The sequence below is a fragment of the Martes martes genome (genome assembly GCF_963455335.1).
Source record: "Martes martes genome assembly, chromosome: 5".
NCBI classification, from domain to species: Eukaryota; Metazoa; Chordata; class Mammalia; order Carnivora; family Mustelidae; genus Martes; species Martes martes.
The window spans coordinates 9,761,467-9,833,555 of record NC_137892.1 but is presented as its reverse complement, the minus strand read 5'-3'; the positions used below and the strand labels follow the sequence as shown (position 1 = coordinate 9,833,555).

Genomic DNA, 72,089 nt, shown 5'->3' with positions numbered 1-72,089 from the left:
CTGATACTGGCTGTGTTACTTTCCCAGCAGTAGTGGACTCTTACCCTTATTTCCACTCCACCTGAGAGCTGTCCTACTTAGCTGGAAGAGGAAGGACTCACTCATTCAGCTCAGTGAATATTACAGAGTCTCTGTTCTACACCCACTACTGACATTGGAGATGTGAAGAACAGAAGACATGGTTCCTTCACTCACAAAACAGATAGTCAAGCTGATAAAACAAGACCTAAACATGGAACACTAAGAAAATTATACCTCATGTGACAAGGCTGCGCAAGGCTTTATGTATTTTCAACAGTTTTATTTGGTAAAAATCATACATAATACTTACAGTGTTCCAGATACATTATAGTACCAACTCTCTGAAGACCCTATGAGCTTATACTCATTTTATAGATGAGGAAAGCGAGCCCTTCAGAGGCTAAAGAACTTGTCAAAGTTCTCTGTCTTGGTAAGAAGCAGGGCCAGATTCTACCCTGGTAGGATGGCTGCAGGGTTTATACTTTCTTTTTTTTTTTTCTTTTTTTTTTTTTTTTCTTTTTTTTTAAAGATTTTTATTTATTTATTTATTTGACAGAGAGATCACAAGTAGACAGAGAGGCAGACAGAGAGAGAGAGGGAAGCAGGCTCCCTGCTGAGCAGAGAGCCCGATGCGGGACTCGATCCCAGGACCCTGAGATCATGACCTGAGCCGAAGGCAGCGGCTTAACCCACTGAGCCACCCAGGCGCCCCGGGTTTATACTTTCTTAACCACCATTCTATGAAGCTTCTTGATCATAGTGACAATTATTCTCCCACCTACCTCCTAAGTCCTTTTTCAGGGTTCTGAAGGAAGGTCAGTAATGGAACTTTAAAGCTCCTCTGAGGAATCCTAGCTTTCAAGCCGCACAGGGGAAGGGAGGACTTAGTCCAGTAGAGTAAGGATGTTTGAGGACAGTAGCCAGCCCTGTGGAGAGGGGTGTGGAAGGGGAAGTAAATATCACTAAGGAGGCAGTCAGTGCTTTCCTGGTGCCAATATGAAAGATGAAATTGAATCATAACTGTAGTTAGCAAATTAAGCTATAGTTGGGAAGAAGAAATTAAATGGATACATTGTTCTGCAAGTGCAAAAATAAATTAATTTGACTGTCAATGTCCACTAGAAAGTGCAGATTCTTAACATGATCTTCTAATGATGCCTTCCCAGCATCATGACATAGGAAAACAGCACAACCTACCAGGAACAGATGTATCAGATTATTTTTAAAGAAGATGAAAAGTAGTTTGAATAGAATAAGGTGACCTGTGGGTCTGAAAGCCTTTTTCCTTAAAAAAAGCAATGACTCCCATTTTGGTAAAAATTTGTCAACTTTGCCATGTTATAAAGCAATAGGTATCTCTTTCCATTACAATCAAATTTTACACCTTTGGAAAATGTTCCTCACAAGGAAAGAGGGATCTTGCAGGCCACTGGCAATCTTCATGTATCTATTCCTACATTGTGTTCTTCTGATCACACACCCTGAATTATCTATGCGTCTCTCCATGAAAACCAATGGATGCATGGTCCCTAACTGTAGGAAGAGGCCTCCTGCAGAGCCGGCTGGCATAGAGTACAAGGCAGCACAGATGATGAGTATCCGCACAGGTTTTCTTCTAAGACAATGTGTCTATGCAGTTTATTTGTGACTTTGAAAAGCTATTAAGGATTTTAATATAATTCCTCTAAAGTTGAAAATTTTATTTCAAAATCTTATACAAAGAAATGTATCATGATACGGAAGGTATACAAAAGGAAGTCTAGTAACTGACCTTTACTGTAAATTATATCTAACTGTTACCATAACTGTCTTAGGGTCCTTAGTATGAGAATGGCCTTTATGAGGTCATTCAATTCATTCCAGTTATCATGTCTGGGAATTTCACACTGAATAATCACAAGTGGAGGTGGTTTTTCATTCTGTTATGAAAGTAGACTTGGCCACTCTTCTTAGTAAAACACTCCAGAGGACAAATGCACTCTACTCCTTGCATATGGAAGGATGATGTGTTATCAGCTACATTAGATGATTATTAAAGTTATAATGCTAACATAACATAGAAGAAAAGGAAATGGGGTAATGAGAAATGTGTAGAACACAACGGGGGATAGTCTAGGTAAGGTAATGTTACTGTGTGTGCTTTTGTGTGTGTGTGTGTGTGTGTGTGTGTGTGTGTAGTCATGCACAACAGGAGTGATCTGACCAACAGGAAGCAGAAGCCAGCCAGCAAACAGCTGCTTGTCCTAGATATGCAACACCTTCTGTTGTGGCTCACTCATCTTAGCATCCTTATCCCAAAGTGGCCAATTCTATATGTGTCTCATCTTGATTCATAGCTTCGGCACATATGGCTCTCCTAGAGACCCTTCTTCTGGAAGGGCCAAGCAAACCACGTCAATCCCCCTTGTCTTAGCACCTTGCTTCCCAGAATCATTCCACACATACTTTGAACTTCTGCTTAGGGAGAACTCAGGAGTTGACAGGGTCTACCAAGAATAAATACCAGATGTCCTGAGTCAATATTGCATCAGGCCAGACCCAGAAATATAATTATCTTATAAAATAAATTTAATATTAGAGTTCAGTTTAGCATCTAGAGTGCATCTTTCATCCTTTTCATTTCTAATCTGCTCAGGGGCTCAGACAGTTTTCCTATGAGTGTTCTGTTGACTTCTCCTTCTGTTGTTACTACTGCTACTACTAGCACTACTAATAGAACTACTACTACTAACAATAACCTTCATACACAGAGCACTGATTACATGCTGGTGATTCCATTAAGGAATTTTCATATGGAAGACCCATTGAGTCTTCCTTACAAACTTAAGAGATAGGTTAGTATTCCTGGTTTAGAAATTTAAAACATCACAAAGCTAGTAAGGACCAGTATCAGGAGTCACACCTGGCAGTCTGGCTCAAGAATCCATGCTCTTAGACTCTAGATCATAGTCCTTCTGTTTGAACGATTCAAAGAATACACCATCAAAACCAGAGGACTGTCATTTCCAATCCCATCTCTAAGTCTATTAATCAACTGTGTGACCTAGCGCCAATCTTTGACTCAATGTCCACCACATAAGGAGCCAGGCTCAATGATTTGCTTCTGCTTATACAATGCTCTAATGATGAAGTAGGAACTCCTCACTAACAAATTTGACTTTGCTGGATGAGTCAGGGGGCTTAAGACCTGAAAATAAAATGTATCTCAGGGAAGGAAAGAGGCAACGAGTAATAACAAAGTCAATCTTCTAAGAATTTTCCCACTTTGTATTTTGTGATGCAAGCATTAGATTTAAACTTTACAGAGGAAACCACTGAGACTCAGAGATTAGGTGATTTTTCCAAGGTCACACAGAAAGTCAGGATGGACAGCTGGCATAGGAATGCAGCTAAAGCCCCAGCCCTTCCTGTGGCAACACAATGCTTCCCTGCCTGTCCTCTCAGCAGCAGGGAACAGAAATCAAAAGGGGAACCTATGTAAGTCCCTAGCACGAAGTCCTGCAAAGAGCACATACACAGTCAATTAATTTGGATGTGGGGATGGAAATAGGTGAATATCAACTGAAAATTGCTAACAGATGGTAACTTCAAACAAAAGTAGAGGCATTTCTGCGTAACTTCTACAGGGTGCTACCTATCAAAACAAAACAAGCGAATTTCTGGAGGGAAACTTTATATGACTTGAATCTGTATGACTTGAATCTCTCCCTGAGTAAACAGTGAAGAAATACGATGAGAATGCCAATAAATGTGGAATTTCTAGATCAGATACATGAGTTTGTGGGGTATTTTGCTGCATGAAAAAAAAAAAAAAAAAAAAAAAAAACTTCCTAACAATAACTCAGAGTCACTTTGTCAAAAGGACTCTGCCTTTCTCCCTAGCCAGAATTTCACCAATAATACTGATGAACAAGGAAAGCCTCGCATGTGTTGACTGCCTACAGGAGGGCAGGAAAGGCAGAAACATAAGAAACTACTAATCTGTGCAAGCTTACTAAGATCGGTTCTGGTCTGGAAATGGACTCACTTATTCAGTCACCAATTCAGCCAACAAATCATAATTGAACACAAGTTATGTACAAAATGTCATTTTAAGTGGCAGGGACCCACAAGTGAGCATGGCATAGATGGTGATGTCAAATCAGGGGCAGGCGTGCTTGCAATGAAATGCTCTAGAAGCCTGGATGTTATCTCTAATGGGTTAGAGGCACACCTGAAGGAAGTGACAGCTGAGCCAACATGAGAGTACAGTATGTCCAGGACACTGCAAGTAGTTAAGAATGACTAGGATTCAGAGTATGTGTAAGGAAGTCTATGGACTGAATTTCACAAATCTTAATTATGTAGCCAGAGAACTGGAGGTAGAAGGGTTTTTTGAGATGATAAGTTCTACACACTCTCATTTTATGTTTAAGGAAACTATGTCCTCTCATTAGGTGCCCAGTATGTTACCATGAGGACACTAGCACATGAGGTGAGGCTGTTCTCAAAGACAGAACTGAAGCTGCTACGTTTGAGAGTAAAAAGAGCTGAATGCAGCCACGTTGGAGAACCATGATGACACTTAACTAACATAATTACTTACAGAAATCACCTCTAGCTGATCTGAAAGGTATCCACATACAAAAAAGAAAAGTTAAAGATCTATAAATGACCCCCCCTTCTGTACTGTAAGGGCTAATTCAAGAACACTGGAGATAACACTTCAACACGGTTAACTCACCAATTAACCTAAGTCTTCCTGTCTTTTAAAACTAGCTGGTGGTGGGTATTAAGGAGGACAGGTGTTGCATGGAGCACGGGGTGTGATGCATAAACAACGAATCTTAGAACAGTGGAAAAATAAAGTTTAAAAAATTAAATACAAAATATAAACAAACATACTGTCTTATTAAAAACATAAATAAAATGAGATCTCGTTCATTACATTCAATAAAAATTGAGGTGCAACAGCTATTAAATGAAGCGATTCTTATAAATCCCATGTGGGTGTTTGCTAAACCTTGGACAAACATTTTACCATCATTAATTACTAAGCAACACATTACTGGGAAACCACATTGGAAACAGTAATACCCTGTCACAAAGCCAAAATTAAGTAAGGCACAGTACAAGAAATATGCAATGTTATGTTGACTGTGTACTTAATTTGAGAAATATGAAGTGCAATTGCAGGGTCATAGGGAAGTTCTACTTTTAATTTCTTCAGGAATCTCCACACTATTCTCCAAAGTGGCTGCACCAGTTTGCATTCCCACCAACAGTGTAAGAGGGTTCCCCTTTCTTCACATCCTCTCCAACACATGTTGTTTCCTGTCTTGCTAATTTTGGCCATTCTAACTGGTGTAAGGTGGTATCTCAATGTGGTTTTGATTTGAATCTCCCTGATGGCTAGTGATGATGAACATTTTTTCATGTGTCTGGTAGCCATTTGTATGTCTTCATTGGAGAAGTGTCTGTTCATATCTTCTGCCCATTTTTTGTTATGATTGTCTGTTTTGTGTGTGTTGAATTTGAGAAGTTCTTTATAGATCCTGGATATCAACCTTTTGTCTGTACTGTCATTTGCAAATATCTTCTCCCCTTCCGTGGGTTGCCTCTTTGTTTTGTTGACTGTTTTCTTTGCTGTGCAGAAGCTTTTGATCTTGAGGAAGTCCCAAAAGTTCATTTTCGCTTTTGTTTCTTTTGCCTTTGGAGACACATCTTTTTTTTTTTAAATGATTTTATTTATTTCTTTGATAGAGATCACAAGTAGGCAGAGAGGCAGGCAGAGAGAGAGAGAGAGAGAGAGAGGAGGAAGCAGGCTCCCTGCTAAGCAGAGAGCCTGGTGTGGGGCTCGATCCCAGGACTCTGGGATCATGACCTGAGCTGAAGGCAGAGGCTTTAACCCACTGAGCCACCCAGGTGCCCTGACTTTGGAGACATATCTTGAAAGATGTTGCTGTGGCTGACATCCAAGAGGTTATTGCCTATGTTCTCCTTTAGGATTCTGATGGATTCCTGTCTCATGTTGAGGTCTTTTATCCATTTCGAGTTTATCTTTGTGTACGGTGTAAGCGAATCGTCAAGTTTCCTTCTTCTACATATAGCTGTCCAATTTTCCCAGCACCATTTATAGAAGAGACTGTCTTTTTTCCACTGGATATTTTTTCCTGTTTTGTCAAAGATGATTTGACCATAGAGTTGAGGGTCCGTATCTGGGCTCTCTACTCTGTTCCACTGGTCTGTGTGTCTGTTTTTATGCCAGTACCATGCTGTCTTGGTGATCACAGCTTTGTAGTATAGCTTGAAATCAGGTAGCGTGATGCCACCAGATTTATTTTTATTTTTCAATATTTCCTTAGCGATTAGGGGTCTCTTCTGATTCCATAGAATTTTAGGATTAATTGCTCCAACTCTTTGAAAAATACCGGTGGAATTTTGATCGGAATGGCATTAGAAGCATAGATTGCTCTAGGCAGTATAGACATTTTAACGATGTTTATTCTTCCGATCCAAGAGCATGGAATGGTCTTCCAGTTTTTTGTGTCTTCTTCGATTTCTTTCATGAGTGTTCTATAGTTCCTCGAGTACAGATCCTTTACCTCTTTGGTTAGGTTTATTCCCAGGTATCTTATGGTTCTTGGTGCTATAGTAAATGGAATCGATTCTCTAATTTCCCTTTCTATATTTTCATTCTTAGTGTATAAGAAACCCACTGATTTCTGTACATTGACTTTGTATCTTGCCATGTTACTGAATTGCTGATTGAGATCTAGTTGCTTGGGGGTGGAGTCTTCTGAGTTTTCCATATAAAGTATCATGTCATCTGTGAAGAGAGAGAGTTTGACTTCTTCATTGCCAATTTGGATACCTTTTATTTCTCTTTGTTGTCTGACTGCTGTTGCTAGGACTTCTAATACTACATTGAACAAGAGTGGTGAGAGTGGGCATCCTTGTCGTGTTCCTGATCTCAACAGGAAGGCTGTGAGCTTTTTCCCATTGAGGATGATATTTGCCGTGGGTCTTTCATAGGTAGATTTGATGAAGTTCAGGAATGTTTCCTCTATCCATATACTTTGAAGCGTTTTAATCAGGAACGGATGCTGGATTTTGTCAAATGTTCTTTCTGCATCAATTGAGAGGACCATGTGGTTCCCTATGACCCTGCAATGGTACTACTGGGTATTTACCCCAAAGATATAGATGTAGTGAAAAGAAGGGCCACCTGTACCCCAATGTTTATAGCAGCAATGGCCACCATCACCAAACTGTGGAAAGAACCAAGATGCCCTTCAATGGACGAATGGATAAGGAAGATGTGGTCCATATACACTATGGAGTATTATGCCTCCATCAGAAAGGACGAATACCCAACTTTTGTGTCAACATGGACAGGACTGGAAGAGAGTTTGCTGAGTGAAATAAGTCAAGCAGAAAGAGTCAATTATCATATGGTTTCACTTATTTGTGGAGCATAACAAATAACACGGAGGACATGGGGAGATGGAGAGGAGAAGGGAGTTGAGGGAAATTGGAGGGGGACATGAACCATGAGAGACTATGGACTCTGGAAAACAACCTGAGGGTTTTGAAGGGGCGAGGGGGTGGGAGGTTGGGGGAGCCAGGTGGTGGGTATTATGGAGTGTACGCATTGCATGGAGCTCTGGGTGTTGTGCAAAAACAATGAATTCTGTTATGCTGAAAAGAAATTAAAAAAAAAAAAGAAACATGAAGTCCTAGAGTACTCTATTTCTTTTACAGGTTCATCCCCATGATATTACTTATAAAGAAATATTAGATTTTTTTTTCTTTCTAGGTTCTAGATTTTATTCTACATAGTTCTACTTAAAACAAGTGTGCTATCGGCTTAGCATTTGTAAGGTTCTCGTGTTTCCTGAGCGCAACTGACAGTAAAGCAAAATTCTTTTTTTAAAATTATTTATTCACTTATTTATTTAAGAGAGAGAGAGAGCAAGCACATGTTTGTGGGGGCAGGGAGGTGCAGAGGAAGAGACAGGATCTCATGCAGACTCAGTACTGAGCGTGGAGCAAAACACAGGGCTTGATCTCACAACCCTTAGACCATGGACCTAAATGGAAATCAAGAGTCAGACACTTAAATGACCAATCCACCATGAGATGTACAGCAAACCAAGTTGGAGGAGTTTTAACACCAGCTTGTTCTGACCCATTTGTGCCAGGATAAGATCACTGGCTTCCAGCATTTCATCGGATTACCAACTCTGACCTATTCCCCCTCACTACCTTCTGTCCCAAACCACCATGATGGCCATTAACTACCTGACTCTCTGTTTGAAAAACACTGGTGAGACTCCATCAAGGTGGTGCCTTCCCTTGCTCAGCAAGTTTAATAAACCCAGTCTTGTGTGAAAAAAAAAAAAAATAAATGACCAATCCACCCAGGCTTCCCTAAAACTACTCTTTGAAAAAAGGGATTCTTTTGTAGCTTGCCACAGTGGTTCTCAACCAAGGGTCTATTGAAATTAACCATGAGGAGTCTCTGACAATTGTGCAGTTTTCTGGATCCCACTGCAGAACACTAACTAGAAAGCTCTGGAAACCACCAGACTAGAAGATGTTTATGGTTCTTTCTGATGCAGAGACTATATTATGTACAAAAACCTTGTACACATTCAACACCCAACAGCTTTCTTTTTGTACACATTGACTGCCCAGCACTGCACAGAGTCAAAGCACTGTTTCTGTACGATAGATGAAGACCCTATGCCCCTGTGCTAGACACTCACTTTCCTGACCTGGAGAAACTCATAAGAAATAAATTGAAGATTAAAACATATACAACTTCAACTTAAATATACTTTTATTTCCAGTGGTTATCTTGACACAAGTTCACCATATTTCATTATTCCTGAGGCAGAAATTTAGGAACTGGGTCTAATGTAAGCCCTAATTATTGCAGAGGTAATGGGAAGGCAGGATTGGGAAGGACACGGCTGTGTTTTAGTGCATTGGTTCTCTAACTCACCACAATTTCACTAAGGTGGGTAGGTGTTGTCAGCATTACTGACCCAGTACTTCATCTGCCTCTTCCTTCTCAACCCTATGAGACCCAATTCCCTAATGGGATACGGACGTCCACATGAGTTTATTCATTTCCGTTCCTCCTTTTCTACCATGAAATGAAACTCAGACATACTTAAAAGAATTTCAAAAATATCAATATAATTCCCTAATAGCAATACAAAGAAAATAAAGTAAACGTAATCACTAGTAAATTATACATTTCAATAGGTATATGCTCTTGCAGGACTATACTAAAAGACAATGACGGACTCATATGGTTGTAGTACTTACAAATCATATATTTAAGTTTAAGGAAAGACAGAGGGTAAGAAGCCATACCACACAAGTACAGAAAAATGAAGTCAAATGATTTTCTGAAATCGTCCCAAACAATATAAGGTACAATTAACTTTTGATAGGCGAGGTAGTGGCACTTGTGGAAAATTTAGTGTTTATTAAAACAAAAGCATATAAAAGTACTTTGTCTTTATACATAAAACAATGTGAAGTTATAGGCAGAAACAATCATATAAAGTTTTTCAGCTCGCTATACAAACATGCCATGCATGGGACCCTCAAAGTCACGGAAGTCCCCACAAATCTTTGATGTGCAGGATACCCTGTACATTACATGATGCCTACCATCTCTGGCCATTGCCCACTAAATCACTGAGATCAATGCAAATGCTCCACAATATCCCAAACTTCCAAACACAAACTTCCAAAAACAAAACAAAACAAAAGAAAAGAAAACAAAACAAAACGTAAAAACAAAGTATCTACATGACTGTGATTACAGATTCTCACAAGCATGGGAGTAAGTAGGCCACTAATGACCCCTGATCTTGGGCTAAAAATTCACTGATATAAGGACTCCTTATCATTGAAAAGCCTGAAACATATCTATCCTAGAAGCTTCCAATAAGAAATTATACCTAACACTGGTTTTCAAAAGTAGATAATAAAGCTATTTTTGTATTTACAATATATCCATATATACAGTTGTACTACTAATTATGCCTCTTCTGTCTGCCTCCATCGAGAAATACTTACTCTTGAGTTTTCTAGATAATCACGGTCAAACTGTGAAAATATTACCTTTATCTTTTTTTTCCACAGAAAGGCAAAGATAAATTAATGCCAATAATCCAGAAGTCATTCCTATACACACTGAAAAATATTATTTATTTGGAAGAAGAGTATCTTTCTAATTACATTTTGATTAGGCTTCTATTAAAAGTAATTTATATTTTCTGATCAACCCAATGCCTAATGTGTCTTCTAGGGACACGTGTGGGAACTGCCAGAGTCTGAGAACATGCTGAGTACTTAGAGAGTGACCACAGTACTCCAGAAGTTTCACTAATTGGCATTTGGTTCTATAATTTATTTTTGGCACTGAAAAAAAAATCAAAACACCACGACTTCATACAGATTTTATGTTCAATTAGCACATCATTCATAGAAATATCAGTTATACTCTCATTTTAAGAAAAGGTGATAAGGATTTCACTTTACATAAAATGATTCACAGATTAGAGAAAAATCACCCACAGGATTCCTTTGAACATAAAAACTCCTCCTGCTTAAAACGCCATTGAGAAATTAATGAATAAGTGAATGACTGAATATTCATTCAATTTTGACATATTATGAAAGACTTGCTGAAAATGTCTATTGAAAGTGTATTTAGTCTTCATAGGTAAAATGGTCATTTCCATAGAAAGCCTGTTTCCCACTTCAAATTTACTGATAAATTCATTAATTAATTCAATAATGCATATAAGAAATCAGCATCCCATTTTTTATAATCTCATTTTGGTTATCTTTTTTCATATTTAAAACTGGAAAAATTTGCCTCATGCTCAGGCACAAGTATCACCTTATGATAAAAAATAAGCTAAAGTCTGTGCAAAACCAAGATAGGTGGTGGTTAAAATAACTCCTCTTTTAGTATTCTGATGGCTACCTGTTTCTATCATTAAACTTCAACAATATGCAGAGCCTGCACATTTGTGTAACAGGTCATAGGAGATTTTTAAAGTTTTAAAGCAACTGATCATACACACCAGCTCTAAAAGTCTTTATGAGTCGCATAAAATACAGACCTTATTAAATAACATCAGCACAGAAGTCATACTTTCTATTACTAAACAGAGAGTTTTGCTGTTGATAAAAAACAAATAAACAAAAAAAGCTCACACATTAAAAAAAATCTAAACTAAAACAAACAAACAACAACAACAAAAAAAACACACCAAATGTGTAAAACAAGGCTATTCAATTACTTGGTACTTGGCCTTTTTTGTAGGGTTTTATCCAGGATAAGAGATGGGGCACTCCTCCTCCTTTCTGCAAGTGTTTTCATTTTCTGTTGAGAAAAATTAAATAAATAAAATGAAGACCATGTGACTTGTAAAGTGAGTAAGTGTCAATTTTGAAACCAATTCAGCAAATTTTGTATTGCCTGGCCTTACCTCTCAAAGAGACCCCAATCTCACTGTAGAGATAACATAACATTTTAACTAGGATAGTAAGTGTCCAAAAGTGGTAGAGGCTTTAAATATTTTTATGGACAGAAAATAAGGAGGTTAAATGTTGATCAGAGTATTTGGAAAAAGTAGTATCATACCCATTAGCATCAACTGTAGCTTATACATATATTGTTTTCTATGTTCCAGCCCCTCTGCTAAAGGCAGAAGTGGAGTATCTTATTTATATTCCAAAATGCCATCCAGTAGCTCTATTATCTCTCTTTCATAGGCAGGACAGACCCTAAACTGGGCCTCAAAGAAAGTCAGAATTTGAAGAGATTAAGTAAACGGAGACAAAAGAAATCCTCTACAGCAAAAGAGACTAGATTCTTACATATTTAATAGAATTAAATACTTACATATTTAGGATCCCATCTTCCAAACAGATTTTATTTTCTTGCTGTAACTTTAAAGAAAAAAAAAGGCTTTTTTTTTTTTCTTTTTCTTAGTGGTATATAAACATAGGATTAACTATAATTCAAGTACTTTGTTTCAGAGGACCTATCATTTTTGGTAAGTGGAGATTTATTCAACTTGTATATTCCAGATAGTCACTCTCTAAATTACACCTGATAGATTTACCATTCTAGATAGAGTCAGTGGGCCTGCTGCTGGAGACAAATAGGTAAAATCACCAATAAGCTCCTCAATGGCCAGGGCTGAAGTTCAGGCTTTGGCCATTTTTCCTGCTCTACTCTCCCAGATTATACTGGCCAGAGGTCTCCCCTACCACCAGAGGGCCTAGGTCAGCAATCCTGGGAACTGAGCGCTGCTTTAGGAGGAACTATAGAAAACTAACTGGCTCAGGATCAGTAAACATCATTACATTATTCATAAAGGAACTGCTTCTAGTAAAATCAAACCTAGATCCTAGGACGGAACAGGGGAATAATCATTCCACTGGAAAGGGATACTGGACTTCTTTGGCACAATTCCTATCCCCTAAATTCACCGTGTCCTCAGGATCTCTCCACAGTTACTGTCACTAACATCCTGCCTCAGTGTTGCTGTCCCCACCTTAATCTATTGGCTCACATGTGGAAACTCTATGCCCCAACCTCCTTAGTACAGCTCAGAGGGCAACTGACACAATTACATAAACCATGAGCAAAAGACAGGAAGCAAATGGGTGAGAAACAGACAATACCATACGTCTCAATCAGGAATTATTAACCAGGAATGAGTTTCAGGGATGGTTCAAATGTGTATTTCTCTTGTTTAGATGGTATGTACTTATGCCTTCTTTCTGGAGAGAGAACCCATAGTTGTCATCAGATTCCCAGAAAAGTCTGTGGTTTTGATGACCTACGTTCTATCTACAGATGGTCAGCTCCATCCCACTGTTGCCATTACTCACATCTCTTGGGAACATAACTCTCCTCAATCCACCATTCTAGGCTAGTGTGACTGCAGAGGGGGCAGGGAGAAGGAAAATCTGGGAGACAAGTATTTGCACTGGGAGGTCCAGTGGCTTGTCCCCACATGAAGAATGTCAACCGTAAAAGACAGGCTGATGTTCCTAAGAAGGATAGTGGTTTGTTCACAGGCATGTATTCTGAGAATTCCGTTTCATATTTGGGCCTGTGCTAGATTCCTCCCACCAATCCTCCAAACTCCCTTTATTCAGCATCTATTTACCATGCCTTGAACTTTGAAATGTGCGAATCCTTTAAGTCTTCCCTGGGTTCCTTACTCCGTGTTGAGCTAGATTAGGATATGCCTAGTCGATCTTAGTAGAACCACATTCCTGGATCTATCTCAGCAGCCTTGCTTACGAGGCCCCTAAACCTCTGACATCATATGTGGCAGATCTGTGCTCCTCACTGAAGCTTCATCCATAGAGGATTTCTAATTCTGCCCTCCTCACCTTTCAGGTTTGCAAAGAATTTAGAAATGTTCAAAAGACAACCATAGATAGGATTGAAAGTGTTTGGGGGAAGAAGAGTCTGTGAGAAACGCTAATATGATCTGAAGTTCTTCATTCGGAAGGAGAAATAATTTTCACTTTAATGCCAGGTCATAATATGGAAGATAGAAAGTGTCTTCCAAGGAAGGCAACACAAGAAGAATCATTGCTAATCTGTAGACTGAGAAACCACATTGATCTTGGGGAGAGGTTCTCTGAAAAATTTTAAAAAGCTATGAGTTACATTGTGCACATAACTCCAAGGGATTCAGAGACCTGCATAACATGGATTCCTTAGGGATTCATGGACCCCAAATTTGAAACCTTTTGACACAGAAATCTTCCTCAGAGCAATGGCTGTTAAACATGAGAATGAATACTCAAATAAGGGTCACCAATCTTCTTCTGTAAAAGTGTCTCTAAAATAGGAGTTTCTCATGGAGAATCTCATGGACTTTCTCACGGAGACCTAACACAGAGGTCCATATCCAGGCTAAGTACGCCATGTTTCCTTAGTTACAAAATTATCAGATGAACAAGGAGTGAAATGAAGAGTGTACCTACCTCATCTATTGGAGTCGCATGCAACAGAATGTAATCAAACTACGGGAAGAATATTATTTTTATTTGAGATCCTACTGTTTGTAGTAAGTCTCACCACTATTGAGATATGCAACCCAAGGCAGTTCAGTCACTTCTCTGGGCTTTCATCTCCTAATCTAGGAAATGAGAAAATTTGGACTGCACAGTCTTAGAGCCCTTCTATTTCTGATATTCTCATGTTGAATGTCCACCAAAGATATACCCTGGATATTCAAGAAAATAAATAAACATTATATGAGCCAATTTAAGATTCATGGGATTCATTCTTCTTGGAAGTAATTAGAAATCATAGCTGCACCGGCGTGGTTTAGTGTTTAACCTTCGGACTCTTGATTTCAGCTCAGGTCATGATGTCAGGGTCTTGAGATGTAGCCCTATGTTGGGCTCTGTGCTGGGCACGGAGCCTGCTTAAGATTCTCTCTCTGCCTCTCCCCCTGTTTCCACTCCTCCATGGCCAAATGGGCAATATAGTAGGAGGTTAAGAAAAGATTTACGTGTAGATTCATTAAAATTACACACAACTATTTCTTTTGTTCAAAGGCATAGTAAAACAGAAGGACAATCCTCACTTCAAAACAAATTCACATATCTATCAGAGTCTGTTCTCTCGCAACAAAGACTGGGATTTTACTTTTTGTTTATGACAACTCTGTGAAATACAACACATGGAAATAGAAAGAGACTATTGATGCCTCTACAAATAGATTACCCTGTATGCCTGTCAGGGCAGGTTGAGGCTATGCCTATACTAGCAACAATGCATTTCAGTTGTTCAATGACAGTAAAAACTATGATTCTTTGCCTCACAGAGAACAGAGGCTAGGTTTAAAACAGTGCTTCCTATTGTTGATGTTAGCTTAAAAATCACAATGTATAGTAAGATTTCTCAGAACGCCCAGAAGCTTGGTGTTCACAGCCAGATGACCTCCCAAATACTAGATCCCACTCTGAAAATGAATATTTTTAAAGTGGCGCTCTGTTTTTTTTTTGTTTGTTTGTTTTTTCTTTATTGTTTTTAAGAGAGGGAGGGAAGAGGGAGAAAATTGAGAGGGCCAAAGGGAAAGGAAGAGAGAAAACCTGAAGCAGGCTCCATACTCACAGCAGGGCTCAATCTCACGACCCTGAGACCCACGCCTGAGTCAGAATCAAGAGTGCGCTACTTATCTGACTCATCCACCTGGGTGCCCTAGTACTATTTTTTTCCTAAACTGAGAAACTCCATATTAGTCAAAAGAACTAACTGCATTGACCTTTTGGTAATGATTCTCCTGATATTGCATCACTTATCTAGTCTTCAAGGGCCCAAAAAACGAAACAAGAATTTTATATGAGCTCAAAAACAAGCACGAAGTAGCATTTATTGATACCCCCCTTCCAATTGGGAAAGATAAAGAGGACCTTGGAAGAAGTTGTAAAAGGGAATAAATGTGATTCCACTTTTAAAATCGCTGTGTTTTACTAGCAGCAATTTATTAATGAAATGTAAGATAAACAGAAGAAAGTCATTTGGATCTTTGATTTTCTAAGCTGTCTCTTCTGCAGTTACACTCAGTCATAAGGGCAAAGTCTTATTCTGCCAAAAAGTAAAAGAGAGGTCATAATTGAACATGAGAACCAAATGCCTGGAATTATTTTTTAAATACTTCAATAATGACAAAATTGATGGAGTATTACCAGCTAATCTGTAAGTTGCTATCCACTTTGATTTTTTTAATCAGTTATATTCATTATATATTCAGTCCCCATGTTCCTCTCCTGCTTCCCATACTATGGCTCAGTTAGAGCGTTTCATATTAGATTATTTATCTTTCTTCCCATTACTAGAGAGCTGGGACTATAACATCTTTCCAACTTTCTCCAGTCCTTTAAGGATTATTTACTGGAATTCTGCTCTATAGTGGGGCTCTCTTTGCATTCCCAATGGCTAGTATGATGCCTGGTACAAACTATATACTCAAGAAGTGAAGGGTTATGTGATTTTTAAAATCCACGATCCTCCATATCTATATCACTATCCACATACCAACCTTTCAGGGACTCTGTGGAATGCTGTTATTAAGGATATGTAAGCATTGCTATGGAACTGGGTGGGGAAGCGTCATCCTTGTATACTGCAGACTACATCTTCTAACATAATGCTCATTTACCACTTTGAACTACAGGGTAAACATCTGATGATTAAAGTTAATTACCTGCCAACAAATGGTGCAGGGACACCTGGATATCCACATGCAAAAGAATTCATGGACTCCTATCTCATACCATATATAAAAATTAACTCAATATGAATCAAAGGTATACAATTAAGATCTAGAATTTTTTAAAAAAATAGAAAAATACACAGGCTATTTGTTAATTGGGATTAGGCAATGGTTTCTTAGTTATGACACTAACAGCACAAGCAACCTAAGGAAAAGACTAGATAAATTGGACTCTGTGAAGATTAAAATCTTATACACTTAGAGGGGTACTATTAAAGTAAAATGAAAACCCATAGAATAGAAGAAAACTTCTGTAAATTATATATTTGACAAAGGATTTGTATATGAAGAATTGTTTTTGAATTGTCACAATGAAAGATAAATAAGCCAGTTTTTAAGTGGCCAAAGGATATGAATGGACAGTTCTCTAAAGAAGGTATACAAGTGGCCAATAAGCACAAGAGAAGATACTCAACATCATTAGCCATCAGGGAAAGGCAAATCAAAACCATGCAATGTGACTTTATACTCACCAGGATGGCTATAGCAAAAAAGACATAGAAAGTGCCAGCAAAGACACGGATAGACTCAACTCTCATAAACTGCTAGTGGGAATGTCAAATGGTGCTGTCACTTTGGGACCTAGTTCAGACGTTCTGCAGATGGCTAAGCACAGAGTTACCTAGGACCCTACATTCACTCCCAGGTACATAAACAAGAAATACGAACACATATCCAGAGAAAAACATGCACGTGAAGGTTCACAGCAGCATTATTTAGAAGAGTTAAAAAGTGGAAAACAAGCTCAATGCCCATCACCTGGTGAATGAATGAACACATCGTGGTATATCCACACAATGGAGAATTACCTGTAACAACACCCATGAATCTTGAAAACATCGTGGTAATTAAACGACGTCACTCCCAAAGGACCGCATGCTATTATGGTCCCATTTATATGTAACGTCTAGAGTGAACAAGTCTACAGAAACTGAAAGAAGATTAGTGTTTGCCCAGACTTTGAGGTGATAAGGTGACTGGGACATGATGATGAAGGGGTGTGGTGTTTCTTTTTGGGGAATGAAAATATTCTGAAATTGACTGCAACAACAGAGGCACCATTCTCTGAATATACTATGCCATGTGAATTATTTCTCAGTAAAGCTGTGAAAAGGAAAAATAAAGAGCTAAATACCAAACTACTAAGCCACTGGGTTCCATCCCAGCAAACTGGCTCAGAATCAAGAGTCATCATTTTCTTTACGTGTATAATAATCACCTGTAGTACAATACAAGTAAATGAAAATTATTTGCTTTTGTCCATATGTTTTTGTATGAAATGTGTGTTTGGGTCTCCATTTGAATTCCTCAGAGGTCTGAGGAATAGGCCCATCAGTCCTTGCCTGGGGCTTAGCCTGTTTCCACACAGTAAATTTTCAGTAGCAGTGTATCAAGTCAGTGAATTAACAGTGCTCATATCGGAGAGTTTAAGGTGGTAATACAAGTGTGCTGATGTAGGAAAATGAAACCGTAGACAGGTAACTGAAGAAAAATATTTTTGATCTTTTGTTTTCAACAACTCAGAAAACACTGTGTACATAAAAACCTGTAGGTAGTCTCTCTTTAGAAGTTAACTTCATATTAACCAAGAGATACAGTACTAATTTTGGAACCTCTAAATCATTCTGAATCTGGTCATTCCTAATTTTCACAGAGATCATAGGAAGAGAATGCCTGTCAAGTGAAAGGAAAAGGATAAAAGATTTAAGCCTGGTGAACTGCAATTTTTCATCCTTTTTTCTGTTACAGTCACTTCATGAAGAAAAACATCGAAGCACTTCAGTTGAATTGAAGCCCACTGTGCCAAAGTCACTTCCAAACATTTAAAATTAGCAAAGCATTAAAATGCGGGCTTTCAGGCCTTGCTTCAGAGAGCAGGGCAGCCAGATACTCAATGAGGGCTTGGAGGAAAGCTTTTATAGAATTCAAATTTCAAGGCTATAAAAAAAAAATATCAAATTTACAAGTTAGCTTATTCAAATGTAACCATTAATCCTTTTGTGGCTAGTCTATACAATTTTGTAATCAATAAGCTGTTTCTTTCTTGTCTTCCCAAAACACCTGCAGTATTTAATTTGTGAAGACATACCTCGGGGACAGGGGCTCTGCAAAGAAACAAGAAAATTAGTTTTAAGCTTGCACCTTGCTTCTACGTCCTATTGTCACAACCAGGTTTTGACCACTGGGTGAGCTGAAGCTTCTCACTACTGTCCCTTTGGTCTGGGATGAGTGTGATCCTCTATTTACTCAAAACCATCACAGCCAGAATCAATGCGAGCATTTCATTAACACAAATGTCATCACACCAGACCGTTGTAAAAGGGTATACATTCTTTTCTGAGATTAAGGGAGAAATACTTTTACTTTTGCCTGTCTTTCCTCTTTCTGTGAGGCAATCATTTTGAAATAAAACAATAAACATGAGAATCTATGTAACATAGGAGAATGGGAACTGTGCTGGGGACCCTGGAATTAAATTCTGCACCCTGGTCCTAGCACTTAACTTCTGAGCCCTCTCTGTGAAATGATAGAACCATCTGACCTAGCACAAAGAACAGAGTAAGATTATGTGGAAAACAACATGGTAGTGTGACATGCCCAGTGAGGCTCTGGAGCACATAAGTAGGGTACATACATAAATATGAGAGCAGACCTCTCCTTACATGTTATGCTTTGTTCCTCTGCTCCACTTGACCCATGCAGGCTTCTGGAATATCACTGTGGGCCTTGAGGTTGGCCGGACTTTCTTCTTTGTCAAAACCACCAGTTGCAACCTCAGATCATGATTCCTTTTCAGCAGCACTGTGGAGTAGACAAGGTCAATCACCAGTGCCCTGTCCCTAATATTCCCTTACAAGGCGGGGTTTCATTACAGTTCTCCCATCATGGCCCAGACAAGGGGATAGGATTTACACATCCATGGCACACCCTGCTAAACAGAGGCTCTCTGGCTGCCCTGGTAGCCACCTACCTGCTTAGCAGCCGAAAGGGTGACTGTAGCAGAGACATCTCTAATGGCTGAGAAGCTCTGTCTTGCAGCACCCTCTCACCTTCCTCATGCAGAGGGGAAGGGTGTGGTCATCAAACTCAGGAGCCATCATGGTAAGAAACAGAATGTGTAAAATGAGAATGGAAAGCAGGCCCACGTCTATCCAGATTCAGATGTATTCTAACCTAGCAAAGACTACTGCCAAAGCTGAGGTTCCAGAGGGTCAATGCAGGGGTAGGAGAGGAAATACATAACCTCTCCTAGGTGTAAAATAGGATCCAGGCAAACAAGGAAAGCAAAAGGCCACAGGGAAGCTGGGTTTTCCACATCTTTGAAATGGGAGCTGATGTGGGCACACATACATTCCATTTTCAGAGTCCGCACACAAGTGAACAAACATCCAGAAATAGGTTTTACCTTTCCGTTGTGCCATGGGACAGCTCTCTGTCAAAACGTGGGCAAGACTGCTCAGCACAGCACCCACACACAGTGCTGATAGGACTGTTTCTACTGTTGGTCGGATGTTCCTAATCCAAACTTGTCCTAGGTAAAGAAATTCAGACAGAAAAAAATTATGAAATAAACTGGGCTGTGTTGACTGAAAGCCCCTTTCCTGGTGGCTGACAGAAAGGAGTTTCCTCTGCTCCCTTTCCAGCCGCCCACACTGTAGCTAAGTCCTCCATTAAGTAAGCAAAGGCCAACCCTCACCCCCATCCAAAGCTGCTTCAGAAAACCGCTGCAGTTGCTAATACCAAACTGAGCATCCAGCTTGTGGGCTCTGTGCGCACACCAGGAACGCCACAGTCCCTGAGATCTCCAACACTTAGGATACCAAGTGGGAGAGCAAGCTTTACCCTTGTTGAAACTGTCTTTCAAAGGTAGCTACAGCTACCGTAACAAATAACAGATTGGACAGAGTGAACCACAGACATCTAGACACCTAGTATGCATAGTTTTGGAGGCTGGCAAGTCCAAAGTTAAGGTGCCAGCAGATTCCGTTCTTGCTGAGACCTTCTTTCACATCTATAGCCGGCTGTCTGCCAGCTGTACTCTCTTCACATGGGGGACAGAGACAGACAGAGCGAGTAATCTCTCTGGTCTCTTTTAAGGGCACTAATCCTATTACGGTGATTCTGCTCTCCTGACCTCATCTAACCCAGGGGATCAGGACTTCAACATGAGTTTCCTGAGAAGGCACATTCAGTCCGTAATAGAGTTTTTTGCCAAATGCTCTGGGGATGAGAGAGGTATGAGTCATGGAACTACAGTGAATCAGAGTAACAAAATATGCATACATTTCTTCAAGCACTGTGTACACAAGTGTATGTACATGTAAGTGCATGTACATAGACATATATAAACTTGGTGTTAGTCATATATCCAGTTATTTCTGTGATATTTTATAGTTTAAAAACCTGTATTAGTGGCAATTTAAACTGAAATCTAGTATAGTTTCAGCTACTAGTAATTTCTAGGAAGGCAAGCTTTATAATCACATATTTCTGTTATGTTGCTATGTGGTTCTAAAGACGTCTTTACTTTGAAAAGAACAGCCACCAAGTCCTGGTTGGCATGATAAGAACTTTGAAAGGACTCAGACATCTCAGTTACTGAGGTCTCCTTTATTGTAGATGCCATCAAGCTGTGTCACCTCTCCCAGTCTATGGAACACTATGGAGGATTGGGTGGGATGCTTTGTGGAAATGGTTCACGGTTTGTCCTGCAGACCCTTCCTGGAGTCAAATCCTGGAACGATGGTGAAATCACAGAGAGTGACAGATTGTTTCATAGCCATCTTCCCCTGGAACGGAAGCAACAACTGCACTATTTAGTACCTGTGACTTGTGAATTTTCAGTCTCTAAGTTGCAATTCTCTATTTTAACTATTTTACTTTAAACTGATCATTAACTTTTATCCAAATGTGTAAACATATGATTGTCCTTACGTTTTGTTTTATAAAAAATACAATTTAGGGGTGCCTGCTTGGCTCAGTCATTAAACATCTGCCTTCAGCTCTGGTCATGATTTCAGGGTCCTGAGATGGAGCCCCGCTTGGGGCTCCCAAATCTACGTGTAGCCTGCTTCTCATTCTCCAAATCCCCCTGCTTGTGTTCCCTCTCTCGCTGTGTCTCTCTCTGTCAAATAAATAACATCTTTAAAAATAAATAAATAAACAATTCATTCTGTTCTAACACATGAGTGTTCGAGTCATAATTTTTCTTTTGCCCCATTAAAACACACCGTTGTGTTCACATTGTAAGGAAATATAACTATGGAAGCAAAACTTTTCCCACACACTCAAGTTTCATGGCATAAAACTTTTTCTGAATTCAGAGAGTTTCACCTAGCTGTGCCAATAATGGGACTGTCCAGAGAGGCACAGAATTCAATGCACAAACATGTAACTCTGAGATATAATTCTCTAAGTTTGTGGAAGATGCCAAGCTTTCTGACAGTAAGTAAGACTAAGATACCAGCCTGGAAAGCAGATGTGGCTAAGGAACACCAGAAGGATGATGAGTTCCTTGTATAATACTTCTGAAAATGACAGATACGAAGGCGTTAAAATCGACCATTTCCAAGGTAATCAGCCTAGCAACTGCATCATTTATTGTCACTATTCGTTAATACTTACTGTGATTAATTTTATTGGCCAAGTTGACTGCCCACAAGGTGCCCAGATGAAACATTTCTAGGTGTGTCTGTGAGGTATTTCTGGATGAGACTGCATTTATATCACTGGATTGAATAGGACAGATGGTCCTCCCCATAGTGGGTAGGCACTAGTCCATCTCTTGAGGGCCTTCACAGAGCAGGGTGGGGGAAGGAGAAGTTTGCCCCTTTTTTTCCTGCCTCACTGTTGAGCTGGAATATCTCATCTCATCTTGCTTCAGGAAAAGATGGAGGTGAACTGAACTACCAGCTTTCCTCAGTCTTCAACTTACACATGGCAGATCACAGGACTGCCATTGGTCTCTCTCTCTGGAGAACCCTCACTAAAGCAGTTACCTAAAATTTACCTAATGAATGGCAGCAGTGAACATAACATTCAATGGTAGAAGGAGAAAGTAGAGATTCCGCTCCCCAAAGAAGAAAATTACCTCTCAGGAGGAAAACCTCATATGTGCTTTTCTCAGTTGGTCATATGGAATTCTAACCTACTCTCTCCTATGCCTGATGTTAGAAATAGTAACAAAAGCATCTATAATCTAGTTAGAAAAAGAAACACAGTTGGGAGATCTGGCCCAAATTCGAGCTTTACTGCTTACTGCATGTGGCCTTGGCAGGGCTCAGTCCCTTCTTTAAAATAAGTTAATAATACTTACCTCATCTAATTGATGTGTATTATATGTAGTTAGGTATTCACTTAAAGAAGTTTTAAAATTTCTTATTATCCCATAAATTATAAACAATTATTGTTATCATTCTGTTCAAGTTTCTAAGTTATTTGATATTTCTTTCCTTCAAAGTTGGCTACTTGGAAGCATAGTGCTATGGACTGATACCTATGTCCCACCTAAATTTATATGCTGAAGGTTTAATTTCCAATGCATGGTATTAGGAGGCAGGGGTCTTTGGGAGTTGATTTAGGTTTGGATGAGGTCATGAAACTGAGGCCCCCCTAGGATGAGATTAGTGCCCTTTTAAGAAGAGAACAGAGATATCGAGTTCCATCTCCACGTCTCTCCCTCTCTTCTCCATTCCCTGGTCTCCTCGCACTCCCATGGACACACAGAAGAAGATGGCCACCACAAGCCAAGGGAACCCTCAACCAGGAACTGAAATGGCTTCCACCCAGATCATAGGCATCCACAGTCTCCAGAACTGTCAGAAATCAAAGTCTGATGTTTAAACCACACAATTTAGGGTATTTTGATATGGCAGCCAGAGCGGAATGAGACAGATAGCATCCATTCTTTTGCATGCAAATGTATCCTTATCAAATTCAAAGAAATAAAATTCCATTTATTGCTTTACACCTCCTTTCACCTGGGAAAACATAACTATTTGGCTTTTGTACCTAAAAGTACCAAAAAATACTTTCTTCTTCTGAACCATAAGAAACTACTTGGGAACTCTACAAGGTATGGATTCTGACCACCATTTTACAGACAAAGAAACAAAGTACACTCACAAGTGTGGAGATAACACCAGAGAGAACAGAGGCTATTTCTCGCTAATCTGATTCAGATTTTGATCATTTCAGACTCCTCTAAGACAAAACAAAACAAAAAAAAAAAATGGGCCTGATTTTATCAAGTCACTTTGTGAATAACACATGAAAAGAATTCAGGAAAATATCGGTTTATCCACAGGCATGATATTTTCTTAGTATTATAGAGTAGAACTAAAGCTTCCTCACCAAGAAGTTTCCTTCAAACCCCAACATAAGTCACACACGTGGAACAAGTTGGCTCTTGGGGGTGTTGTACCACGAGCTGCTATAAACAGATTTGGACCCAGAGAATGCAGAAAGACAAGACACAATGAAGTGGTCAACGACAACTGCTACATTTTAATATGTTGAAGCCATTTTAAAATCCCATTGCTCCAACTGACTTTCTGTGCCTTTAAGTTTTTTTTTTTTTTTCCCCTATCCCAACAACCAAATTACTCAATGAGTTTTCAATTAGTATGGGAAACCAAAGGGTCAGAGTGCCTGAGTATGACACAAATGATCCCTAACCGAAATTACTCTAATACATGCTTCCATTTCATTCTATAAAAACTGTTCTATCCAAATGTGGATGTCCTCAAAGATGCCTTATCCAGGGGGATCAATCCAGGATTCTATCCAGAATGCATTATCCAGAAGCACTATCTCTATGCTCCTATTATCCTTTAGAGCCACATTTTTAGAAATTACAAGGCAAATCTATTGTGCATTATTCTGAAGAGTATAAATGATAGAAAATCCTTGATTTCTAGAAATAACCAAAACGTCTGCCTAAAAAATAAAAAAAAAAAAAAAGTATGCCTAGTGAATAAATGTGGATGAACCAGTCAAGTGATTCTGCTTCAGGTGAAAATAATAAATGTGGCTATAAAATAAAGAGAATAGCTTCTTATGCAGCCTCCACACACTTACTCCTCAAACACATCGTGTCCTTTCCTACCACCGGATCTTTGAATAATTGCTGCTACTTCTTGAAATCTTTTTACAGCATCTTGTTGTCACCCGTGAAAGAGTAAGGCCTCACTTAAAGGAGGCCTTCCTGGAAACATTAATGCCAGAGGGGCCTCGCTCCATATCATATTTGCTCTTTTAATAATAGTCATCACCATTTATTAACCCTTGATAATACTACATTTGAGTCTCTCTCTCAACCGCTGCTGTCCAGTCTAGTATCCAATAAGACACCTGTGGCAAATCCATTTAAATTAAAATAAATTATAATTAAGTAGAATTACAGAAAAAAAATGAAAGATTAGATTTCATCAAAACTGAGAACTCCGTTCCTTCAAAAACATTGTTGAAAGAATAAAATGCCCAGCCACATAATGGGAGAAAATATTTGTAGATCACATATATGATAAGGAACTTGAATCAGAATATATAAATAACACTCAAAATTCAATAATATAAAAACTAAAAATCCAACTAATTTTGGGCAAAATCTTTGAATACAAACTTCCTCTACATAACACTTGGATGATAAGCACATAAAAAGATGTTCACCATCACTAGTTGTTAGGAAAATGCAAATCAAAGCCACAGTAAACTGCCATATTATTCCAAGACAGCTATAATCAAAAAGATAGTAAGTGTGGGTGAAGATGTGGAGAAATTGGACTCTTATACTACTCTTGGTAAGAATGTAAACCCACTTTGGAAAATAACTGGATAGTTTATTCAAAAGTTAAATCTACAGCTAAAATATGACCCAGCCATTCAACCCCTACATGTATAGCCCAAAGAAATGAAAGTGTAGGTCCATACAAAGACTTATACATAGGGGCGCCTGGGTGGCTCAGTGGGTTAAAGCCTCTGCCTTTGGTTCCGGTCATGATCCCAAGGTCCTGGGATCCAGCCCCACATTGGGCTCTCTGCTCAGCGGGGAGCCTGCTTCTTCCTCTCTCTGCCTGCCTCTCTGCCTACTTGTCATCTCTGCCTGTCAAATAAATATACAAAATCTTCACCAAAAAAAAAAAAAAAAAAGACTTATGCATGAATGTTCACAGCAACTTTATCTGTAGTAGCCAAAACCTGGAAACAACCCAAATATCCACTAATAGGTGAATGGATAAACAAACTGTGGCTTCTCTGCATAATGGAATACTACTCAGCATTGAAAGGAACCACTGATAGATGCAAAACATGGATGAATCCTAAACTAATTATATTGATTTAAAGATGTTAGAAAAAGTACATAATATGATTCTATTTATATATAATTGTTGGAAATGCAAAATAATCTACAGTGACAGAAAACAGACCAGTGTTTGCCTAGGAATGGGGAGCAAACAAAGCAATTCACAAGGGACATAAACATTGGGAGATTATAAATATGATCGTTCTTTTGACCGTGATGGTTTCATCAGTATATACATGTGCCAAAGCTTACGGATTTATAGACCTCAAATAGGTACAGTTTCCTGTATGTCAATTATGCCTCAGTGAAGCTGTTCCAAATGTTTTTGTTCCTCAGTTGTACCAGCCACATGTCAAGTGCTCAATAGCCACATATAGCTAGTGGCTATCAAACTGGACATTGTAAAGAGCAGAACCATCAGCACAGAAAGTTCTAGTCGACAGCAATGCTCTAAAGCAGGGGGTGAGCAAACTACACACCAGGGACATGCTGCCTGTTCTTCTAAACCCAGTTTTATTGGAACACACTTATGCCCAGTCATTTACATACTGTCAGTGGCTGCTATAGCGCTACCAGGGCAAAGTGGGTAGTTGCAATAGAGACCTTATGGTCTACAAACCTAGATTATTTACTATCTGGCCCTTCAAGAAAAGATTTGCTGATTCTGGTCTAAATCAAACACTCTGAACATGGGCTACACCTGTCCTGTTCACTGCTATATAACCCAAGCAGTGTTTATGGAGTACCTCATGTGTGCACTGTCCTAAGCACCAGAGAGGCAGCCTTCAACAATACAGGAAATAAGATCCCAATTCTCATGGTTTCCACAATCTGGCCAAGTGTTCAGTTCACATGAGAAGTAAATTAAAAAAAAGAGGTAAGGATGAATGCTAAGATGAAAATCCAACAGATGTATGGAGCATGAGTGAGGGCAGCAACTTCCACTTAGGTAGTCAGGACAGGCCTCTGAGAGGACCAGACATCTGAACATGAGAAGAGCCTACACTGAAATGACCTGTGGCAGAAGCCGAGCAAAGAGCAACACCCAACGCCTCAAACTAGGAATGAGCCAGAAGACTTGATGCGTGCAAAAGGAGGCCCACGTGGCTGGAGAACACAAGGTGGAACATGTAGGTAAGAAGGGAGAAATAGAGAAGGCTAAGAAAAGGTGTCTGATTTTTATCTAAGTATGATGGAAAGCCACTATAGGACTTTAACGAAGGGAGCAGTATGATCAGTGCACATTTTTACAGATCACTCTGGTGCTGTGAAGTGGAAACCGGGCCAGGCAAGAGCAAGAAAGGTGTTAGACAAGTTAGGGAGTTTCTGGAAAGATACAAGTGAGAGATGGTGGTGGTCTGGATTGGGCCACAGTGGCAGCAGTACAGAGGAAGTGGAGAAATTAAAGTTATGTTGTGAAGTAATAGTTGACTGGCCTTTCTGGTGGTTGTGGTAGAGTAAGGAAATGAAGGAGTTAAAAATGAACCCCAGATTTTAGCTTGAACAAGTGGGACAACAGTGTTAACCGCAAATAAGGGAGAAACTACAAACAGTAAGACCTAATACTTACTGAGTGCTTATTCTATGACAGTATTCACTCCATTTCACAGTTAATACTCCCAACCATCTTGACTAGATAGGTACTACTGTTATGTTCATTTTAGAAATAGGAAATTGAAGGTAAAGGTGAAGGCCAGAAAAATAGGGCCAACAGAGTGAAGACGTGAACCTGGGTCACCACACTCCAAATTTCTCCACGTTGTATGCGACTGCCTCCTTAACAGTAACTTTAGGGAATATGAACTACATTAGAGGCAATGGCGGTACCCCTGGATTAACAGTCTCTCAGGACGACTAGCTTGAAAGATGCTACTGTTTTGCTTTTTCTATTACACATCACCTTGTTTTCTTAGCATGAAAAAAGTAATTGTCTTCTATGCACTTTTCAAAGCACTTTGTGTAGCATTATCCCTTTGATTCCCATTTTACAAAGGAGGAAACTGAAACAAGTGATTTCCTCAAGTTCATCAAGATAGTAACAGAACTACAACTAAAAGCGATGAACTGACTCCATGTAGTGATCTGGCCGATAAACTTCTCTTTAAAAATTCAGACCGTTCAGGAAAAAAAAAACACGTTTTACATTACTACCAAAATACAGATACATATTGAAATGTAGAAAAAGAAGTAATACAAAACTGTTCTCACCATTACTAATTTGCTAGGATTTCTTTTTCTATTAAACGTTTTATAATTTTGATAGTAACTGTCAATTTAAACATCATTGATCTACACCTTGGTAATGAACACTACAACACATAGTACAATCACATAGTAGGCTTTTAAAGAAATAAGTCACATGACTCACGAAAATTACCAAACACCAAAAGGGCAAGACTGAACATAAAGATGGGTCTGTTGAGTAATTGGGTCACCTGAAGACGAGTGTCCATAAGAGTATAAATGGCAATGATGGATGAACTAGAGTTTGGAAGAATTCTTTATTATGATTACTTTCTATTCCTAATATGGAGGTCTGGAACTAAGGCATGGCTGCTAATATTTAAAATGAGCAAGGTGCACTTTTACGGGAAAAAATATATTAGAAGCAAAAGAATAAAGTTCTTCAATCTCGTATTTGCCCCAAAGGTAGTAAAAAGCTACAGAATGCCCAGATTAGCAAAATCTATTCTCTTATAAAAGAAAGAAAGAAATAGAAATAGAAATAGAAGCAAAAATAGAAAGAAAGAGAGGCAGACTGGTGATAATGCGGCAGCCCATTAGGTTGTATAATGAAAGAGAGCATCTGAAGGACAATGGCTTAAGATGTGAGGCAATGTTTCATTTATTGGATAAGTACTACTTGATAAATAATCAACCTACTCAAATGTCCTTTGACAGTATGCTTAATTTCCCTTAGTAAAGGAAGAAAACTGCCCAGGAATATCAATCTTTCATTTTTCCCAATTCCTTAAGTTTACAAGAATAAAAAAAAAAAATATGCTTTAAAGTCCATGTCAATTACTCCGAACATTCATTTACCTTCCTGAATGTGGCCCTAGCTTGGTGATTTCTCTCTCTCTCTCTCACACACACACACACACACAGACACACACCTATCCCTGCACCTCATCTCAGAAGGGGAAAAGCCACAAGGACACACCACAGTCTCAATACATCAGAGCCTGGCCAGCACTTAGGCCCATACATCACCAAGTGCACAGACACACCTAGGTGCCCCCAGGACATGGTCAAGATCCTGGGGAACACCCTTTCCTTTCCATATTCAGAACAGCATCTCACCTCTCCTCAAACGTCCTCTTGCCCACCCAGGATCCTGGTGCACAGACTCAGGAAACGCTGTGAGGTCTGGACCATCAGGAGGCCTATGCAGCCCCTCCAGGTTCTCATGATAGAAACACAGTGCCTCCAGACACTTTTTTAGGCAAGAGTTCAGTGATCGCTCTAATCGCAGTTTGCTTCCAGAGAAACTGGAGGGGCACCACCAGGACACAGGGAAAAAAAATAATAAAGGGGGGGCAAATAGCATAAGGGCTTGGGGAAAGGGGTGGAGGAGGACTGGACAGGGCCAGAAAGCCCCAATTGCTGCCCACACACAGCGCAGCTGCAGAGGCACTGGCTCTAGGCCACGTGCACTTGCTCTAGACACCCCTTCCCAGATGCCAGGCCAAGTGTGTACCAGCTAGCCACAGGGCCGCCCTGTGCATCTGGACAGAACACTGCAAGCTCTCCCGTGTCCCCACTGCGGACTCTGATAGGGCACATGCGCACCCCCCACGACCCGACCCTGCCCCCTCTGACCATGCCGCTGCCGCCACCAGGGGTCCAGGAGACCCCACAAGGCAAAGCCCCCTGTGCGTAGCCCCCACAAGCGTCTGCCGCAGTCCACGCCCGCACAGCCCAGTTCCAGCCGAACCAAACCTCCATGCCACTGTGGGATGGGCCGTGAGCCTCTAAGCACGCCTGCAAGTCTGACCACCACCCAGGAGCCCCCAGAGGGTGGAAGCGCAGGGCCGGTGCACGAACGTCGCCCCCTCCCCTCCGCCCCACGCCATCCACCAGGACAAAAACGCCCAGTGCCCGCAACTCGGCGTCAGGTGGGAGGCCCGTCACCATGGCCCCCCTACCGCCCACCTTCCTAAGCGCGGGCTGCAGCTCCCCGGCGGACGCCACCAGCCCTGATGACGTGGAGGGGACCCTGTACCCAGATGGTGAGCGCCCTTGGAACTCGGAGGCACCCAAGGAGCCAAGACCTCGGGGAGGGGTGGTGTGCGAGGAAGGCGAGGCCCAAATGCCCGCCCAGAGCCCAGACCGGAGGAGGATCCCGGCCACCAGAGCGGCCCCAATGGAGACGGGAAGGAGCCTGCGGGCTGCTCAGAGAGCCTCTGAGTCTCTAGATGGGAAACCCGGGGATCCCGCGGCGACTCCGGGCCTCGGTGCGTGAGGGCGGGGACGGCGCGACGGTCCGAGAACTCACAGCCGGCGGCCTCGAGCCTGGACCGTGAAATCCCGGACGCAGCCGCGTCGGGCGCGCGGTGATGACGCAGACGGCGCGTGAGTGTGGGCGGGGCTTGCGGGGCGGGCGATGGGGGCGGGGGCGGGGGCGGGCGATGGAGGCGGGCGCGGGGGCGGGGGCGGGGGCGGAGGCGGGGGCGGAGGCGGGGGTAGGGCGCCGCTCGACGTCCTCAAGTCCTCACGTTCCGGGGGCCTGGGCCTCCTGCTGTGAGACAAGCCTGTCAGAGAAGGGGAGCTGCCCCCACGGCCCCTGGAGTCTTCTTCTGGGGGGACATTGCTTCCGTGAAGGAGACTTTCCCCCAAGTCCCGGCCCGGGAGAAGGCTGCAGAGTCGTGTCCTGGGGGAGCCGGTGGGTCAGGCGAGGACCCGGGCCCTCGGCTGCTGTCCCGCTCAGGCGGGGGGGGCTCCTGGTGTCGCTGCTACGCCTGCCGTTGCCGACAGGCGCGGCCCCGGTGCTGGGCCCCATGGGCTGCGAGCGACTGCGGGCCGGACCGCCAGGGGGCTCTGGGGCCCGCCCCGCCTCAGACCGGCCCCCTCCGCGCAGGGCGCTCCGTTCATCGACCTGTGCCCCCGCAGCCCTCCTGGGGCCGCGGTGCTCAGAGGGGCTTCCTAGGACTGCGGTGCTCCTGGGCCTGGCTTCTTTCTCTGCTTGCAAAGACCTGCTAGGGGACGGGCGACCCGCCGACCTTGCCTGCCTGGGACTCTGAGCGGATAGGCCCAGCCCGCAGGAGCCCAGCTCGGGGGGAGAAAAGAGTCCCCGTGAAACGCTTGGGACGTTCGCAGTCCAGGAGCACAGGCGCGATGAGACGCAGACCCCGTAGGAGCGCGACAGGACGGTCTCCCTGTCCAGCACCTCGCCGGCGCGTTGGTAAAGGCCTGTTTACTGCAGTTCCTTTGACCCAGTACAGCATGGCCAGCGATCAGGATGGAGGCGTAAGGCGTGACAAGAAGGAAACAAAGCACCCCCCTGCACACACACACACACGCACACACACACGCACACAATTTAAACAGACAGAGCATATATCACATCCAGACATGGCAGGGAATTTAAAACAGCGATGACTTATATAGGAAGGTCTCTACTGGATAAAGTAGACAATGCATGGATAGATGGACAAGGTAAGCGGAAAGATAGAAATCCTAAGAAAGAACCAAAAGAAATGCTAGAGGTAAAAAACAAATAAATAAAATAAATTAAAATGTCTTTGATGGGCTCATTAGTAGATTAGACATGGCTGAAGAAAAACTCTCTGAGCTAGAGGATGTATGAACAGAATACCTGAAAACCAAAAAGGAAAGAGAACAGTGACTGAAGCAGAATGTAGTTTCTAAGGACGATGGGACAACTGTAAAAGTGTAACATACACAAAATGCGGATGCCCACTGCAAAACCCAGTGTGAAGGAGAACAAAAAGAGAAAGGAGCAGAAGAAATGTTTGAAACAATCATGACTGAGAATCGCCCCCAAATAATGTCAGACATGAAACCACAGATCCAGGAAACTATAACAACACTAAGGAAGATAAATACCAACAGACTACACCTAAGTACATCCTCCTCAAATTACAGAAAATAAAAGTTGGAGAAAAAAATAAAAAACGAAGCCCGAGGAAAAAGAGAAGCCAAGATAATTATATGTGATTTCTCAGAAACCATGCTACCATGAAGACAGTGGAGTGGAATATTTAATTTACTGAGAGAAAAAAATGCCAACATAGAATTCTGCACCCCATAAATATTTTATTAAAAAGTGAAGGAGAAATAAAAACTTAGACAAATAAAAAATAGGGAATTTCTTGAGAAAAGAGCTGCCTTACAAGAAATGTTAAAAGAAATTCAACTTTTCATAGTCTTAATTCTTTCAATCCATGAACATGATGTATCTTTACCTTTATTTAGTTTATTTAGTTTTTATTCCATTTTTCCTAGAACACCTAGTTGTTTTTTGTTTTTTTTTCAATTTCAGTATAGCTAACATATAGTATTTTAGTACTTTCAGGTGTACAATATAGTGAATTATCATTTTTAAAGATTTATTTATTTATTTGAGAGAAACAGAGTCAAAGAGAGAGCTGGGGGGGGGGAATCTGAAGCCGACTCCACACTGCTCTTTTATTCTTGTTGCCTTTTTTGTGCAAAAGATTTTCATTTTATTGTAATCCCCATAGTTTATTTTTGCTTTTGTTTCCCTTGCCTCAAGAGACATATCTAGAAAATTATTGCTATAGCTGATGTCAGGGAAATATTACCTGTACTCTCTTCTAGTATTTTTATGGTTTCATTTATCACATTTGGGTCCTGAATCCATTTTGAATTTATTTTTGTGTCTGGTACAAGAAAGTGGTCCAGTTTCATTCGTCTGCGTGTTCCTGTCCAATTTTATCAACACCGTTTGTTGAAGAGACTATGTTTTTCCCCTTACATATTCTTCTCTCCCATGTTGAAGATTAATTGACTGTTTAATTGTGGTTGTATGTCTTGGCTTTCTAATCTGTTCCAAAGATCGATGTGTCCATTTCAGTGCAAGTACCATACTATTTTTGATTACTACAGCTTTGTCATATAACTGGAAACCTGAGATTGTGATACATGCAGAATTGTTCTTCTTTTTTAAGATTGCTTTGGTTACTTGGGATCTTTCTGGTCCCATACAAATTTTAATATTGTATGTTCTAGTTCGTTGAAAAATGTTGGTGGCATTTTAATAGGGATTGCATTAAATATGTAGATTGCTTTGGATAGTATAGATATCTTAACAATATTTCTTCTTGCAATCCATGAGCATGGGATATTTTTACATTTCTTTTTTTATTTTTTATTTTAATCTTTTTTTCATTAATTTTTTATTTATTTTCAGTGTAACAGTATTCATTGTTTTTCAACACACCCAGTGCTCCATGCAATCTGTGCCCTCCCCAATACCCACCACCTGGTTCCCCCACCCTCACACCCCCCGCCCCTTCAAAACCATCAGGTTGTTTTTCAGAGTCCATAGTCTCTCATGATTCACCTCCCCTTCCAATTTCCCTCAATTCCCTTCTCCTCTCAATCTACCCTAGTCCTCTATATTATTTGTTATCCTCCACAAATAAGTGAAACCATATGATACTTGACTTTCTCTGTTTGACTTAATTGACTCAGCATAATCTCTTCCAGTCCTGTCCATGTTGCTACAAAAGTTGGGTATTCGTCCTTTCTGATGGAGGCATAGTACTCCATAGTGTCTATGGACCACATCTTCCTTATCCATTCATCCGTTGAAGGGCATCTTGGTTCTTTCCACAGTTTGGCGACCGTGGCCATTGCTGCTATAAACATTGGGGAACAGATGGCCCTTCTTTTCACTACATCTGTATCTTTGAGGTAAATACCCAGCAGTGCAATTTCAGGGTCATTGGGAAGCTCTATTTTTAATTTCCTGAGGAATCTCCACACTGTTCTCCAAAGTGGCTGCACCAGTTTGCATTCCCACCAACAGTGGAAGAGGGTTCCCCTTTCACCACATCCTCTCCAACACACGTTGTTTCCTGTCTTGCTAATTTTGGCCACTCTAACTAGTGTAAGGTGGTATCTCAATGTGGTTTTGATTTGAATCTCCCTGATGGCTAGTGATGATGAACATTTTTTCATGTGTCTGGTAGCCATTTGTATGTCTTCATTGGAGAAATGTCTGTTCATAACTTCTGCCGATTTTTTAATATGATTGTCTGTTTTGTGTGTGTTGAGTTTAAGGAGTTCTTTATATATCCTGGATATCAACCTTTTGTCTGTACTGTCATTGGCAAATATCTTCTCCCATTCCGTGGGTTGCCTCTTTGTTTTGTTGACTGTTTCTTTTGCTGTGCAGAAGCTTTTGATCTTGAGGAAGTCCCAATAGTTCATTTTCGCTTTTGTTTCCTTCACCTTTGGAGACATATCTTGAAAGAAGTTGCTGTGGCTGATATCGAAGAGGTTACTGCCTATGTTCTCCTCGAGGATTCTGATGGATTCCTGTCTCAAGTTGAGGTCTTTTATCCATTTCGAGTTTATCTTTGTGTACGGTGTAAGAGAATGGTGAAGTTTCATTCTTCTACATATAGCTGTCCAGTTTTCCCAGCACCATTTATTGAAGAGACTGTCTTTTTTCCACTGGATATTTTTTCCTGTTTTGTCGAAGATGATTTGAACATAGAGTTGAGGGTCCATATCTGGGCTCTCTACTCTGTTCCACTGGTCCATGTGTCTGTTTTTATGCCAGTACCATGCTGTCTTGGTGATCACAGCTTTGGAGTAAATCTTGAAATCAGGTAACGTGATGCCACCAGTTTTATTTGTTTTTCAACATTTCCTTAGCAATTCCGGGTCTCTTCTGATTCCATACTAATTTTAGGATTATTGGTTCCAGCTCTTTAAAAAATACTGGTGGAATTTTGATCAGAATGGCATTAAAAGTATAGATTGCTCTGGGCAGTATAGACATTTTAACGATCTTTATTCTTCCGATCCAAGAGCATGGAATGGTCTTCCATCTTTTTGTGTCTTCTTCAATTTCTTTTAGGAATGTTCTGTAGTTCCTCGAGTACAGATCTTTAACCTCTTTGGTTAGGTTTATTCCGAGGTATCTTATGGTTCTTGGTGCTATAGTAAATGGAATCGATTCTCTAATTTGCCTTTCTGTATTTTCATTGTTAGTGTATAAGAAAGCCACTGATTTCTGCACATTGACTTTGTATCCTGCTACATTACTCAATTGCTGTCTGAGTTCTAGTAGTTTGGGGGTGGAGTCTTTCGGGTTTTCCATATAAAGAATCATGTCATCTGCGAAGAGAGAGAGTTTGACTTCTTCCTTGCCAATTTGGATACCTTTTATTTCTCCTTGTTGTCTGATTGCTGTTGCTAGGACTTCTAATACAATGTTGAACAAGAGTGGTGAGAGTGGGCATCCTTGTCATGTTCCTGATCTCAACGGGAAGGCTGCAAGCTTTTTCCCATTGAGGATGATATTTGCTGTGGGTCTTTCACAGATAGATTTGATCAAGTTCAGGAATGTTCCCTCTATCCCTATACTTTGAAGTGTTTTAATCAGGAACGGATGCTGGATTTTGTCAAAAGCTTTTTCTGCATCAATGGAGAGGATCATGTGGTTCTTCTCTCTTCTCTTATTGATTTGTTCTATCACATTGATTGATTTGCGAATGTTGAACCATCCTTGTAACCCAGGGATGAATCCCACCTGGTCATGGTGGATAATCTTTTTAATGTGCTGTTGGATCCTGTTTGCTAAGATCTTGTTGAGAACCTTAGCATCCATATTCATCAGTGATATCGGTCTGAAATTCTCCTTTTTGGTAGGGTCTTTGCCTGGTTTGGGGATCAGGGTAATGCTGGCTTCATAAAAAGAGTCTGGAAGTTTTCCTTCTGCTTCAATTTTTTAAAACAGCTTCAGGAGAATAGGTATTATTTCTTCTTTGAAAGTTTGATAGAATTCCCCAGGGAATCTGTCAGGTCCTGGGCTCTTGTTTTTTTGGGAGGTTTTTGATCACTGCTTCAATCTCGTTACTAGATATCGGTCTGTTCAGGTTGTCAATTTCTTCCTGGTTCAAATTTGGGAGATTATAGTTTTCCAGGAATGCATCCATTTCATCTAGGTTGCTTAGCTTATTGGCATATAACTGTTGATAATAACTTCTGATGATAGTTTCTACTTCCTTGGTGTTAGTTGTGATCTCTCCCTTTTCATTCATAATTTTATTAATTTGGGCTTTCTCTCTTTTCTTTTGGATTAGTGTGGACAATGGTTTATCGATCTTATTGATTCTTTCAAAAAACCAGTTTCTAGTTTCATTGATACTTTCTACTGTATCTCTGTTTTCTACCTCAGTGATCTCTGCTCTAATCTTGATTATTTCCCTTCTTACGTGTGGAGTTGGTTTGATTTGTTGTTGATTCTCTAGTTCTTTAAGGTGTAGAGACAACTGGTGTATTCTGGATTTTTCAATTTTTTTGAGGGAGGCTTCGATGGCTATGAATTTCCCCCTTAGGACCGCCTTTGCTGTATCCCATAGGTTTTGGAGTGAAGTGTCTTCATTCTCATTGGTTTCCATAAATTGTTTGAGTTCTTCTTTGATCTCCTGATTGTTCCAAGCATTCTTAAGCAAGGTGGTCTTTAGCTTCCAGGTGTTTGAGTTCCTTCTGAACTTTTCCTTGTGATTGAGCTCCAGTTTCAAAGCATTGTGATCTGAGAATATGCAGGGAATCATCTCAGTCTTTTGGTATCGGTTGAGCCCTGATTGGTGACCCAGTATGTGGTCTATTCTGGAGAAGGTTCCATGTACACTTGAGAAGAATGAGTATTCTGTTGTTTTAGGGTGGAACGTTCTGTATATATCTATGAGGTCCATCTGGTCCAATGTGTCATTCAATGCTCTTATTTCTTTATTGATTTTCTGCTTCGATGATCTATTTCTGAGAGAGGCGTGTTAAGATCTCCTACTATTAATGTATTCATATCAATATGACTATCTTGATTAATAGTTTTCTTATGTAATTGGCTGCTCCCATATTGGGGGCATAGATATTTACAATTGTTAGATCATCTTGGTGGAGAGTCCCTTTAAGAATTATGTAGTGTCCTTCTGTATCTCTGACTACCGTCTTTAGTTTAAAATCTAATTTATCTGATATGAGAATCGCTACCCCGGCCTTCTTTTGAGGCCCATTGGCAAGAAAGATGCTTCTCCATCCCTTCACTTTCAGTCTGGGTTACCTTTAGGTTCAAAATGGGTGTCTTGTAGACAACATATGGATGGGTCCTGTCGTTTTATCCAATCTGCAACCCTGTGTCGTTTTATGGGCGCATTTAGGCCATTCGCATTGAGAGTGATTATTGAGAGATACATTTTTATTGACATTGTGTTATCTTTGAAGTATTTCCTTCTGTCGATTGTCTCTATATTTCTGTTCAATGCTAATCTTAGGATTTTTCCTCTTTTATAGAACCCCACTTAATATTTCCTGCAGTGTCTGCTTGGTGGTTGCATAGTCTTTCAAGCCTTGCCGGTCTTGGAAACTCTTTATCTCTCCATCCATTTTGAATGTCAGTCTTGCTGGATAAAGTATTCTTGGCTGCATGTTCTTCTCATTTAGTGCCCTGAATATATCTTGCCAGCCCTTTCTGGCTTGCCAGGTCTCTGTGGGCAGGTCTGACGTTATTCTGATGGGCTTTCCTCTGTATGTAAGGAGCTTCTTTGTCCTAGCGGCTTTCAAGAGATTATATCTACAGTTATGATTCCTCAAATTTACTATGAGGTGCCTGGATGTTTTTTTTTTTTTTGAATTTATAATCTTGGGGGGAGACCTTTCTACTTCTAGTACATGAACACTTGCTCCATTCGCAAGATTGGGAAAATTTTCATGAAGAACTTGTTCCACTCTATCTTCTAGACTTCTTTCTTTCTCCTCCCCTTCAGGGATTCCAATAATTCTGACGTTGGAACGTTTCATGGCATCATTTATTTCCCTGATTCTGTTTTCGTGGCTTCTAAGCTGTTTGTTCCAGGCTTCCTCCTGATCCTTTCTCTCTATTTGTTTGTCCTCCAGATCACTAATTCTATCTTCTGTCTCAGGTATCCTAGCTTTTAGAGAATTTAGATTAGATTGGAACTCATTGAGAGCGTTGTGAACCTCATCCCTGGTGGCCTTCAGCTCTGCCCTAACATTATGAACATAATCCCTGGTGGCTTTTAATTCTGCCTTAATCAGTTCCGTTTGGTCAACCATGGCTTTCTCCAGCCTAGCTATTGCCTGGATAATTGTTAGCCTGAATTCTCTTTCCAACATATTGTCTATGTCGATAGCTGTTAGCTCTGTTGCGGAAGGCCCATCCTCTGTATTTTTCTTCTGTTGGGGATTCCTCCTCCTAGTCATTTTGGTGAGAGATGACTGGACAGATGTAGCTGGATGTATCGACTGTGGTGCCATCAAGGTGCACCCTGGAACGCTTCTGAGCACTCAGGATTCCCCACCCAAACGAGAGAAAAAAGAAAAGAAAAAGAAAAAAGAGAGAGAGAGAGAGAGAGGAAAAAAAGGGAAGATAGAAGAGAAGGTTCAGCCCAAATGGGCCCCAGGGTAAGATTTATGACGTATACAAACAAAAACAGACAAACAAAAAGACTGAGGTCTCTTTGTATATGACGAGAGAAAAAAAAAAATATATATATATAAGCAAAAAAAGGGAGGAGCCTCGTCAAGAAGAACCCCAAGTATAAGATTTATATACTATCAGGACAAACATAAACAGAGACACTGGCAGAAGAAAATGATGGGAGCATGGTTAGAGATTCTCAGTGTGGGCGAGGAAGGTTATTTTGATTCTTCCTGGATGTATCTTGATATCTTTGTTAAAGGACTCAACTTTCCTAAGAAAAAGGGGGATTAAAAATTGGTTTACCTATAGGGGTAGCATTGATTGGAGAAAGGGGGTTACTTTGAAGTTTAACTCTATATGAATGTTAGAAAATAAAAATAAAAAAGGAATAAACTGGACTAAACTAAACTAATTTTTTTTTAAATTAAAAAAATAGAAAAGCAAAAGAAAAACACATGTGTATGTATCAAAAAATTCAGGTTAGAAGTTTATTATGGAATTTGATGTACTGGACATCTCACTGTGATGGTAAATAGGTTAAAAAATTATCTATATAAAAACAGAAAAAAAAGTGAACCAGAATAGTGGGAATGAATTAAAAATAAAAGTTGTATCTATGAAGTAGTGGTGGTTGTTCTCTTGTAGTCTTTTTTTTTTTTCTTTCCTGATTTGTTTTCTGGGGGAGGGGGCTGCCACGTGGGTTTTCAGTCAGTGATGTTCCCTGAGTTAAGTCCTCCTGACCCCCTCAAGGGGGTGGGCTCTGAGAAAAACAGTTTTTTCAGGCTTTTGTTTTCTGGAGGTTTTTATATTTGTTCACTTCTTTTCTCTCGCCTTGACAGCTTTTGATGGTTTTTGGAGGTTTAGAGGAAAGAAAACTGCACCTCGACCTCCCTCTCAGAGAGAAGCTTCAGTCTGCTCCCCTGCAGGTGCTGCAGCCGCTGGGCCGCTGGCAGAGCAGGTTCTGAGTCGCGGTCCCTGGAGACGCAGGATCTCCTGCTTGTTCACAAAATCAAGGCAGCGGTGGCTGTCTGGGCAGCTCCAGACCACCAGAGAGGTTCCAAGCAGCGATTGCACACTGAGATTTTCCCGCTGGCCGGGGCTAAGAGCGCCAGGCTTGGGGGCTCCTCTCCCAGGGGAGGGCTTGGAGCGTGGCGTCTCCGGCTCTATCGGCTCTATCGGGTCTATCGCGGCGTGGGTCCCGGAAAACCAGACTGGGTGTTGGTGCACCTCTCTCAGGGGAGGGTGAGGCATGCACGCATCTCCAGCAAGGTGCGCGTTCTGCCATCTGGTGTGGCTCCCAGCCCCTCACGGGAGCCGGACTCCACTCGTTCTCGGGCGCACTGGCGCCTGAGGGACAAAGACCAGGTTTCTCTGCCACACTCTCTCTGGCTCAGCGCCAGGGGAGGCGGTCCTGGGTCTGGGGACTTAAGCCCCTGTCCCTAGTTGCCCCGATTCCCACAATTTCCCCCCACAATCCTTTGCTCTTTTGAGTGCTTTCAACCAGACTCCAAGTTAATGCTGGTCCCCAGATGCAGGGCACTCTCGTATTGGGGTATTATTCTCCAATCGGTCGCCTCTGGTGGCTCCCTCCCCCTTTTGTTTATCTTCCGATATCAGTCCGATGTCCCCACTCCACTTTACCTGCCCACTGGCGTCTTCTGCCCCCCGTAGAGATCCAGACGTGTATAATTCTGATCTCAGGCTGATTTCATGGGTGATCAGAGTTCTTTGGTAGGTAATCAGCTCACTTTAGGGTACAGGTTGAAAAGGCGCCTCCTCCTACTTCCCCGCCATCTTGTCTCCTTCTTCAAGTTTTATAGAAGCAATGAGTCACGCATCTTTGTGTCACAGAATTCTCAGTAGTCCTGCTTGAGTTATAGCATGACTTGAAATAGGTTCTAAAATTATTACAACAAGGCTAATGCCCATTATAATAACAGATTTCTGAAAATTTAATACAATTAATCTAACTCTGATTAATGTCAATTAGTATACCATGCTTATATGCACAAACACGGAAAATAAAAAAATGTTACAAAAAAAGAGAAACCTAGTTGCATGAAAATCTACCCAAGCATTTCATTAGCAAATCTGTATAGGTCAAATAGCTCCCCTGGGTCTCAAATGTGTTTTTTTTTTTTAATTTTTTATTTATTTTCAGCGTAAGAGTATTCATTGTTTTTTCACCACACCCAGTGCTCCATGCAATCTGTGCCCTCCCTAATACCCACCACCTGGTTCCCCCACCCTCCCACCCCGCCCCTTCAAAACCCTCAGGTTGTTTTTCAGAGTCCATAGTCTCTCATGGTTCACCTCCCCTTCCAATTTCCCTCAACTCCCTTCTCCTCTCCATCTACCCTTGTCCTCTATATTATTTGTTATGCTCCACCAATAAGTGAAACCATATGATACTTGACTTTCTCTGTTTGACTTATTTCACTCAGCATAATCTCTTCCAGTCCCGTCCATGTTGCTACAAAAGTTGGGTATTCGTCCTTTCTGATGGAGGCATAATACTCCATAGTGTCTATGGACCACATCTTCCTTATCCATTCATCCGTTGAAGGGCATCTTGGTTCTTTCCACAGTTTGGCGACCGTGGCCATTGCTGCTATAAACATTGGGGTACAGATGGCCCTTCTTTTCACTACATCTGTATCTTTGGGGTAAATACCCAGCAGTGCAATTGCAGGGTCATAGGGAAGATCTATTTTTAATTTCCTGAGGAATCTCCACACTGTTCTCCAAAGTGGCTGCACCAGTTTGCATTCCCACCAACAGTGGAAGAGGGTTCCCCTTTCTCCACATCCTCTCCAACACACGTTGTTTCCTGTCTTGCTAATTTTGGCCATTCTAACTGGTGTAAGGTGGTATCTCAATGTGGTTTTGATTTGAATCTCCCTGATGGCTAGTGATGATGAACATTTTTTCATGTGTCTGGTAGCCATTTGTATGTCTTCATTGGAGAAGTGTCTGTTCATATCTTCTGCCCATTTTTAAATATGATTATCTGTTTTGTGTGTGTTGAGTTTGAGGAGTTCTTTATAGATCCTGGATATCAACCTTTTATCTGTACTGTCATTTGCAAATATCTTCTCCCATTCCGTGGGTTGCCTCTTTGTTTTGATGACTGTTTCTTTTGCTATGCAGAAGCTTTTGATCTTGAGGAAGTCCCAATAGTTCATTTTCGCTTTTGTTTCCTTCACCTTTGGAGACATATCTTGAAAGAAGTTGCTGTGGCTGATATCGAAGAGGTTACTCCCTATGTTCTCCTCGAGGATTCTGATGGATTCCTGTTTCACGTTGAGGTCTTTTATCCATTTCGAGTTTATCTTTGTGTACGGTGTAAGAGAATGGTCAAGTTTCGTTCTTCTACATATGGCTGTCCAGTTTTCCCAGCACCATTTATTGAAAAGACTGTCTTTTTTCCACTGGATCTTTTTTCCTGTTTTGTCAAAGATGATTTGACCATAGAGTTGAGGGTCCATATCTGGGCTCTCTACTCTGTTCCACTGGTCCATGTGTCTGTTTTTATGCCAGTACCATGCTGTCTTGGTGATCACAGCTTTGGAGTAAAGCTTGAAATCAGGTAACGTGATGCCACCAGTTTTATTTTTGTTTTTCAACATTTCCTTAGCAATTTGGGGTCTCTTCTGATTCCATACAAATTTTAGTATTATTTGCTCCAGCTCTTTGAAAAATACTGGTGGAATTTTGATTGGAATGGCATTAAAATTATAGATTGCTCTGGGCAGTATAGACATTTTAACGATGTTTATTCTTCCCATCCAAGAGCATGGAATGGTCTTCCATCTTTTTGTGTCTTCTTCAATTTCTTTTAGGAGTGTTCTGTAGTTCCTCGAGTACAGATCTTTAACCTCTTTGGTTAGGTTTATTCCGAGGTATCTTATGGTTTTTGGTGCTATAGTAAATGGAATCGATTCTCTAATTTGCCTTTCTGTATTTTCATTGTTAGTGTATAAGAAAGCCACTGATTTCTGGACATTGACTTTGTATCCTGCTACATTACTGTATTGCTATATGAGTTCTAGTAGTTTGGAGGTGGAGTCTTTCGGGTTTTCCATATAAAGAATCATGTCATCTGCGAAGAGAGAGAGTTTGACTTCTTCCTTGCCAATTTGGATACCTTTTATTCTCTTTGTTGTCTGATTGCTGTTGCTAGGACTTCTAATACAATGTTGAACAAGAGTGGTGAGAGTGGGCATCCTTGTCGTGTTCCTGATCTCAATGGGAAGGCTGCAAGCTTTTTCCCATTGAGGAGGATATTTGCTGTGGGTTTTTCATAGATAGATTTGATGAAGTTCAGGAATGTTCCCTCTATCCCTATACTTTGAAGCGTTTTAATCAGGAACGGATGCTGGATTTTGTCAAAAGCTTTTTCTGCATCAATGGAGAGGATCATGTGGTTCTTCTCTCTTCTCTTATTGATTTGTTCTATCACATTGATTGATTTGCGAATGTTGAACCATCCTTGTAACCCAGGGATGAATCCTACCTGGTCATGGTGGATAATCTTTTTAATGTGCTGTTGGATCCTGTTTGCTAGGATCTTGTTGAGAATCTTAGCATCCATATTCATCAGTGATATCGGTCTGAAATTCTCCTTTTTGGTAGGGTCTTTGCCTGGTTTGGGGATCAGGGTAATGCTGGCTTCATAAAAAGAGTCTGGAAGTTTTCCTTCTGCTTCAATTTTTTGAAACAGCTTCAGGAGAATAGGTATTATTTCTTCTTTGAAAGTTTTCCCCAGGGAATCCGTCAGGTCCTGGGCTCTTGTTTTTTGGGAGGTTTTTGATCACTGCTTCAATCTCGTTACTAGATATCGGTCTATTCAGGTTGTCAATTTCTTCCTGGTTCAATTTTGGGAGTTTCTAGTTTTCCAGGAATGCATCCATTTCATCTAGGTTGCTTAGCTTATTGGCATATAACTGTTGATAATAGCTTCTGATGATTGTTTCTACTTCCTTGGTGTTAGTTGTGATCTCTCCCTTTTCATTCATAATTTTATTAATTTGGGCTTTCTCTCTTTTCTTTTGGATTAGTGTGGCCAATGGTTTATCGATCTTATTGATTCTTTCAAAAAACCAGCTTCTAGTTTCGTTGATACGTTCTACTGTATCTCTGGTTTCTACCTCAGTGATCTCTGCTCTAATCTTGATTATTTCCCTTCTTACGTGTGGAGTTGGTTTGATTTGTTGTTGATTCTCCAGTTCTTTAAGGTGTAGAGACAGCTGGTGTATTCTGGATTTTTCAATGTTTTTGAGGGAGGCTTGGATGGCTATGAATTTCCCCCTTAGGACCGCCTTTGCTGTATCCCATAGGTTTTGGAGTGAAGTGTCTTCGTTCTCATTGGTTTCCATAAATTGTTTAAGTTCTTCTTTGATCTCCTGGTTGATCCAAGCATTCTTAAGCAAGGTGGTCTTTAGCTTCCAGGTGTTTGAGTTCCTTCTGAACTTTTCCTTGTGATTGAGCTCCAGTTTCAAAGCATTGTGATCTGAGAATATGCATGGAATCATCTCAGTCTTTTGGTATCGGTTGAGCCCTGATTGGTGACCCAGTATGTGGTCTATTGTGGAGAAGGTTCCATGTGCACTTGAGAAGAATGAGTATTCTGTTGTTTTAGGGTGGAATGTTCTGTATATATCTATGAGGTTCATCTGGTCCAATGTATCTTTCAATGCTCTTATTTCTTTATTGATTTTCTGCTTCGATGATCTGTCTATTTCTGAGAGAGGCATGTTAAGATCTCCTACTATTAATGTATTCATATCAATATGACTCTTTATCTTGATTAATAGTTTTCTTATGTAATTGGCTGCTCCCATATTGGGGGCATAGATATTTACAATTGTTAGATCATCTTGGTGGATAGTCCCTTTAAGAATGATGTAGTGTCCTTCTGTATGTCTGACTACCATCTTTAGTTTAAAATCTAATTTATCTGATATGAGAATCGCTACCCCGGCCTTCTTTTGAGGCCCATTGGCGTGAAAGATGCTTCTCCATCCCTTCACTTTCAGTCTGGGTGTATCTTTAGGTTCAAAATGGGTCTCTTGTAGACAACATATGGATGGGTCCTGTCGTTTTATCCAATCTGCAACCCTGTGTCGTTTTATGGGTGCATTTAGGCCATTCACATTGAGAGTGATTATTGAGAGATACGTTTTTATTGACATTGTGTTATCTTTGAAGTCTTTCTTTCTGTCGATTGTCTCTATATTTCTGTTCAATGCTATTCTTAGGATTTTTCCTCTTTTATAGAACCCCCCTTAATATTTCCTGCAGTGTCGGCTTGGTGGTTGCATAGTCTTTCAAGCCTTGCCGGTCTTGGAAACTCTTTATCTCTCCATCCATTTTGAATGTCAGTCTTGCTGGATAAAGTATTCTTGGCTGCATGTTCTTCTCATTTAGTGCCCTGAATATATCTTGCCAGCCCTTTCTGGCTTGCCAGGTCTCTGTGGGCAGGTCTGACGTTATTCTGATGGGCTTTCCTCTGTATGTAAGGAGCTTCTTTGTCCTAGCGGCTTTCAAGAGATTGTATCTACAATTATGATTCCTCAATTTTACTATGAGGTGCCTGGATGTTTTTTTTTGAATTTATAATCTTGGGGGGAGACCTTTCTACTTCTAGTACATGAACACTTGATCCATTCGCAAGATTGGGAAAATTTTCATGAAAAACTTGTTCCACTATATCTTCTAGACTTCTTTCTTTCTCCTCCCCTTCAGGGATTCCAATAATTCTGACGTTGGAACGTTTCATGGCATCATTTATTTCCCTGATTCTGTTTTCGTGGCTTCTAAGCTGTTTGTTCCAGGCTTCCTCCTGATCCTTTCTCTCTATTTGTTTGTCCTCCAGATCACTAATTCTATCTTCTGTCTCAGGTATCCTAGCTTTTAGAGAATTTAGATTAGATTGGAACTCATTGAGAGCGTTGTGAACCTCATCCCTGGTGGCCTTCAGCTCTGCCCTAACATTATGAACCTCCTCTCTGGTCGCTTTCAATTCTGCCCTAATCAATTCTGTTTGGTCATCCATGGCTTTCTCCAACCTAGCTATTGCCTGGATAATTGTTAGCCTGAATTCTCTTTCTGACATATTGTCTATGTTGATAGCCATTAGCTCTGTTGCAGAAGGCCCATCCTCTGTATTTTTCTTCTGTTGGGGATTCCTCCTCCTAGTCATTTTGGTGAGAGATGACTGGACAGATGTAGCTGGATGTATTGACCGTGGTGCAGTCAAGGTGCACCCTGGAACGCTTCTGAGCACTCAGGATTCCCCACCCAAATGAGAGAAAAAAGAAAAGAAAAAGAAAAAAGAGGGAGAGAGAGAGACAGGAAAAAAAGGGAAGATACAAGTGAAGGTTCAGCCCAAATGGGCCCCAGGGTAAGGTTTATGACGTATACAAACAAAAACAGACAAACAAAAAGACTGATAAAAGTATATGACGAGAGAAAATATATATATATATATAAGCAAAAAAAAGGAGGAGCCTCGTCAAGAAGAACCCCAAGTATAAGATTTATATACTATCCGGACAAACATAAATACACAGAGACACTGGCAGAAGAAAAAGATGGGAGCATGGTTATAGATTCTCGGTGTGGGCGAGGAAGGTTATTTTGATTCTTCCTGGATGTATCTTGATATCTTTGTTAAAGGACTCAACTTTCCTAAGAAAAAGGGGGATTAAAAATTGGTTCACCTATAGGGGTAGCATTGCTTGGAGAAAGGGGGTTACCTTGAAGTTTAACTCTATATGAATATTAGAAAATAAAAATAAAAAAGGAATAAACTGGACTAAACTAAATTAAAATTTTTTTTAAAAATTAAGAAAATAGAAAAGCAAAAGAAAAACACATGTGTATGTATCAAAAAATTCAGGTTAGAAGTTTATCATGGAATTTGATGTACTGGACATCTCACTGTGATGGTAAATAGGTTAAAAAATTATCTATATAAAAAAAGAAAAAAAATGAACCAGAATAGTGGGAAAGAATTAAAAATAAAAGTTGTATCTATGAAGTAGTGGTGGTTGTTCTCTTGTAGTCTTTTTTTTTTTTTTTTCCTGATTTGTTTTCTGGGGGAGGGGGCTGCCACGTGGGTTTTCAGTCAATGATGTTCCCTGAGTTAAGTCCTCCCGACCCCCTCAAGGGGGTGGGCTCTGAGAAAAACGTTTTTTTTCAGGTTTTTGTTCTCTGGAGGTTTTTATGTTTGTTCACTTCTTTTCTCTCACCTTGACAGCTTTTGATGGTTTTTGGAGGTTTAGAGGAAAGAAAACTGCACCCCAACCTCCCTCTCAGAGAGAAGCCTCAGTCTGCTCCCCTGCAGGTGCTGCAGCCGCTGGGCCGCTGGCAGAGCAGGTTCTGAGTCACGGTCCCTGGGGACGCAGGATCTCCTGCTTGTACGCAAAACCAAGGCAGCTGTGGCTGTCTGGGCAGCTCCAGACCGCCAGAGAGGTTCCAAGCAGCAATCCACACTGAGATTTTCCCGCTGGCTGGGGCTAAGAGCTCAGGGCTTGCGTGCACCTCTCCCAGGGGATGGTTTGGGGCGCGGCGCCTCCAGCTCTATCGGCTCTATCGCCGCGTGGGTCTATCGCCGCGTGGGTCCCAGAACACCAGGCTGGGCGTTCGTGCACCTCTCTCAGGGGAGGTTGAGGCACGCGCGCATCACCAGTAAGGTGCGCATTCTGCCGTCTGGTGTGGCTCCCAGCCCCTCACGGGAGCCGGACTCCACCCGTTCTCGGGCGCACTGGCGGCTCCGGGACAAAGACCAGGTTTCTCCACCGCACTCTCTGGCTCAGCGCCAGGGGAGGCTGCCCTGGGTCTGGGGACTTAAGCCCCTATCCCTATCCACCCCGATTCCCACAATTTCCCCGCTCGAGTCTTTGCTCTTTTGAGTGCTTTCAACAAGACTCCAAGTTAATGCTGGTCCCCAGATGCCGGGCACTCTCGTATTGGGGTATTATTTTCCAGTCGGTCGCCTCTGGTGGCTCCCTCCCCCTTTTGTTTATCTTCCGATATCAGTCCGACGTTCCCACTCCACTTTACCTGCCCACTGGCGTCTTCTGGCCCCCGTAGAGATCCAGACGTGTATAATTCTGATCTCAGGCTGATTTCATGGGTGATCGGAGTTCTTTGGTAGGTAATCAGCTCACTTTAGGGTGCAGGTTGAAAAGGCGCCTCCTCCTACTTCCCCGCCATCTTGTCTCCCCTCTAATGTGTTTTTTAATTGATTATCTGGTGCTAAGGGAAACTGCCTAGAGGTTTTCCAATAGCTTTAGTGCCTTGAGGATGGACAACAGCAGGTTTTTTCTGATATCACTCTACTATTAATACTATTATTTAATATGTCTCAAAACTTAACCTAAATACTTAAATTATATCTGCTGGAGAACTACCTTAAGTACTTTGGTAACTCTGGTCAATAGTGATGAGTAACCAGTTCATCCAACAAGTATTAATAAAAGTCTGCTGTAGGGCAGGGAGTACAAATGCTGGGCATGGGAGTACAAATATGAAAAATAAACAGCCTTTTTTTTTTCCTGGGGCTCAGGTTCCATGGGTCCTGGAGGAAAGTGATTAAGTAACTAGAGTATATTTGCCAAGTACTATGACAGGAAAGTTCAGCTCACTAGGGGTTCATAGCGGGTAAGTCAGAAACACAGGTGGATGGGACACCTACACTGAAAGAAAAATGAGAAACAAGATTTTGATGAAGAAAGCAAGGTGAGTGGTTCTGGATAAGGGATTAGCCCATCAGAGAAGAGCAAGGACTAGTGAGTTTATGTACCAAAAAGGTTTCAGTATGGCTGGAAGTAGAGAAACACTTACCAGAGAAGCTATTAAAGCTTCAGCTTCAAGTCCACCACTTGCACCAGCCCTTTCCAAGGCCCTGGAAGGAACCTCACAGTGGGTTCAAATGTTTCCTTGTGTACAGGAAAGAGTTACGCTAGCAAGCCTGAGACTGCTATCCTTGGAAAGGCCTGCTCTCCCTGGCTGGCATCTGGGATCTCAGACTTCAGGAAGGTTCCCACCATTCCATAAATGATTAAGAGTGGCTCACTGCACCTACAATGTTTGTTACAACCAGCATGCTTTATGCTGAAACACTTGCTTTCCTCCTGGGAGTTGATAATTTTGGTACATGTTATACAGATGGTGTCTACATGACAATCTCCCAATAAAGAAAACCCGGGCAGTGAGTCTCAGATGGGCTTTTCTGGTAGGCAGCAGTTCAGACTCGTCACAATCCATTGCATGAAAAATTAAGTGCATCTTATGTAACCCCACTGGGGAGGACTCTTGCAAATTCGTACCTGATTTTCTCTGGACTCTTCCCAATGAACCTTTTCCTTTTGAAGATTTTGTCTTGTAAACTTCCACTGTAATAAATCATAGCCATAAAGCTGTGAGTGCAATTAAATTCTCAGCCTTGGGAGTCCTACTAGCATAGCATCAAACCTGGGAGATCTTGGAAACCCCCAATACAGAATGTTCTATAAAATGTTCAAAGATAAGAAGGGTTTGTATCCCTTTCCCTAAAGAGGATCCCACAATGGTCTTTGAACCACAGAATCTAGATCCTCCTTCAGCTGGGTGGGGGCCAATAGTTCTACTGGGAGGTGTCATCAGCCATCAAAGTGGAGAGACACACAACAGGACAGCCCCTGAAAAGATCAAAACAGATGGTAGAAAGATAGAAGTATCACTTTCTTTCTGTAAATATACTTGATGTGATTCTGGACATAAGTTAGAATAAAGAACTGTTGCTGTTACATTAAAAACAACAGAACACTATCCGTAGGAAAAACACCTAAAAAAAGAAAGGACAGCCAAATGTGAGGTCTTCTGTGGCCTCTATAGTCGTGGCCAAACTTGTCTAAAGAATTTGGCCTCATAAATTCTTAGAAGCTGTAAAACATTTGCGAACCATTTTAAAGTTGGGTAAAATAGTCACTGAGCCTTGATCACATGTGAGTCTCTGTCCTAGTGCAGTGGATGCGGACATGTGCCTCGCCAGCCTCTCTTCAGGGCCAAAACACTCATTCCCCCAGCTGCTGCTGGCATTGTTGTCTGCTGAGAGCTAGGATCTGAGTCCCTCTTAGAACTGTCTGGTCAATGGGAGACACTTTTTGCCAAGATTACAGATCCTTCCTGGATGCCTTTGTAACTGGCAAAGATGGCAGTAAATAACTCCAGACTCCCTGCCTCAATTTAGGGAAAATGAAGTATTATATGAGCTCTAGAGCTCCTTGTGGGATTGACTGAATCTCTGTGGCAACTTTATCACAGTTCAATTTCTCCCTCGATCAACCGTGCTTTCCTCTCTCCCTCACTAGCATTTCCAAGAGGACTTAGTCAACCTACTGCATGCAAATCTAAATTTCAGAGCATATTTCCTAGGGAAAATGACCTAATGCAGCCAGTACAAATGAACTAAAAATAATGTAGACAGTGGCTCAGTCCTTAAGGACCCTACAATTTAATTGGGAATTGAAGTAGGTCAAGAATGTTCCATGAAACTAAGGATCAATTAAAAAAATAAGTAACATACAAAGTAGATTATGATGACTGAAATGAAAGAGGTACACAGGTCAAAGGAGGAAGAAATAAAACTTGGTTTGGTGAATAAAAAGATGCTTCACAGAGAAGGTAGATTTTGAAATATTCCTTGAGAATCTAGAAATCATTGGCATTTTCAGAGAGTGAGTCTTTGCCATCCAGCCATTAAAGAGAGTGAGGACAAAGTGAATGGCTTAATGAGTTGTTATATGGTGGGATAGATGGAGGGAAGTAATGCTATATATGCAGGAAGGCAATGGCAAAACTCTGGAGCCTTGCGAATGCTACAGGAAAATGAAATTCCTGATAGGCACTGGGCATCATTTGTAGGTGTTTGAACATAGGTGTGATATATTCAGATTGGGATCAGAGGAATGGACAAGGCTGGCAACCAAACTTCAGAAATTATACCTCTAGAGGCTTCTGCAGTTCTACTCCGCTCCAGGACTGCCACTCGGGACAGGAGGCCAAGAGCTAAAGCCAAGGATTCTTAGTATAGCTACCAACAGGTTACAGTGAGACCACCCACGGTGGTTAGTGATGTTTGGATCAAAGCACATTCAAATCCAGAGCAAATAAACGCATCTAAGTTTAAGGAATTAAAAGCAGAAGCGAAAGCAAGTTCAAGGAGTTTAGGGCAGATTGGAAGTCAATGTATTACCTAAAGAATTATATACAGCCTCTGGCTTCTGGTCAGAGGCCAAGCATAGCCATGATAGAAATGACAGGTTGAAAGAACTAGAATTAGAATTAGAAAGGGATGAAGGTCTGTAAGTCATGCTCTGGACCAAAACAGGTTCATTAGTTATCTAAAATGTGTACACAACCAGCAGAACCAAAGCTCACAAGTGACCTAGCTAGAGGAAAACAGCAAGCCTTGTGGCTGCTGGGGGAGGGAGGGAGGAGACATAAATGAGTTATAGGCTTCCTGACAGTAGTGTGGCTGAAGGTAAAATATACGTAGATAGCAATCTGTCAGGTTAAAAATTAAGTCAATGGTTTCTCTGTTTCTTAATCCAGGACCTGAAGCCATTTTGTACCAGGGAATTGACAAGGATGCAGGAAATGTCATTAAGTTGCAGATACAACTCTGATGAGTTACAGCTTAACCCTGGCTTGGAATCAGAGGTCAGCTTCATAAGAGACCATCTGGAATTTGGTCTGACTGCCAGAAGGGAAAAAGTGCCTCATGGCTGGCCACTGAGCTCCCACAGTCATCAGTGATGCTCTTGGTTGAGGCAGGTGGCATCTGCTAGCAGCACTTAGAGTAAAAATAGCAACATAACCTCTATGCATGGTTCTCCTCCATCTACACACACCTGAGCCTTATCTCCATGGGGAAGTTGGGCCTGAGCAAGCCAAAAGACATGGTCTAGATGTGCTGCAGGTCACCTGTCTGATCAGACACAAGGAGCTGCTTCTGTGCTAGGGCTGCTCCTCCCCCAACCCCCAGGCTCCTCTGGATTACACAATGGAAAATTCACACCCACTTATAACAACGGAATGGGGTGGATTTCCTGAATGACTTGAATCCAGGTTTATTTTGCATACCCTTGACTGGAGTGACTACAGTAGCCAAACTAACTGGCCAGCTGCCCCAAGTGGATGATTCTAGGGGTTAACCTTGGCAGCCAGTCTCACAGCCTCTCACTCACAATTCACCTAAAACTCAGGGATTTTTAGCTGACAATTCAGATGAAGCTATGTTCACATGTGAAAATTTTGCTAGGCCACTGCTCCATTAAATTGAACTGATGAAACAATTTCTAAGAGAAAATGTTACAAAAGAGGTAATAAAATTTAATGGAACCTGAGTAATAAAGATGAGACTCCATCTGCAGTAAAATAGAGACAGATTGTTATGCCTGAGTTTTCGCATCCGAGAGACCACCAAGGAGCCAAAACCGATGTAATCACACGAGGGTTTATTTGACAAGCTTAAGCTTGGGCCCAAGTGTACCCGACACAGCGGAGTAGGGACTTGGACACCAAACCAGATTACGATCAGAGTTTTTAAAGGCAGAGCAGGGGTGTCAGTAAGTGATTGGGCCACGACTACTAGCCCTATGTTCCTGTTTTTTTTTTCCTTTTTCTTTCTGACATGATCTATTATAACGTCAAACCATGTTATTCGTGATATGAGTTATTACAACGATAAGCCATCTTATTCCTGATCGATCATTGTATTTGCTCCAGTCAGTCTTCCTAGAACTGTCCTATTCCTGATTGATAATTGTGTTTGCTCCGGTCAGTCTTCCTGGAGCCAGGGATCATTTACTGGTCTCGGAGACCTAAGATGGTTGCCGGGGCCAAGATGGCTGTACTTATGTCAAGGCTTGGGGTGGGTACAACCTTGTTTTTCTTGGCCTCCACAGATGATGTGGTGGTCAACAGTGTTTGCAGAATGGTTACTCAGAATTCCTGAAATGTAAGAAAAAGATAACGAAGCAGGTTCTCAAAACATAACAGAATTTTAAAAGAAAGTGGTGGGGGGTGGCGGGATGGGGAAGGTATGTTCTCTGTTGACAGGACATAAAATCACTTTGAAGATTCCCTGAACTAACAAAGCATCTGACCTATTGGCTCCATGCTACGATAGTCCAAGTTTTGTCACTTAACACACAGGACCATGGGAGCAGAAGACACGGGTTAGTGAGCCCACGCTCCACTCATCTCTCAGAAGATCCCTTTTCAGGAAAGCCTCCCTCATTCCTCCATCCCCGATATCAGCCATGTTGCCACTTGGAAAATAATAATTGGATTGGTCACGTCGATCCTTCTCCCAAAGATTTATGGTTAAGTCATCCTTCCAAATAAGTTCAAAAGCTCAATAAGCAATAAGTTTAATAAGCTAATAAGCTTAATAAGTTCTTTTTCAAGCTGAAAAATATTCTTCAGTGCTGTCCACATCCATCAATTACTAAGTGCCCTTCTAGCCATAACTAGGCTCTCTCACAGCTCCTCTCCAAATGAGCAAAGATGGTGGGGCACCTGGGTGGCTCAGTCAGTTAACCATCTGTCTTCTGCTCAGGTCATGATCCCAGGGTCCTGGGATGGAGCCCTGTGTTGGGCTCCCTGATCTGTGGAGTCTGCTTCTCTTTCTCCCTCCGCCCCTTCCCCTGCTTGTGCACGTGCACTCTTTCTCTCTCCAAAATTAATAAATAAATCTTGTGTATCTTGTACATTATATCATTTTCCCTAACTGGAATGCTTCTCTAAGAAACTGCATTTCTATTTTCTCACTTTGTTCTAGTGTAATTATTATCAACAGTTTTAAGAGGTTAGATACTACAGCCAGACCACTTAGGATTGTATCCTTACTCTTCTACTTACTAACTGTGTAACCTTGATTAAGTCCCTAAGACTTCATTATGCCTCAGTTTTCACACATGTAAACTGAGTAAGATAATGTCTCTTTCACAGCTGCATTATGGACTATATCTACTCTAGCATATTAGAGCATTGACAATACTACTCTTCTCTTCATATGTCCATCTCCCAACCTCATTTCATTCTATCCCAATTGTTACCTTGGAACTTAGAAGCCTGTCACAGAAACAGGTACCCAATAAATATATGGGTAAATAGATGCATTTTATTTACACATTAGCTCTATGATGTAGATATCACTATATTTGGATTATAACTGAGGAACTTGTATCTTCAAGAAAAGGTGCATATAGAAAACAGCATCAAGGTTCCTCAAGAATTAAGAAATAGGACTACCATATGATCCAACAATTCCACTTCCCAGTATATAGCTGAAGGTAACAAAATCACTCTCTCAAGGAGATAGCTGCACCCACCACGTGCACTGTAGCATTATTTACAATATCTAAGCCATGGAAACAAACCTAGGTGTCCACCGAGAGATGAGTGGAAAGAACAGGGTGCACAGATATACAATAGGATAGTAGTCAGCCACATAAAAGAAGGAAACTCTGTCATTTCCAACAACATAGATGGGCCTTGAGGACATTTTGCTAAGTGAAGTAAGTCAAAGAAAGAAATACGCATGAACTCACTCATATGTGGAATCTGAAAACAAAGAAACAAAAACAAACAAAAAACCCCACCCAAATTCCTAGAAACAGAACAGATGGACAGTTGCCAGAAGCAATGAATGATGGGCAGGGGAAAGGGGTAAAGGTGGTGAAAAGATACAAACTTCCAGTTATGAGACACATGAGTTCTGTGGGTGTAATATACAGCAGGCACTGTACTGTACAATCAGAAGTTCAGAAAGTGCAACTTGAAAGTTCTTATCACAAGAATAAATATTGTAACTATGTGAGGTCATGGATGTTAACTTATTTTCATAATCATTTCACAACATATACATATATAAAATCATCATGTTGTATGCCTGAAACTAACATAAAGTTATATGTTTAAAAAACGGAGGAAATGAAGCTATTTGGAAGAAGGGAGATTTGAAATCAAGAGTCCATGCTTTCCTACTGTATCACACAGAGAAATTGAGAATGATGATAAAGCCTTGCTATTCAAAAACACAACTGCATGAAAGCTTCCCTTGGAGGAATTTCCAACAAATACAGTACAGTACAAAGTGTTTTCAGGTTGTTTCATTTTAGAGACTCTTATTATAATTAAGTCATTATGTATCTCATCCTTAGACTTCTATTTCTAGCAGAAAAGTGAAGTACAGTGACAATCAGTGTTTCTCATAATGGACTGTGGTCAAAAAAGGAAAAGGCTGTCGAGTGCAAATGAAGGCAGGAACAAAAGGAGACAAATACAGACAGAATTAGGAGAACGGTCTTCACAAGTGGCGAGATACCATGGTACCAACACCAATGTTTTCCTTGGAGACCGTTGAGCATGAGAAAGTTATGTGATTCAGAAATATTACCCATGCTGGGTCTGTTCTAGGAAGAACGCCCAGCTGTCTCACTAAAGTCCAACCTGCTCTGTCCATCTGCCTCAGCTTCCAGAGAGAACTTGGAAGAGGCTGAAAGGAGCTGAGTAGCTGACAAGAAAAGAGATTAAGAATATAGGGAGAAACCTACCATGCTATGCTTACATAGGTCCATTATGAGATGCCTCTGTCACATTGCACACATCAGCCAAGGGGAGGATATTCTCTTCTGGCCTAAGAAAGCTGGCTTAGATTGACAAATGAAGGGCATTTTGCATTTAAGATATTCTCAAGCTAGGAGTTGGAGTATTTGCCGCTTTTAACACAAACAAAATGCAGCACAGTTGAAATACACTTTCAAGATGCACCAGTGTGTTTTGAGATAGGATCCTTACAATATGCTCTGCACTCAAAGGATTATATGCTTTCCTGCCTATTAAGGCAGTTACAGAAGCAAAAGGAAACCCATTCTAAATAACAAGCTTTTTACATATAAACACATATGGCTAAATCATATGTTATAATTTTATTTGCACAATTAAGCCCTGCTGCTTCTGGTTCTTAAATTTATAATCGTCTTTGGACCTGTTATTGCTGAGAGGTCATTAACATACTATTTATAAAATATCAGCTCTAGTTCTAATGTGCATATGCATATATGAGCTATGAATCATGATCCATAACTCTTTCCTAATAAATCTATGTCTTCTTCCAGGAGTGCACTCTAGGCAATTGCTCTGTTGAAGCAATTAATTAGCTAAAGCTGTGCATATTCCTGCCAGTGCAATTAGGAGCCTCAGTCAAACAAGGAGGCAAGATGCAGCGACGGCAGCAGAGAGCGACAGCCAGCCACACTGATAAGGTGGCTTAGGAGACAGGAAGATAAAAAGTAATTATGTGAAGGCCTCAAGTATACCTATAATTCAGAAAAATAACGGTCTCTTAACACGATAGGAACAGAGGGAAGAGGTCACACACCCTTCTGCCTAGTTCTTAATGGGACAAATCATACTCCTGGGTACCAAGACCTGGAGAATGCAGTCAAAAAGCTAAAACAGCGTGGGGTGCTAACTTCACAAAGCAAGTCAGACATCACTTGAGTCACATGCTTCCTCATCTTTACAGTGGCTTCCCTCATCTAGATATATCATGCATACCCTCACACAAGCCCAGAAAGTTGCATTTATGCTGTTGCATGTACGCAGACATGTGGCGATGGGTATCACACATACACATGTGCACACAAAAGCACACTTAGAAACTATGAGAGCTTTTGAAGTTATGCCCTTTGTGTTTAAGGACTTAAAAGTATGAATTTTCAATGAACAAATACACAGCTGTATATAACAAGAACCTGAGTTAGAGAAGAAATCATATATATATATATATATATATATATATATATACACACACACACACACACACACACACCCCCAGTGGAAGGAGAAATCACACACACACACACACATACACACACACATATATATATATGTATATATATATGTATATATATATACATATATATATATATATATATATATCCCCAGTGGAAGAGGAAGGCTCAACAACTAGTAGGTCAGGGTGAGGGGGAGCAGGAATACATGCATGTTGATGCGGGAAAGCAGCTCGTGAGCTCTTAGCATCAGTAAATCAAATGGAAGTCACTCGGGTTTTCAGTTTCTGTCTCGTATTTGTATGTGTGTGTGTGGATGAGAGGACTCAATGATGAAAAAGAAGAGAAAGCAGGTGGGGTAAAAAAAAAAAAAGGAAGTTAAAGGAAGCTCTGTAAAGATCTTTACTTTCAAGAAATAGTGAAAGTCTACTTTGTGTGAGATGGTGTGTAGAAATGTCTAACACAGAAAATAAGAATACACAAAAGTCTGTGGGATTTTCACAGTCCTCTTTCCAAAACTGGCTCATTTTTCCATCCATTGAAAAGCACAAGGAACTCAAGACCAAGGCTACCAAATACTGAAGATGTGGATAAAATGCCATATTAAAGTCTGCACATAGCTGATTGGTCAAAAGCTGGCAGATAATTGGATAGGAATGACCAAAGTTACAGGTGCAATGTCATGAATACCATTCTACTCGCTCAGAGAAAGAGAGGGAAGAGGGAATATGATAAACCAGGTAAAAGAGTGTTTATTCACAGATTGTTAACACTGCAAGCTATTTTAAAATCCTAGTGACTAATATTTAAAACAGTAACATTAAGAGCAAACATTTATTTAGTGTTTACTGGGCGAGTGGCAGGCATTTCTAAGCACACTTAAGTGCAGTAACTCATTGAATTTTACCCTCATACCGACCCTGTGATGTGAGGTATCATTATTTTTGTCAATACACGGGTGAGAAAAATGAAGCATAGAGAGGTTATGTGCTGTGCTCAAGGTTCACACCTACCCCTTCCGGAGTGGGGATTTGAATCTAGGCACTCTGGCTCCGCGCTCTGCTGCCTACAGGAACAACAATATTTGAGCTCTTACAATGCACTAGAATCTGCTCTGAACAAGGTAATTACATAATTTGATATTTTCTTGCAGCCCCATGAGGAAGGTACCTCCTTTCCTGCAAATACAAAACCCGAGGCTTAAAACCTGCCAAAGTGATACATCCTCTAAATGCCAGAGGCTGGACTAAAACCGAAATCTGTGAAGTGCCCAGGGACGCCAGGCGACAGTCCCCTGTCGTTCTATGATCTGCTGCAGAATCTGTCTTCCACAGTTGACTCAGACTACTGATACCTTCTTAACTTCACTTGAAGCATTTTGGTCCCACCTTGGGCTCCCAGACCATGCCTACAATTCTGCCTTCACAACCACACAAGTGCTGAGGCTCCCGTGCTTAAACTCGTGAAATAAAACATATGTAGACTTTATTAAACCCCGTGTGTTTAAACTCTACACATTTCTCCCATGGTCTCCACCACTTATTGGTATTTATATCCAAGGTATTTAAACCTAAATTGTCATTCTTACATTGTCCAGGTGGCAAATGTCACCTCCTAGAGATATCTTGAGAAGAATGAATTTTTTAAATTCCAAAGAATATTTTGACATCTTTCAGCTTATTAATGCTGGGAGAAGCAGATTTGGAGATTTCATTTTCTAGTTTTCACTACCCTCACCTTCAAATGGCCTAAAATATGTCTCTAAAAAACCTTGCAGATTGAAAGTTACATAAATAATGTGGGTGAAACCAAATAATGAAGAACAGAGCTGGTAGGTGTTCCTTGTCTGCCAGAATACAAGATAAAAATTATGATATCTAATCTAATGAAAGCTGATATGGCTCTTATGAAATATATTTATAATTTTTAGAAAAAAGAAATATTCTGCAACATCCACAAGTAAGAAAATTATTCAAAATATAATTTCACAGAAAAATTATAGACTATATGTAATATATATATCATCTTGTTTATAAGTACATGTTAGTACAATATAAATAACCATACATATATTTGTGTGCACTAAAATATATTCTATTGTCAGGGATGACAGATAAAAAAAATGTTTATAATATTCTATTCCATTCCAGGATTAACATTTAGTTATATGTTAGTTTACCTTATTTTCAGTAACAATTATATATAAAATAAATATACTGAACTAAGACTTATTTCCTTTAAAAAAAAAAACAGTGGTATAAAAGAAAAAAACAAACAGTGAACTAGATAGACGGTTCCAGGTTTTTATCTTAATTCTCCCAGTAACTTAGCTAAGAATAACAATAAAAACTACCATCTTTTGGATAGCTATGACCAAATGACACTGGTTAGTCCTTCACATAAATTAACTTTGTTTCTCACAACACTCCTATGAGATGAGTAACTAATGCAGTAGGAAAATAGAACTGGAAAGAAAGAGTTGTCACTAATCAAATAAATGGTAGTTAAATTACATAATGATATTACTTTGTCCATTATGTTTGCAAAAATAAATTGTGATATATCTTGTCAAATATTAAGGAAGACAACGAAACTGGTGTTCTTACTGCCACTTATTAACTGTGCATCCTTAGGCAAGCTAATTAACATCTCTGGGGTGCAATTTCTTCAAAGTCAATTCTGGAATTTCTTTCTGTATAAGTGCAATAATACCATATATCTTAAAGACTATGGTGAGAATTTAAAAAGCTAATTCATGTAAAAGTTTATTCATAAGAGTTTCTGACACACAAGAACCAGTAAGTGTTAACTCTCGTATGGCTAATGAAAAAAATTCTTTTGGAATATAAATTGGAATTATGTATCAAAGCCATAGAGGAGGTCATTGACAATAATCCATTCCTGGAACTAACTCTATCCTAAGGAAAACAGACAGTATTCTGCATATGCAAAAACAAAGCTATTCATTGTCACAATATTTATAATAGCAATAAAAAAGTAAATTCTCCTGCATTAGGAGAATTATATAATCATAAGCATTCCTCTCATTATAAAGGTATGTTAAAATCCAGTGATCTTGAAGTCTTGATCTTAAAGACTATGTAGAATAGGGAAAACAATTTAGGCTATAACATTAGATGAAAAAATAGGTTAGTAAATTTCACATGCCCATTTATGCTTACACTTTTATTTATACTTACATATCAGTATACTGGACAGAGTAAGTTTGGATGACATATTGGAAAAAATGTTCTAAAATTATGTTGGATTTATTCCATTGGTAGAATGCTAAGTGTTATTTTTTCCATTGCCAATCGTGTTCCAGTTTCTGACCTATTTATGTTGAAACACACAGTGATACTTCAGGGTACCACCCTCTTGTCTCCAGGCCCACCACAATCAACTTAAGCCTGATCAACCAATGAAGAATACTTTTTTGAAAAGGCTGGGATTAACTACAGACTTCATTTCTAATTTGTTCTTAACTGAGTGAATAGTACTATTTGTAAAAAAAAAAAAATCTGAAAATAATCTTTGATAGTGTGTGTTTATGGACTCACTTCTGAGACTTTTATAACCAATCTCTTCTTTGGCAATAGCTCCTACTAAGACTGATAATAAATGGGAGCAATATGAATAATTTGTAGATAGTGCTTGGGGATCATACATCTTCCAATATTTAAATAATCTTAAAAAAAAAACTATTAAGACATGAAAGAATCCAAGGAGTAGGAAGGGAAGGAATATGTAAACAATTGTCCTTTTAATGTCTTTGAATACCTTGTTTTTTCACAAAAGACACTAATAGCTTGAAGGTTTTCATCATTTGAATTACATCTCAGTTAATGGAATCCCCCCTACAAAATCACATGCATTATCTAACTTTTGACAAAAAGAGAGAAAGAGAAAGATTAAAGACTTTTTGAAAATCTCTTGAAAAGATGCCTTGATTCTACCTTCCTCATAAAATACGTATGAAGGTTAATGGTAAAGACTACATAATAACATTCTCAGCTGTTTTAACCAACCATTATAAACACTTGTGGGAATGTCTTTCCTATTGGGAATACTTCCCCCCCATCTTGGGCATAAAAATGGTGTTGGATTTCTACCTATATTCAAGATTCCTGTGTTATTCATATTTGTTTCTTCAACACCAAAAGATGCAGCAATTTGTGAACAATCTTAGCCAATCGGAAAAATATTTAAAGCAATTTCCTAAGTACTGTATCATTTACTATCTCTCAAAAGTTGGAACTCTTCAAACAAATCATATTAACTTTTATTTTCAACATGTGATATATGCTGAATGCTTTTCTCCAAAACTGCATGTACTTATGATAAAAAGCCATATTTTCATTAATCATCATAACAATGCCCTTTTTTTCAACGAAGTTTTTGTCATATTGTGTTATTTTTCCATTGCTGGATGACATTTTGTTTTTAGTGGCTGAAGATTTTCCTGCCAAAGCATTTGATAACATCCCAGAGAGAACCTTGGGTGGCATACGTTCTAATTCTTCTGCTGTGAAGTTTCATGTTTTTTAAAGTTCTGCTTTGGAGAGTTTTACAATTAAACATGGAAGATGAAATTTTAGTTTTTATTTACATAGGCTGTTACATGTTACCAGATGAGTAAGTAAGGAGAGACATAAAGGTGAAAGTCATTCTTTCACACAATAAATATCAGCTCCTTACTGTTCTAAGCCCTGGATTTATTTAGCAAATAATGTGTTAAATAAGGCAGACATACTACTTCTCGTATAACTTACTTCCTGGTGAATGATGTCCAGTTCTCTTTTGGAAGCTCTGAAGTTAAGTTTATGGATAAATGCATAGAAAATGGACCACAGGGGAGGAGACAAGATGGCGGGGAAGTAGGAGGAGGCGCCTTTTCAACCTGTACCCTAAAGTGAGCTGATTACCTACCAAAGAACTCCGATCACCCATGAAATCATCCTGAGATCAGAATTATAGATGTCTGGATCTCTACGGGGGGCAGAAGATGCCAGTGGGCAGGTAAAGTGGAGTGCAAACATCGGAATGATATCAGAAGATAAACAAAAGGGGGAGGGAGCCACCAGAGGGGTATTATATTGGGGTATTATTTTCACCAGAGGGGAAAATAATACCCCAATACGAGAGTGCCCTGTGTCTGGGGACCAGCATTAACTTGGAGTCTGGTTGAAAGCACTCAAAAGAGCAAAGGATTGCGGGGAGAAATTGTGGGAATCGGGGCAGCTAGGGACAGGGGCTTAAGTCCCCAGACCCAGGACAGCCTCCCCTGGCGCTGAGCCAGAGAGTACAGTGGAGAAACCGGGTCTTGGTCCCTGAGCCACCAGCACACCCGAGAACGAGTGGAGTCCAGCTCCCGTGAGGGGCTGGGAGCCACACCAGACAGCAGAAAGTGCACCTTGCCTGAGATACGCGTGCGTGCCTCACCCTCCCCTGAGAGAGGTGCACGAATGCCCAGCCCAGTGTTCTGGGACCCGCACTGTGCTAGAGCTGGAGACGCCCGCACCGAACAACCTCCCCTGGGAGAGGTGCGTGCAAGCCCTGCACCCTTAGACCTGGAAAGACCAGGCAGTCCCAGCCCTGGCCAGCGGGAAAATCTCAGTGTGCGATCGCTGCTTGGAACCTCTCTGGCGGCCTGGAGCTGCCCAGACAGCCGCCGCTGCTGTGGTTTTGCATACAAGCAGGAGATCCTACGTCCCCAGGGACCGCGACACAGAACCTGCTCTGCCAGTGGCCCAGCGGCTGCAGCACCTGCAGGGGAACAGACTGAGGCTTCTCTCTGAGAGGGAGGTCGGGGTGCAGTTTGCTTTCCTCTAAACCTCCAAAAACCATCAAAAGCTGTCAAGGCAAGAGAAAAGAAGTGAACAAACATAAAAACCTCCAGAGAACAAAAGCCTGAAAAAACTGTTTTCCTCAGAGCCCATCCCCTTGAGGGGGGCTGGAGGACTTAACTCAGGGAACATCACTGACTGAAAACCCATGTGGCAGCCCCCTCCCCCAGAAAACAAATCAGGAAAGAAAAAAAAAAAAAGACTACAAGAGAACAACCACCACTACTTCATAGATACAACTTTTATTTTTAACTCATTCCCGTTATGCTGGTTCATTTTTTTTCTTTTTTTATATAGGTAATTTTTTAACATATTTACCATCACAGTGAAATGTCCAGTACACCAAATTCCATTATAAACTTCTAACCTGAATTTTTTGATACATACACATGTGTTTTTCTTTTGCTTTTCTATTTTTTTAATTTTTTAAAAAAAATTTAGTTTAGTTTAGTCCAGTTTATTCCGTTTTTATTTTTATTTTCTAATATTCATATAGAGTTATACTTCAAGGTAACCCCCTTTCTCCAATCAATGCTACCCCTATAGGTAAACCAATTTTTAATCCCCCTTTTATCTTAGGAAAGATGAGTCCTTTAACAAAGATATCAAGATAATATCCAGGAAAAATCAAAATAACCTTCCTCGCCCACACTGAGAATCTATAACCATGCTCCCATCTTTTTCTTCTGCAAGTTTCTCTGTGTATTTATGTTTGTCCTGATAGTATATAAATCTTATACTTGGGGTTCTTTTTGACGAGGTTCTTACTTTTATTGCTTATATATATTTTCTCTCATCATATACTTTTATCAGTCTTTTTGTTTGTCTGTATTTGTTTTTGTTTCTATACGTCATAAATCGTACCTTGGGGCCCATTGGGCTGAACCTTCTCTTTTATCTTCCCTTCTTTTCCTGTCTCTCTCTCTCTATCTCTCTCTTTTTTCTTTTTTTTCTTTTTTCTAAAATTTGCATGGGGAATCCTGAGTGCTCAGAAGCGTTCCAGGGTGCACCTTGACTGCACCACGGTCGATACATCCAGCTACATCTGTCCAGTCATCTCTCACCAAAATGACTAGGAGGAGGAATCCCCAACAGAAGAAAAATACAGAGGATGGGCCTTCCGCAACAGAGCTAACGGCTATCAACATAGACTATATGTCGGAAAGAGAATTCAGGCTAACAATTATCCAGGCAATAGATAGGTTGGAGAAAGCCATGGTTGACCAAACAGAATTGATTAAGGCAGAATTAAAAGCCACCAGGGATTATGTTCATAATGTTAGGGCAGAGCTGAAGGCCACCAGGGATGAGGTTCACAATGCTCTCAATGAGTTCCAATCTAATCTAAATTCTCTAAAAGCTAGGGTAGCTGAGACAGAAGATAGAATTAGTGATCTGGAGGACAAACAGATAGAGAGAAAGGATCAGGAGGAAGCCTGGAACAAACAGCTTAGAAGCCACGAAAACAGAATCAGGGAAATAAATGATGCCATGAAACGTTCCAACGTCAGAATTATTGGAATCCCTGAAGGGGAGGAGAAAGAAAGAAGTCTAGAAGATAGAGTGGAACAAGTTCTTCATGAAAATTTTCCCAATCTTGCGAATGGAACAAGTGTTCATGTACTAGAAGCAGAAAGGTCTCCCCCCAAGATTATAAATTCCGAAAAAACATCCAGGCACCTCATAGTAAAATTGAGGAATCATAATTGTAGATACAATCTCTTGAAAGCCGCTAGGACAAAGAAGCTCCTTACGTAAAGTGGAAAGCCCATCAGAATAACATCAGACCTGTCCACAGAGACCTGGCAAGCCAGAAAGGGCTGGCAAGATATATTCAGGGCACGAAATTAGAAGAACATGCAGCCAAGAATAATTTGTCCAGCAAGACTGACATTCAAAATGGATGGAGAGATAAAGAGTTTCCAAGACCGGCAAGGCTTAAAAGACTATGCAACCACCAAGCCGACACTGCAGGAAATATTAAGTGGGGATCTATAAAAGAGGAAAAATCCTAAGAATAGCACTGAACAGAACTATAGAGACAATCGACAGAAAGAAAGACTTCAAAGATAACACAATGTCAATAAAAACGTATCTCTCAATAATCACTCTCCATGTGAATGGCCTAAATGCGCCCATCAAAGGACAAGGGTTGCAGATTGGATAAATCGACAGGACCCATCCATATGTTGTCTACAAGACACCCATTTTGAACCTAAAGAAACACCCAGACTCAAAGTGAAGGGATGGAGAAGCATCTTTCTTGCCAATGGGCCTCAAAAGAAGGCCGGGGTAGCGATTCTCATATCAGATAAATTAGATTTTAAACTAAAGATGGTTGTCAGAGATACAGAAGGGCACTACATAATTCTTAAAGGGACTATCCACCAGATGATCTAACAAGTGTAAATATCTACGCCCCCAATATGGGAGCAGTCAATTACATAAGAAAACTATTAATCAAAATAAAGAGTCATATTGATATGAATACATAAACAGTAGGAGATCTTAATACGCCTCTCTCAGAAGTAGACAGATCATCGAAGCAGAAAATCAATAAAGAAATAAGAGCATTGAATGACACATTGGACCAGATGGACCTCATAGATATATACAGAACATTCCACTCTCAAACAACAGAATACTCATTCTTCTCAAGTGCACATGGAACCTTCTCCAGAATAGACCACATACTGGGTCACCAATCAGGGCTCAACCGATACCAAAAGACTGAGATTATTCTCTGCATATTCTCAGATCACAATGCTTTGAAACTGGAGCTCAATCACAAGGAAAAGTTCAGAAGGAACTCAAACACCTGGAAGCTAAAGACCACCTTGCTTAAGAATGCTTGGAACAACCAGGGAATCAAAGAAGAACTTAAACAATTTATGGAAACCAATGAGAATGAAGACATTTCACTCCAAAACCTATGGGATACAGCAAAGGCGGTCCTAAGGGGGAAATACATAGCCATCCAAGCCTCCCTCAAAAAATTGAAAAATCCAGAATACACCAGCTGTCTCTACACCTTAAAGAACTGGAGAATCAACAACAAATCAAACCAACTCCACACATAAGAAGGGAAATAAATATCTTACACTGTACACAAAGATAAACTCGAAATGGATAAAAGACCTCAACGTGAGACAGGAATCCATCAGAATCCTCGAGGAGAACATAGGGAGTAACCTCTTTGATATCAGCCACAGCAACTTCTTTCAAGATATGTCTCCAAAGGCAAAGGAAACAAAGGCAAAGATGAACTTTTGGGACTTCATCAAGATCAAAAGCTTCTGCATAGCAAAAGAAACAGTCATCAAAACAAAGAGGCAACCCACGGAATGGGAGAAGATATTTGCAAATGACAGTACAGACAAAAGGTTGATATCCAGGATCCATAAAGAACTCCTCAAACTCAACACACACAAAACAGATAATCATATTAAAAAATGGGCAGAAGATATGAACAGACACTTCTCCAATGAAGACATACAAATGGCTACCAGACACATGAAAAAATGTTCATCATCACTAGCCATCAGGGAGATTCAAATCAATACCACATTGAGATACCACCTTACACCAGTTAGAATGGCCAAAATTAGCAAGACAGGAAACAACGTGTGTTGGAGAGGATGTGGAGAAAGGGGAACCCTCTTCCACTGTTGGTGGGAATGCAAACTGGTGCAGCCACTTTGGAGAACAGTGTGGAGATTCCTCAGGAAATTAAAAATAGAGCTTCCCTATGACCCTGCAATTGCACTGCTGGGTATTTACCCCAAAGATACAGATGTAGTGAAAAGAAGGGCCATCTGTACCCCAATGTTTATAGCAGCAATGGCCACGGTCGCCAAACTGTGGAAAGAACCAAGATGCCCTTCAACGGATGAATGGATAAGGAAGATGTGGTCCATATACACTATGGAGTATTATGCCTCCATCAGAAAGGACGAATACCCAACTTTTGTAGCAACATGGACAGGACTGGAAGAGATTATGCTGAGTGAAATAAGTCAAACAGAGAAAGTCAAGTATCATATGGTTTCACTTATTGGTGGAGCATAACAAATAATATAGAGGACAAGGGTAGATGGAGAGGAGAAGGGAGTTGAGGGAAATTGGAAGGGGAGGTGAACCATGAGAGACTATGGACTCTGAAAAACAACCTGAGGGTTTTGAAGGGGCGGGGTGGGAGGGTGGGGGAACCAGGTGGTGGGTATTAGGGAGGGCACAGATTGCATGGAGCACTGGGTGTGGTGAAAAAACAATGAATATTGTTACGCTGAAAATAAATAAAAAAATTAATTAAAAAAAAAAGATTAGAGCAGAGATCAATGAGGTAGAAACCAGAGATACAGTAGAACGTATCAATGAAACTAGAAGCTGGTTTTTTGAAAGAATCAATAAGATCGATAAACCATTGGCCACACTAATCCAAAAGAAAAGAGAGAAAGCCCAAATTAATAAAATTATGAATGAAAAGGGAGAGATCACAACTAACACCAAGGAAGTAGAAACAATCATCAGAAGTTATTATCAACAGTTATATGCCAATGAGCTAAGCAACCTACATGAAATGGATGCATTCCTGGAAAACTATAAACTTCCAAAATTGAACCAGGAAGAAATTGACAATCTGAATAGACCGATATCTAGTAACGAGATTGAAGCCGTGATCAAAAACCTCCCAAAAAACAAGAGCCCAGGACCTGATGGCTTCCCTGGGGAATTCTATCAAACTTTCAAAGAAGAAATAATACCTATTCTCCTGAAGCTGTTTCAAAAAATTGAAGCAGAAGGAAAACGTCCAGACTCTTTTTATGAAGCCAACATTACCCTGATCCCCAAACCAGTCAAAGACCCTACCAAAAAGGAGAATTTCATACCGCTATCACTGATGAATATGGATGCTAAGATTCTCAACAAGATCCTAGCAAACAGGATCCAACAGCACATTAAAAGGATTATCCACCATGACCAGGTGGGATTCATCCCTGGGTTACAAGGATGGTTCAGCATTCGCAAATCAATCAATGTGGTAGAACAAATCAATAAGAGAAGAGAGAAGAACCACATGATCCTCTCAATTGATGCAGAAAAAGCTTTTGACAAAATCCAGCATCCGTTCCTGATTAAAATGCTTCAAAGTATAGGGATAGAGGGAACATTCCTGAACTTCATCAAATCTGTCTATGAAAGACCCACAGCAAATATCATCCTCAACGGGAAAAAGCTTGCAGCCTTCCCGTTGAGATCAGGAACACGACAAGGATGTCCACTCTCACCACTCTTGTTCAACGTAGTATTAGAAGTCCTAGCAACAGCAATCAGACAACAAAGAGAAATAAAAGGTATCCAAATTGGCGAGGAAGAAGTCAAACTCTCTCTCTTCGCAGATGACATGATTCTTTATATGGAAAACCCGAAAGACTCCACCCCCAAACTACTAGAACTCATACAGCAATTGAGTAATGTGGCAGGATACAAAGTCAATGTCCAGAAATCAGTGGCTTTCTTATACACTAATAATGAAAATACAGAAAGGCAAATTAGAGAATCGATTCCATTTACCATAGCACCAAGAACCATAAGATACCTCGGAATTAACCTAACCAAAGAGGTTAAAGATCTGTACTCGAGGAACTACAGAACACTCCTAAAAGAAATTGAAGAAGACACAAAAAGATGGAAGACCATTCCATGCTCTTGGATCGGAAGAATAAACATCATTAAAATGTGTATACTGCCCAGACTAATCTATACTTTTAATGCCATTCCAATCAAAATTCCACCGGTATTTTTCAAAGAGCTGGAGCAAGTAATGCTAAAATTTGTATGGAATCAGAAGAGACCCCGAATTGCTAAGGAAATGTTGGAAAACAAAAATAAAACTGGTGGCACCACGTTACCTGATTTCAAGCTTTACTCCAAAGCTGTGATCACCAAGACAGCATGGTACTGGCATAAGAACAGACACATGGACCAGTGGACAGAGTAGAGAGCCCATATATGGACCCTCAACTCTATGGTCAAATAATCTTTGACAAAACAGGAAAAAATATCCAGTGGAAAAAAGACAGTCTCTTCAATAAATGGTGCTGGGAAAACTGGACAGCCATATGTAGAAGAATGAAGCTCAACCATTCTCTTACACTGTACACAAAGATAAGTTCGAAATGGATAAAAGACCTCAACGTGAGACAGGAATCCATCAGAATCCTCGAGTAGAACATAGGCAGTAACCTCTTTGATATCAGCCACAGCAACTTCTTTCAAGATATGTCTCCAAAGGCAAAGGAAACAAAAGCGAAAATGAACTTTTGGGACTTCATTAAGATCAAAAGCTTCTGCACAGCAAAAGAAACAGTCAACAAAACAAAGAGGCAACCCACGGAATGGGAGAAGATATTTGCAAATGACAGTACAGACAAAAGGTTGATATCCAGGATCCATAAAGAACTCCTCAAACTCAACACACACAAAACAGATAATCATATTAAAAAATGGGCAGAAGATATGAACAGACATTTCTCCAATGAAGACATACAAATGGCTACCAGACACATGAAAAATTCTTCATCATCACTAGCTATCAGGGAGATTCAAATCAAAACCACATTGAGAGACCACCTTACACCAGTTAGAATGGCCAAAATTAGCAAGACAGGAAACAACGTGTGTTGGAGAGGATGTGGAGAAAGGGGAACCCTCTTCCACTGTTGGTGGGAATGCAAACTGGTGCAGCCACTTTGGAGAACAGTGTGGAGATTCCTCAGGAAATTAAAAATAGAGCTTCCCTATGACCCTGCAATTGCACTGCTGGGTATTTACCCCAAAGATACAGATGTAGTGAAAAGAAGGGCCATCTGTACCCCAATGTTTATAGCAGCCATGGCCATGGTCGCCAAACTGTGGAAAGAACCAAGATGCCCTTCAACGGATGAATGGATAAGGAAGATGTGGTCCATATACACTATGGAGTATTATGCCTCCATCAGAAAAGACGAATACCCAACTTTTGTAGCATCAGAAAGGACGAATCAGAAAGGACGAATACCCAACTTTTGTAGCAACATGTAGCATCTCTTCCAAGGACTGGAAGAGATTATGCTGAGTGAAATAAGTCAAACAGAGAGAGTCAAGTATCATATGGTTTCACTTATTTGTGGAGCATAACAAATAACACGGAGGACATGGAGATATGGAGAGGAGAAGGGAGTTGAGGGAAATTGGAAGGGGAGGTAAACCATTAGAGTCTACGTACTCTGAAAATCAACCTGAGGGTTATGAAGGGGCGGGGTGGGAGGGTGGGGGAACCAGGTGGTGGGTATTAGGGAGGGCACAGATTGCATGGAGCACTGGGTGTGGTGAAAAAACAATGAATACTGTTACGCTGAAAATAAATAAAAATTTTAATTAAAGAAAAAAAAGGGATTTTGTATGACAGCAGAGAAAATCTCTTGATCCATTATTAGTTCTTTTACAGGTGAGTTGAAACTTCTAGATTTAAGAACTGAATTGAATGCATTGTCCTCAATACAAGTATTGGTTAATGAAACAAATGCATATGATATACTATTGTACATTAAAATTTAAACTACTTCAAAGATAGCCCATTTTAATTAGTGGAAATATGAAGTATAGAATATCTTAAAGACAGCTTAGAAATTATTTTTAAAGATATAGTAAAAATCAAATCAATGGCTGCCAGGGAATCTGATCGGCATACTTAAATAGTTGAACCTGATAAACTTTGCTTTAACATTCACACACCCCGACCCCTCAGGGCTTTCTCTTTACAACAAAGCAGATAAATATGTAGAACAGGAAGCAGATTCAGGAAGGTAATTATTTGCTCAACTTCACACAGCCAGGAAGTAGCAGTGCTCAACAAATATATAAAGTGTCTGACTCACAAATGATATGATACATTTTTTTTTAATTAAGAGCATTCCCAAACTACATATTGTTAAATTCCTCAAAGGCCATTTAAAAGGACCAATGTATTGATCATGCTATTTTTCATGCCCAAATTTTGTTTTGTTTTGTTTTTAAAGTCATCTTCATGGGGTAACTTGTGTGGCTTAGTGGGTTAAGCCTTTGCCTTCAGCTCAGGTCCTGATCTTAGGGTCCTGGGATTGAGTCCTGCATTGGGCCTTCTACCCGGTGGGGGCCTGCTTCCCCCTCTCCCTCTGCCTGCCTCTCTGCCTAATTGTGATCTCTCTCTCTCTCTCTCTCTCAAATAAATAAATAAATAAATATCTTTAAAAAATAAAAAGTCAACTTCACTTTAGCCTAGATTGAACAATCACTCATTCCATTATAGTAGAATTATTCTTTTTTTCTCCCTACAAGTAAGTATTGCACACTTACTATCTGACAATTGCTGGGCTGATGGCTGAGGATACTCTGGTAAACACAGATTCCCTACAAAGTTCACTATGCTCCAGCAAAGATACCCTATGAAAATAAGCACACAAATATACGTTCACACTTTGTGATGAGAATAATATGGGACAAGTTCAAAAAAAATAGTTCATAAAAGAGAGCCCATTGAACGGCCTTTGCCCCTTCCATCATGCAATACAAAAGAAAGTGGTAGTGGGTCCTTGGCAGATGTCATATCTGCTGGCACCTTAATCTCAGACTTCCAGGCATCCAGAACTGTGAGAAATACATTTCTGTTGTTTATGAGCCACCTAGTACCTGATACTTTGTCATAGCAGCCCAGACAAACTGACAGTAGGGACTTAGTTTTGTTTACTACTCTATCTCCAGTTCCTATAATAGTACCTGGTATGTGGAAAACAATCAACAAATATCTGTGAATTAATGAATTTAAGAATTCAGAGATGAAAACAATGATTTATTTGCTTTTGAAACAGTGAAGTCAGGATCATGCCTACTTATTCACACTATAAAGCTCACAACATTGGAGCCAGTTATAGTCTCACTACTGATATTTTAAAATAGGCTCGAGCAATCTAAAAGACACTGACTAAAGGAACCCCAAACATCATTTTATGCCTTCCCCATGCTTTCGACAACAGGAACAAAAGAAAAACAAAACAAGCAAACAAACAACAACAACAACAAAGAAAATGCAAACTCACTCTGGAAGAGGTAGTATGCATCTTCAAAAGATTATCATATATTCTTTGATAATCTGATCTTTATAGCTGAAAGAATAAAACATGTATACAAAATGAGCTGTCTTCTTCATTTAAATATATCTTTATAATAACTATATTACTTATGACACAACTTTATTGTTATGGCAGAAATAATTGGGCTTTGTTGAATTAGTATCATTTTCCCTAGTTGAGATGGAGAAGATCATGGGAAAGAAAGGAAGAGGAGGCCTGCATTTAAAAATGGGGAGAATGTTTTCTCATTCATTGTGCTGCATGACTGCCCTCAGCACACAGCATGATGCAGACACTGATGTATTTCTAGGTCCAGGAGAAGCATCAGACAAGTAATGCTGTGAGAATGTACCAACTCTGCTCCAAACATTACCCACAGGCCAAGAGGGCCTGAACACTAGTCAGCTTTTTTTGTGTGTTAATGCTATAGCTGCAGATAGTCTTCTCAGGAATAAGATCACTTGATTGCAACTTAACTAGACATCCACTAGAAACTCAACGAAGGGGTCAGAAGACAGACAGTTTCCATCCCTCTATGCCTTAATTCTCCTGACTGCTAGTACAAATGGAAAGTTCATAGATGTTGTCATGTTGTCTATAAAAATAGGTGGTACAAAATGAAACTTCATTTGGAAGGAAAAATAACAAATGAGAGAGATAAGTAAATTTGAAGTCCAGACTATGATATTAATTGCTATAGTTACCTATAAACCTAAGACAAACATTGACCACTGTAGACAGCCTCAAAACTATTATAATCCAGCTGGAAAATAAAAATCCACATTATTTAATTTTAAAAATACTCCCACCCTAGAAGCTCATTCAACATAACTCCCACCTCTTCCTTCCCCACAGCACTTTGATCTTTTATCTTTGTCCCTATAGATTCCTGAAGGGGTCAAATGGTATTAGAGAATGA

General features: G+C 40.4%; 1 protein-coding gene across 1 annotated transcript; it reads right to left on the bottom strand.

Annotated features, from left to right (window-relative positions):
- Positions 1-17,111: 17,111 nt before the first annotated feature.
- LOC308342656 (uncharacterized protein) lies at positions 17,112-30,658 on the bottom strand (the record flags this gene model as incomplete). Its single annotated transcript, XM_080803236.1, has 6 exons — positions 17,112-17,161; positions 19,016-19,154; positions 19,759-19,884; positions 28,960-29,147; positions 30,155-30,247; positions 30,486-30,658. The coding sequence occupies 6 exons, from the start codon at positions 30,656-30,658 to the stop codon at positions 17,158-17,160; spliced, it is 723 nt and encodes a 240-aa protein (XP_080659362.1). The 3' UTR covers positions 17,112-17,157.
- Between the last annotated feature and the right edge of the window lie 41,431 nt (positions 30,659-72,089).